The sequence below is a fragment of the Crotalus tigris genome, unplaced genomic scaffold (assembly GCF_016545835.1).
Source record: "Crotalus tigris isolate CLP2741 ecotype Arizona unplaced genomic scaffold, ASM1654583v1 scf7180000017636.274692, whole genome shotgun sequence".
NCBI lineage: Eukaryota > Metazoa > Chordata > Lepidosauria > Squamata > Viperidae > Crotalus > Crotalus tigris.
This window is the reverse complement of record NW_024096529.1, coordinates 150,938-223,026: the sequence shown is the minus strand read 5'-3', so window position 1 is coordinate 223,026 and position 72,089 is coordinate 150,938. Positions and strand designations below refer to the sequence as shown.

The 72,089-nt window shown below is 37.9% G+C and overlaps 1 non-coding gene across 1 annotated transcript; it reads left to right on the top strand.

Moving 5' to 3' along the window:
* Positions 1-50,408: 50,408 nt before the first annotated feature.
* LOC120304359 lies at positions 50,409-50,523 on the top strand. The gene has a single exon (XR_005555711.1). It is a non-coding gene; the product is annotated as a U4 spliceosomal RNA (small nuclear RNA).
* Positions 50,524-72,089: the final 21,566 nt, after the last annotated feature.

Here is a 72,089-nt window from a genome sequence, read left to right as displayed (position 1 = left end):
CTGAAAAATAAAATGAATTATTTGGCTATATTTTATATTTTCTTCTGAAGTTGCAGAGTTGTGGCTTCATGACACTACTTCTGCCATCAAGTTTGAGATGGCTTAATGAATTTTCCTCCCTTAATGAATGGATGAGTGGATTCAAGAATGCCATTTCCTGACCTTCCTGACTATCTCTGGGTTTCCCCCCCTCTTCATCATGGTTGACTGCTTTTTAACCAAGTTATAGGTGACGACTGCATATCTATTCTAGCAAGTGGTTGGTCAATTCTGGAAACAGGTTTTTGTCTGATCTGATGAGACATCTTTTTGTCTTTAATTTTAGGGATGAGCAGTTACTTAGTTCATTCTTTGATACAGATCGTCCAAATTACAATATTCTTTTTAAAACAGATTAAAGAAAATTATATATATATATATATATATATATATATATATATATATATATATATATATATATTAAAGGCAAATGGCACAGCGATTCAGCCATCTATATGAAGGGACTTTGAGAACTTGGGGCTTCGAAATCTGCATTTGAATGTTTGAGTATTCCAGTCAAGAACTGGGACTTTATTGTTGCTAGGTGGATCTCATCTCAGACAGCTGAAGAGACAGTTTGGGCTGCTCCACCTTGGAAGAGGTACATACCTTTGAAAAGGGCTCATTAGGATGCACTTCATTCCATTCATTGCTTGAATAAAACAGAAAAGGGAAAAGACTTGGTGATTATTCCATTTTTTAAAAAAATGTGCAAAAAATTAAAACTAAGAGAACTAAAAATGAAGATAGATCTAGCTGCTATACATCATTAGCAAACTTATCTAATCAATTTTCTTAAAAAATAAAAGACCTAAGCAGTATGTTGCTCTTAATTGCAACATGGTTGATTATTCTTGTGCTATGCTACTTAAAATAGCTTTGCTGAGCAGCAGTTATGCAGAGAATTTGTTTTACATAGGCATGCAGGGACTGTCAACGCTTTACACATTATTTTGACACAATTGATCTGCCCTTAATTTCAGTTTGTTAAGGTTTTATATTAGTGAAAAAAAGGAGGTGTCAACTGTGCAAAAAAAAAAGATCTAATTTCTACGACTTCGTTTTTATTATTATCACATAACGTTCAATAATCCAGCAAGCTTTTTTTCTAAAGCTACACAGTTTTGGGGGTAGTAGTAACACTACGATTTTAAAAGAGATTAAGGTCAGCCCGTTAAAAAGAAAGATCAGAGAAAAAAAGCCATAAGTCAATATTATTTCAACAGCATTTAACCTTTTTCAATTTTGTTCTGATGTGCCATTGTTCCTGTATTAAAAGTGTGATAGTATTACAATTCTATCTATTTTCTATCACAAAGACCGGAGCTACCATAGTGTTAATGTTAAGTGATTCCTAAAGCTAGTGAGATCTCCTTGCACAGAGCAGGAAACTGCTAGTATTTGACATTTAAAATGACCTTAAACATAACTCAAATATGTGCTGACAATCCAAACACAACTGAGTCACCCCCCCTTCTCTCTCTGCCCTGACCAAATCTTTCATTAAGAACATTGTCAGGTTAAGAAAACAAGAAGGTGAGACTCTAAACAGGCTAAAGCAAAACCGCTTGAGTTTATAAGGAACATGCCAACTTGTTGCATTGCCTGGTACAGAAGTGTTTTTTTTGTCAGTCAGCTAAACAATAACACAAGAAGTGCAGTTTTAAACAGCATGTGTGTTTGGATTCGTAGGGGGAAGGGGCTCTTTCCCAGAGAATCTGTGAGTTCTAGTCCCACTTTAGGCATAAAAAAATGGCTAAGTGCCTTTGGGCCAGTCTCTCCCTCTCAGCCCAATCCACTTCCCAGAGTTGTTGTGGGGAAAATAGGGGGAAGAAGTAGTAATATATTTGCTGCCATGACTTACTTATAAAGAAATAATGATGAGATTATAAAGTGCACATTAGGCACATGCTGAGATTTTATCATGATAAAATCAAAGATGTTGATGGGACTTGGAAAAAATACCACCTTTTTAAAAATCATCTTACTTTAAAAATTTCATCATCTCACATTTCTATGGGTTTGGTTATTTAGAATCACAGAACATCTTTAACAATAAATCTCAGTATTCCCTTATAAACATATTCATTATCCATTGCATCTTAAAATGACACATAAATTTAGGTGCTTCTTTCAAAAGCTGCACACAGGAATTCTAAAGATAAGCTTCTAGCAGAAAGCATTTCACCATTTTCCAAATATACAGTGAAACAAGAAACATTAAATTATCATTATAGTGAGTTGCCAGGAAATGTAGGGTAAATTATACAGCTTGATAATTATAAATATTATGAGAATTGAAGGCTTGACAATATTGCAATTCATCACTGTAAACATTCACCTTAAGAACAGGTTTGAAATTATTTTATCCCCTTTAGATATTTCCACTGCTGGCTAAATTCCAAATAGCAAATGATTCCCATTGCTGGTGTGTAGAGTAGAGAAAATTCCACACAATGTTGTGTGCAAAACTTTTGTAAGCAAAAGTTTGCATATTTTCTATGAAGGTTATAACTATTTTGTAACTCATTGGCAATTAGGAAATGTTTACAAAGTAGCCATAGAAAAGCAGAGAAACAAATTTCTGGGCAGCTGGTCACATTTAATGAAAGGCAAAAAACTCCATGTGGATAGAATATTTGTAGCTCAGGGTTGCACTGTGGAGTCCTTGGTGCTCTCTGAGCTTGGTTTTCTTCAAATTATTTCATTACCCAACTAGGTAATGTCTTTAGTGCCAGCAATCTCACTAAGATTGTAGGATTACTACAAAACCAACAATCAAGCAATAAAAAATATCCCAATCAAGGAACTACCAGTTCACACAATCAAGCCAGTAAATGACAGCCTAATCAAGTACTGTAATCACCAAAATACTGCCACTAATATTGACATGGCAAGCCACTGGTGTATAAACTGAAAGCAAATATCACTCCCTTCTAGCACTGATGAGCAATAAAACATCTGCAAGAAAATAATCAAGCTCAGAGAGCACCAAGGACTATATAGAAGCCCATGTTTCCCTATGTAATATTTTATCTTTTGGAAGATATTAGGGGTGTTTTTCCAGCAGGATGGCTGTAGAGTCCAATGGTCGGGTTCTATGACAGCCTTCCTGCCCGGCAGACTGGGTAAAAACTTTGGCCATACCCTTCCCTTGGGCATGACCCCAGTTTTGACTCAGTCTTGAAGCCTGTAGCAGTCAAAAAAATTAGCTCCTGAGAAATTCATCCTGAAAGAGAAAAATTCTTCCCTTTTCTGCCATCTCTCTCTCACCTAGCCAGTTCTGGCAGAAAGCCATCTACTCTGCTGGCTCGGAGCTCTGAGCCGTTGCCAGATCTCTGTTTGCAGAGGAGATCGCCGTTCAACGGAGTGGTGAGAGTATCCCCAGGGGCTAGAGTTTCGGTCCAGGGGAATTGGCTGGTTGTTACCTAGGAGTGCTCTCCGCTTTCTGGTACACTGAGCAGCTGCAAAGCGCGAGGAATTTCACAGCCGTTCAGCCAACAGAGCCGCTGCGCCGCTCGTCCCAATCAGCTGGAAGGCGCAGACCTCGAGGCCGAAAAGGCCGCGCAGCCGCCTTCCGCCATCGGCGCTTAGGGGAGGCAGATCAATAGGCACAGACTTCTCCCTTCTCGCCCCAGAAACCTCTCAGCCACCCGCGGATAGCCGCGGGTCTGGGGGGGGGTGCCATCGCAGGCTCACGCTTCTCTGGGCCTCCAGGCTGATTGCCTCAACATCAAAAATTCGCCATTTTGAGCCTCATGGCTCCTTCTTCAGTTAACCGTTGGAAGGCGTGGCCTCCTCTCAGGCGCCATTTTGACTGGTACAGTTCACTCCGCCATTTTAGGTGGATCTATCATCTGGAGTCCCTTTCTTGGATTACAAATTTGATAACTATCCAATAATACAATAGTATAGTAATAAGAAGGAGAAGGGAAGAAAGAGCGAATTACCTCCTCACAACTCGTGGTCTGTTTTTACAGCCACAGATTGGGGAAAATAGTTATTAATTTTACAAGGGAAGTCTTCTTAGGTCTGGACATCCCTGTCCACTGACCTTGGTGAAGGAAGTGAGGAGAATTTGAATTCTATCTAACTGTTTCCCTTTTGTGACCTTTAGTCACTGCCCTACAGGGTCCTGCCTTTCAGGGAACCTGTCTATCCGGCCATTGTTTCTGTGCAGAAGAGGGCTCTTAGTCCCCAATTATCTGCAACTGATCTGCGTACCTTGATTCCCCACTCCAGGTATTGCCTACTTGGGGTACCTGGCACAATGGCAGACAATGTCTCGTATTCAGCTATGCAGGTCCCCCAATTGTCCCCCCCACAACAACAGCAAAAACGCAGATCCTCTGAATCTGAGGTGGGGGGGAAAGAAGAAAGCGAAGACAAAACACCTTACCCAAAGGAGACCATCCAAAACAGCAGAGCGAGAGGCCTCGAGGAGACATTTGGCTCTAGAAAGACAATTTGCCAGGGCCCAGAAGACTAACTCCAATGGGACAAACATGGTTTCCCCTGCCCCATTGGCGGCCCCCTCGGCAGAACCTACTTCCCAGGAAGTTCTCAGAACTTGGTCTCCTCTGGGGGAAACCGAACAGTTAGACTCCTCTCATTCCTCTTCACCAGCATCTACACCAGACCATACTCCCACTGTAGCTAGGTCCAAGGACAGAGCTCAGGAGGACATATGGTCGGCCCAATTTCAGGCATTCATGCAGGATGCCTTTTCTCAATTTATGGCCTCTAAGGGCCAATTAGCCTTTCAACCATCCCATAAGGGATGAAACAAGGCTCCGCCTACTAACATTTCTGAGACTTCCTCTCAGATAGGGGAGGGAGACTCATTAGATCTAGACATGACAGATATGCTTCTTTCGGAGGATGAGGGGAGTGCACCTGAGCAGGCGACGAGCTCTGGCCTCTTTGATCCAGTGCTTCTCAAATCACTTCTGATAAAGGCAGTCTCTACGGTCAACTTGACCTCAGTCCAGGAGGAGACTCCTTCCACAAGCAAGGAAGCAAACCCTCTCTTTGCCAAAAAAGTCCCACAGGACAAATACATTTCCTGTCCGGAGGTCTTCCGCACCACAGTAGAGGAGCAATGGGTTTCCCTCACAAGTCCGCCTACACCAATAGCGTGGAAAGGAAGCTTTTCAATGTGTCCTCTTCCTTTTCGGGCATGCTAGATGTCCCTGCAGTAGATAGTCCCCTGATCTCATTATTTTCTACCTCTGCGATTCCAGGAGACATGGCGGAGGCCTTGAAACCAGAGGAAAAGAAATTTGAACATTCTCTCCGTCGTTCCCAGATGGCTGCAGCTTGGGCGGCCAAGGTAGCAACATCATCATCCTTCTTCGCAAGGGCCTGCATCATGTGGCTGCGGGAGTTGTAATCCACTGTACCTCCAGATCAGGTCAGAGCGCACCAAACTTTGGCCAAGATACTGGCCGCCTCACAATTTATGGCTGACGCTTCACTGCACGCAACCAAGTATGTGGCAAGATCTATTGCGTCCACAGTGGCCTCTCGTAGACTACTGTGGCTCAAAAATTGGAAGACAGATCTGAAGGCCAAGTGGCGTCTTTCGACGTCCAAGTACAGTGGGTCAGCATTATTTGGATCCATCCTGGATCCACATGTAAGCGAGAGCAGGGATAAGAGAAAAATTCTAGTCCATCCATCAAAGAAATTAGACAGAAGAAGCAGTCAGGAGTTCCGGAGGCAAAGTTTCCGCCCAAGCAACTCCTGGGACTGGAGACAGCCCTTTAGATCAGGGCAATCCTGGGACTGGCCTAGAGGCTCACGATCCTTCTACTCGAGGCAGGATCATCCCCAGGATCGCCAAAACATGGGAGCCAGAGGCCAGTTCCAGTCCAGACGTTCCTTTAGAGGATCGGGAGGCCGATCCTTTAAACGCGCCAAGTGACGCCAGACAGGACACTCCCATAGGGGGTCGGTTAGGCAATTTCATCAAAGTCTGGGAGCAGACCACTACCGATGCCTGGGTCTTGGAGACGATCAGGCATGGCCTGACCTTAGGCTTTTGTTCTCCCCCACCAAACCGATTCATCAGATGTCCCATCTCCAGAAAAGCACACAAGGCAAGGCTGATAACCTTGGCTATAGCACACCTCTTGTCAATTCAGGCCATAGAAAGGGTACCAAAGGAAGAGGAAGGAAGAGGATTTTATTCCATCCTCTTTGTGATACCAAAGCCATCAGGAGGGTGGAGAGCAATATTGGACCTAAAGGGCCTGAATTATTACGTAAATTACAGGAGGTTCAAAATGCAGTCCCTGAAATCCATCCTAACCAGTGTCAGGAAGGGCGACCTCCTGTCCTCAATAGATCTCACGGAGGCGTACCTGCATATTCCCATCCACACCAAATACCGAAAATTCCTCAGATTTACCTATGCACACCGGCATTACCAATACAGGGCACTACCCTTCGGTCTATCCTCAGCCCCAAGGGTATTTACCAAAATTCTAGCAGTAATAGCGGCCCACCTCAGGCTGATGCCGGTGCGTGTACAGTTTTATCTGGACGACATATTGATTCAATCCAGCTCACAGGAGCAAGCAAAATTAGACCTCCAGACCACAATCCGTGTTCTACAAGAACATGGATTCTCAGTCAATGTACAAAAGAGCCATCTCACTCCCTCAAGGAAGCTGCAGCATCTGGGAGCGGTGATAGACTCGTCCCAGTGCAGGGTATATCTTTCCCAGGAGTGTCGAAGCAGCATCTCCAAGCTGGCTCATCAAATTCAGAAAGACAAGAGAGTACCTTTGATACAACTCTCGAAGCTCCTGGGAAAGATGATATCTTGCATGGGCATTGTCCCATGGGCAAGACTCCACTCAAGGGAGTTGCAGTGGTTCCTCCTCCCATATCAGAGGAGGGGCCTCAGTACCTCCAGCAGGAGGGTCTTGGTACCAAAAAATGTACTGAAATCATTGAATTGGTGGATATCCCCCATGATGCTCAAGGGGAGTATATTCAGGGAGCCGAACCGGATCACGCTCATGACAGACGCGAGCCTATTCGGATGGGGAGCACATCTGGGAACTCAGATAGCGCAGGGCCAGTGGGATCAGAAGGACCTCTCTCACAACATCAATTGGCTGGAGCTTCGGGCCATTCACCTGGCCCTACGTCAATTCTCCCACTTAGTAACGAGAAGACACGTTCTCGTTCTAACAGACAACGTAGCAGCCAAGGCCCATATCAACAAAGAGGGAGGAACACGATCCTCGGAACTAATGCAGGAGGCATCAGCTCTGGCTTGGTGGGCAGAAGCAAATGTGAGTTCCATCAGAGCGGAACACATCTCAGGGGAGACAAATACCCAGGCAGAGCCTGAGCAGAGCCAAGGTGGATCAGTCAGAATGGCGTCTGGATCCGGCTCTGTTCGAGGAAATCTCCTGGAGGTTCGGACAATCGCATCTGGACCTATTTGCCACTCCCAGGAACACTCAACTCCCCAGGTTCTTCTCCAGATTCCCGACTCCGGGATCGGAGGGAACGGATGCTCTCAGGTGTCGGTGGCCGGCGCAACTCCTGTACGCCTTTCCACCGCTGCCATTGATACCGGCAACCATACGCAAGTTGATCCTGGAAGGTGCAGAAGTAATCTTGATGGCTCCACATTGGCCACGGCGCTCGTGGATCTTTCAATATCACCCCCATGGAGGATCCCCCCGGACCGAGTAATACTCAGTCAGGGCAAACTTTTACATCCAGATCCTCAGTGGCTACAACTAGCCGCTTGGCATTTGAGCGGCAAAGTTTAGCCAAACAATCATATTCCTCAGGGGTGATATCGATCATACAAGCATCAAGACAACCTTCGACAAACAGGATCTACGATGCTACATGGAAAGGTTTTTGCAGGTGGTGCATTCCACTTCACCTGGATCCAACCTCAGTATCTATTCCCAATATTCTAGATTACCTATTGGAAGGACTTAATAAGGGCCTATCAGTCAACACTATTCGTAGACAGGTATTGGCCCTCTCAACTGTACTTTCCTGTGACAACTTAACATCTCTGGCACAACATCCAGCGATCAGCGCCTTTTTGAAGGGTGCGACCAATACTAAACCTCCTGTTATACACAGGTACCCATCATGGAACTTGCCCAAAGTTCTTCAAGCTTTGACATTAGCACCCTTTGAGCCTCTTGACTCATGTTCTCTGTATCACCTATCGTTAAAGGTAGCCTTTCTAGTGGCTATTACTTCAGCGAGAAGAATCTCGGAACTAGCCGCACTGTCAGTGAGAAAGGATCTCTGCACCTTCTTCAAGTACAAGGTCATTCTTAGACCAGACCCTGCATTCATTCCAAAGGTAAACAGCATCTTCCACAGATCTCAGGAACTGATTCTTCCTGATTTCTGCCTAAAACCCAGACATAGACTAGAACAGAGATGGCACAAGCTGGATGTACGTAGAGCATTGTGCTTCTACGTAAAGCGCACTTCGTCCTTCCGTAAGATGGAAGCATTATTTGTTTCCTTCCAACCATCAACTATGGGAAAGAAGGTGTCATCTTCTACCATAGGTAGGTGGATCAGAGCCTGTATAGCCCAAGCCTACGTCTCGCAGGCACTACCTGTGCCCCCGCACGTGACTGCCCATTCCACACGCAGCGCAGCCACATTGGCTGCATGGTCCACACAAGCATCGGTGGAAGAAATTTGCAAGGCCGCGACTTGGTCTTCTCCCTCCGTATTCATTAGGCATTACCGTTTAGACTCCTTTGCCGCAGCGGATGCTGCCTTTGGTAGAAGAGTGCTACAGCAAGTTGTACCTGCTCAGGATTCAGGGGCCTAGACTCTCCCTCCCAGGGGGACATGAGGGCTTTGGTATGTCCCAACCATTGGACTCTACAGACATCCTGCTGGAGAAGGGGCGTTGTCTTACCTGAACGCCTTTTCTCAGCAGGATGATGTAGAGTCCAAGCCCCCCCAGGTATTAGGTCTAGGCAGGTATTGAACAAGGAGCTACCGTATCGAATCCAACAAACAGTTCTCGCCTAAGTCAAAACTGGGGTCACGCCCAAGGGAAGGGTGTGGCCAAAGTTTTTACCCAGTCTGCCGGGCAGGAAGGCTGTCATAGAACCCGACCATTGGACTCTACATCATCCTGCTGAGAAAAGGCGTTCAGGTAAGACAACGCTCCATTTTACAATTGTTGTCTGTGCATGTGGCTTAGATTTCAGCTTTTTTTCTAGCTTCCTAGAAATGAAATATCAGAAATAAATGCATACTAAGGACACAAGCTATATATGCTCACTGCTTGCTTCCTACCTATTCTAGGCAATGCTGCCACACATAATATATGTGTGGCCAAATATATTTGGGTGGTACCAGCAATGGTGCTGAAAAATTTGTGAACTCTTTTCAATTTTCAGTACAAAATTTTCTTGACAGTGGACAGTGGGATTCAAACTCTTTGGAAATATTTTTGTAAGCTTTTCCAGCCTGGTAAGCATATGCAACTGTTTTTTGAAGGTCCTACGAAGTCTCCTTTGTTTCAGCCATATACTGGGCAGCGATTTGATACTGAATACACCAGAATTCTGTTCTTTAATTAAGGCATGCTTATATCTGACTATTATCCTATTGATTGAAACATCTGCCTGTAATTTTCCATTCAAATAAGGTAATAATCCTAGAGGTTCACATACTTTTTGCCACAAAATAGTTTTGGATAGTTTTCCTCAGTGAATAAATGAACAAGCATAGCTTTTTTAAGTGATTTGTTTAATTGGGTTCTTTATATCTAGTTTTAGGAGTTGTGTGGAGAACACATCACATTTAGGTCATATTTATGGGGGCTAAATTGTATGATGAACATTTGAGGGAACTAGGTGTGTTTAACCTAATGAAGAGAAGGTTTGGGGGTGACACTATAGCCATCTTCCAATGCTTGAAAGACTCTCACAGGGAAGAGGAGGCCAATTTATTCTCTGTAGCACCTGAGTGTAGGACAAGAGGGAATGGGTGGAAGCTCACCAGAGGGAACTAAGGAGGAATTTCCTGACAGAATGATTAACCTATGGAACAGCTTGTGTCCCAGAGTTGTGGGTGCTTCAAGAAGAGATTGGACAATGATTTGTTCAGGAAGACTCCTGCCTTGGGCAGGGGGCTGGAGTAGAAGACCTCCAAGGTCCCTTCCAGTCCTATGTTTATATATATGCAGAAATACTTTGCAAAAGATTTCACCAAATTTTAGTCCAACCGGATCTATAATCGTCTTACATTAGTGGTTCTGTCAAGTTTTATTGGCTTCTGGGCAAGTTGCCAGCTGCTTCACCATGACTGCCTTCCTTTCCCCATGCCTTTTTTGTTTTCTTCATCACCAGCTATCCATTCCCATAACCCCAGTATCCTGGTTGCTCCATTGTTCTCTCTCTTCCATCTTATCATGCATTAGGAAACAGGACCATTTATAGTATTTAGTAAGCTAAGCACACTTGTTGCCAAATTTCAGCCACATCCACCATCTTTATTTCCCCAGTGGGGCATTTTAGACAAATCAAGATGAAGGGCACACCTTGAGTTTGCTGCATTGACTACTTATCCAACTAGATATTGGAAATGCTTAAGAGGAAGGTGCCAGGCATCCTCTTTATTAAGTAATGGTCTGTCTTAGCTGCTAACAGCATCAGCACCAGCCACTATTTCTTCAAATGGGATGTTTTGGACTTTAGTCCAGCCAAGTGGAACCAGTGCTTTGTGGAAAACACATCCATCACTGGGCATACCCATCTGGCAAAAGGATAAACATAATATCAATAAATAACTGTGTAGTGCTGAATTGCATGTCTTAGAAAAGGGATAAATAATCTACAGGTTGGTGTAGTTCTCCAATTATTTTATTTGTATCTGGTGAAATAGCTTATTTATTTATCTATCGTATTTAAGAACCACCCATCTCCCTTGCAGATGGACTGTAGGTTGTGTACAATAAAATATCAAAAGCATGAATCAGTATACAAAATTTTAAAGTCAAAGAATTTTAAAATTAAAAGGCAGGATGAAGGGATCAGGCATCAAACAGTTCCACAGCTGTATGCTCCTCTGTGTGCCCTAAGCAAGGCTGCAGAGCCATGTTTTTACACTTTTTCTGAAGACCAGGAGAGCGTTCCACATGGCAGAGGTGATGAGGCCGATGTAATGGAATGAAGACAGTAGCATTGGTAGCCTGGGTGCATGATATGTAGGCTTTAAATGTCAGAACCATCACTTTGAGTTGGACCCAGAAGCAGACCAATAACCAAGGCAGCTTATGCCGCAGAGGTATTACATGCATTCAGATGCTCAAGAAACATGTGTACGTGCATAAGGTCTGACATCTGGAATGCTTTAGAAATGAAATCACCCAAATTACAGTTATCCATATGCCAGGATGTCAGGACATTGTACATGTTTTATCATTACTGTGCTTCTTTTTTGTTTAATTTTTCTATGTGTTTAATAAGAATGGCTAAATGGATATGCAATTTTCATTTGAAGTCTATGATTTAGATCCTTGGAATCTTTAACATAAGTTAATTGTCAAGCCCCCAAGGGCTTGACATACACATGGGGACGAGGGGACACGATTGATACACCCCCATACCCCGTGGATGCCGAGATACCAGCAGCCACAGCCAAGAACTACACCAGGCAGAGATCCGGAGCTGCGCGCCTTCCCGACCCGCTACCCGGTACGGCCATGCTGGCTTGGACGGCTGCAAACTCACTTCTGGATTCCACCCTCCCCGATCACAGGCTGCTGCCGGAGTGCGCATACCAGCTGCTGCCGGGGCGCGCCGACATCCAGTGCACTGAACTCCAGCTGACGCCGGCATACTGGGGAAATGCCGGCGCACGAACACGAGAGCCGAGCGGGACAGCGCGTGATGGAGGAGAACACAGCAGACATGATTGGAGGACATTTCAACCGTGCTCAGGGTGGACTAGGGGTGGGGAAGACTCACCAGTCGGGCGGCATAACAGCTGGGGACAGATGGGGGGTGGAGACAATGCACAGGAACTGGGTGACTGGGTGGAGGATTGCGGAGACGGGATAGCGTCGGTGAAAGGGAGAACACAGGGAGAGGGTGGGGCATTTATCCAAATTAGGCGGATGTCGGTTTGGGGCTGAGGGCGGGGTAACAGGGTGTGGCACACAGTTATAGAGCACCGGAGAACTACCATTCCCAGTGCTGACTTCATTTCATCCTCGGAATAAAGTTGTTGATGAGTTCGTTGTATACCGGCGTTCCAGTGCATTCTTTCTTCTTGCGGACGACGGTGGATACTCCTGACATTAATAAGCTGTCCTTCCTGTCTTGGAAATAACCTTTCTGAAAGAGGGAGAAAGGAAGGAAGGAAGGAAGGAAGGAAGGAAGGAAGGAAGGAAGGAAGGAAGGAAGGAAGGAAGGAATCAAAATTAGACAAGGACATCTTCTGCATGGAAAGTTTTGAGTGGGGGTAGGAGTGACAATATCTCATTCCATAGTTCTCAAATCCAGATTCCTAATGGCAGTACAAAATAGAGAAAATTACTGTAGGGATCAAACATAAATTGGAGCTGAATCTATGTATAGAGGGCAAATTCATTGAAATATAGCATTTAATAATAATAATAATAATAATAATAATAATAAAGTTGGAAGGGACCTTGGAGGTCATCTAGTCCAACCCCCTGCTCAGGCAATCAATTTTCAACATATGTAGATGAACCCATATCCAGTTACATGCCAAACACCCACTTCTTGCAGTTTTTGGTTATCACTCACACTTTATGACAGGAGTATCAAACTCACAATGTCATGTGACGTGTCACGACATATCGTGACTTTTTTTCCATTACCGCCAATGGGGTGGGCATGGTTTTGGCATGACGCATCTGGCCTGAGGGCCGGCAGTTTGACACCAATGCTTTATGAAAACAGGATTTTGATTACTAGTGAGGAGATCGAGATAGTAATTAAAGATTTAAAATTAGGTAAGGCACCGGGTACGGACGGTTTGACATCTATTTATTACAAAACATTGGTACAAGAGATGATTCAACCTTTAAGTGAACTTTTTAATAACATATTACAGGGTTCAGAGATTCCCCCGTCATGGGGTAGAGCTTTTATATCTTTGATTTCAAAAGAAGATCAAGGTCTCACTTTACCAAAGAATTATAGACCTATATCTCTCTTAAATGTAGACTACAAGATTTTTTCAAAAATTTTAGCTAACAGGCTTATGAGGGTTTTGCATCATGTAATACATATGGACCAAACGGGTTTTATAACTGGAAGGTACATGAAGAATAATGTCAGACAGATTATTAACTTATTAGAATATTTAGATAAAAACAATCAAGTTTCTGCAGGATTGATATTTTTAGATGCTGAAAAAGCTTTTGACCAGCTGAATTGGCAATTCATGTTAAGATTAATTGAGAAAATGAATTTTGGAGAAAAAATTTTACAAGCTTTTGGAGCTATCTATCAAAAGCAAACGGCACAACTTATAGTTAATGGGGGTTTGTCAGAGGTGTTCGCAATAGAGAAGGAGACTAGACAGGGTTGTCCATTGTCACCATTGCTGTTTGTTTTAACTTTGGAAATATTGTTGATCAAAATTCGAGAATCGCAGCAAATAAAAGGAATAGAAGTTAATAAAAAAGAATATAAATTAAGGGCTTTTGCAGATGATTTGGTGGTTACCTTATCTCAACCTACTCATTCTGTAATAAAGTTATTACAATTGATACATCAGTATGGACAGGTTTTGGGTTTTAAAATTAATAACAATAAGACTAAAATATTGCCTAAAAATATGACTAATCTGGACAAGAAGATTTTGGTTAAGTTGACAGATTTTGAGGTTGTCAATAAGGTAAAATATTTGGGGGTTATTTTATCTGTTTCTAATGCAAAATTGTACAAAAACAATTATGAAAGGCTGTGGGTCAATATATGAAGAGACTTGGAAAATTGGGAGAAGTTGCAATTATCTCTTTTGGGAAGAATTGCGGCGATCAAAATGAATGTTTTGCCAAAGTTTCTTTTTTTATTTCAAATGATACCTATTTTAAAGAATGAGGCTAACTTAAATGAATGGCAGAAAGATATTAACAAATTTATCTGGGCAGGGAAAAAACCAAGAGTAAAACTTAAAATTATACAGGATATTCGTGAGAGAGGTGGACTCAAGGTACCGAATTTGAAATTGTATTATGATGCTGTGGTTTTAACATTAATAAGTGATTGGGTTAATTTAACAAATGCAGAAATACTCCTCTTGGATGGTTGGGATTTACTTTTTGGATGGCATGCCTATTTAATTTTTAATAAAAAGGTTGATAGGGTTTTCAAATCTCATATTATAAGGATTTCTTTACTTCGGGTTTGGAGGAAATATTATAGAAGTGATTTTAAAATTCCACTATGGGCTATACCGGGGCATGCGATAGAAGGGATAAGGAGAGGAGTTAAGATGGATAGTGTTTCTTATGCACAACTACTTAGATGGGATGGAAACTGGCAATTAAAATTCTTGGAAGATTTAACACAATAAAATATTATTTATTCATGGTTTCAGTATAGACAAATACTGGAGAGGTGGAAGATAGATCGTAATGTGGGTTTACTTAGAGAAGATGAGAATTTATTAAAACAAATAAAAGATCAAAGATGAACTCATATTAAGAGAATTTATGGGGTGTTAGTAGAATTGGATTCAGAAGCAGAATTAGTTAAAGAATGTATGGTTAAATGGGCACAAAATTTTGAAGAACCGGTTCTATTAGATACCTGGGAAATCATTTGGGTGAGGAATGTTAAATTTACTCAAGCCCAAAATTTAAGGGAAAATTTTTACAAAATGTTTTATAGATGGCACCTTGATCCACAAAAAATGTCTCGTATGTATCCTGACTTACAGCCTAAATGTTGGAGATGTGGATGTTTGGATGCTACTTATTATCATATTTGGTGGTCATGTGAAAATATAAAAGCTTTTTGGATTAAGATATGGTGGAATATCCAAAGAATTTTTAGAAGAAGGGTAAAATTTACCCCACAATTGTTTTTGTTAGGTATTGTTTCTGATTGTGATACTAAAAAGACTATATTGATGTTAAATTTAATTACAGCGGCAAGGTTGTTAGTAGGGCAATGTTGGAAGAAGGAATCTTTGCCTACCTTGCAAGAGTGGTTTTTAAAAGTTTCTTATTTGGCAGAAATGGCAAAGATTTCGGCTTTCTTGAAAGACCAATCGCAAGAGAAGTATTTTTTGGTATGGAAAAAATGGATAGACTTTATACAATATAACTTGGATATAAAAAAATATTATTTAGCTTTTCAATAACTTATATCTAAAACTTAAGATATTTTATAGACTTTATAGACTTTTTTTTCTTTTTATTTCCTTTCTTTTTCTTTCTTCCTATTTTCTTGTATTTCCTTGTATTTTTGTCTTTTTATACATATATTATTGTTAACTATTTTACAACTTGTTTAATTAATGTATTTAGACTTGTTTATGGTTTATATCTGTTTTAAGACTTTTTGAAAAATTTTAATTAAGCCTGTATTCAGCTTTGGGAAGGTCGGGGGAGGGTAGGGGAGGCTTGGGGGGGGTTCGGGGAAGGGAATTTTATTGTTTTGTAAAATCTAAAAATTTTCAATAAAAAGTTGATGTAAAAAAAAAAAAAGAAAACAGGATTTTAATGCATCCTAAAAGTAATAGAATCTTAGTTGTCACTAGGCAAGCTGGTATACCTCCACATGATATACTATTTTTGTGGTAGAACTACCCTGCTCAAAAATTAGTGCTTTCATGAAGGAAGGAAGCATCTTCATATTGTCTCATTTTACACAGTAAAAGATCTCTGCAACTAGGAAGCGAAGTTTCCTTGATAAAGTTACTATTTCTCAGCAAGGCTTCCTTTGGGGAACATTTGCCTTGATGATTTGCAATAACTAGCTACATCATGGTCAATATTATACATGTGGAGATAGATTGTGAGATGACAATTGGACTTCACATAGAAATAAATATAGATGTAGATATGGAGGGCTGTGAATGCTTCAGAAATGATTACCAATGATGTATTTGTTGCTGCAAATGCTTATACATAGTGCTAATGATATTTAAATTGCAGAATATATTTAAAGAAAATTTTCCTTCTGAGATGTTTGAATGCAAAATTAATTCTTTGGCTCAAATTCTAAATAAAATTTGTGATTTTTCCTCCCTTCAGGATCCATCATTTGGAATGTAAAATGTCTTACATCTTTTATTAATAATATTTGTTAATAAGGTGAATGTACTCAGAGGCTTTACATGCAGCTGCTTTTCTTTCCTGAGGCTCTATGCCTATAACTTGCCTTCAGCAGTTTGTTCAAGTTTGTTGAACAACACTTGAAATGCTTCTGTGTTATAGTGTCATCAATATTGCTCAAGAGAAATTTATTAAAATGAAAACTGTCATGACAAGGCTTGATAAAATTACATTTAAAAAGAAAAAGGCCATATCTGAGTTGCTCGCAAAGAGCCTTTGAAGTGTTTTTAATCTAAATAAAGTCACAAGTTTTAGAATCAACTTATTACCAGCAACTGTTGAATGCAGATTAGAACATCAAGAAACAGCTTGCAGTCCCCATTGATTAATAGACTGTTTTATTTCAGGCCCTTATCTGCTTTTCCCACCCCTAAACAATGAGTTCACTGGCACAAGGATACTTTGTAGAAAACTAGAGGGAGGGAGGGAGAGAGAGAGAGAGAGAGAGAGAGAGAGAGAGAGAGAAAGAGAGAGAGAGAGAGTTACAACTACCCAATTACAAAATGCATCTAAATCGTATCATCCTGAATGGTGGATAGATGTATGTGTATATTTTATACACCATATAAAACATAAATAACATAAATTTCACTCTGTAAAACATACAGTATACTGTACCTACTTACCATTGTCACAGTGTGTCTAAGATAGGCACAATTTTCCAGCTGCAAAAGCATCCCCTGTGGGGAAAAAAAGTTCCAGGCCGCAATATATTCCCCTAGACTACATTCATTTTTTCACCTCCACGGTTGCTTCTGGGTCTACTTATTGAATCACATTTTCTTAATTGAGAATTTACCTTCTTCCTGTTGCTGGAAGCAAGATCTGCTTCAGGCCAATTAAGGACAAAAACAACCTTATAATAGTAAATGAGCATGCTTAGTCAATTGCTCCACTATCTGCAAGATAGAATTTCCTAGTGGTGTTCACCTAGTAAAAGCTAATGCTAAGAAGTGGGGAGCAGAAGTCAAGTTGAAAGAATTTTGTCTTTTTTTCAGAAACTGCTGGAAAAGTTGCAAATGCAGTGCTAATTCTGTTGGTGAAGTTGGATTTGGAAAATGCACTTCACTGAACTCACCTGAACTCACATATGAATTACATGTGCAAAATCACATTTAGTAAATGGCAGTTTACCCAGGCATTAAAAAGAATAGGAAAAAAAATGTGCTTCTGCAGATGATTTTGTATTGACCAGAAAAACAGTGGTAGTGGTGGTGGTGGACAGTCTGTTCTTGTGATATATTGTAAATCTGTGTTAAGGAAAGTGCAATCTTATATTTGTTTATTTGGGATTAAGCCTCCTCATTGAGACTCACACCTACTATTCCTATATTAAAGCTCTCAAAAGGTAGAAGCAAGGAATAGAACAGAACAGAATAGAATAGAACAGAACAGAACCTTGGAGGTCTTCTAGTCCAGCCCCCTGCTCAAGACAAGTCTGTCCAGTTTCTTCTTGTTTCTTGTCCTCCACTCTGGTGCTTTGGAGAATAGTTTGATCCCCTCTTCTTTGTGGCAGCCCCTCAAATACTAGAATATTGCTATCATGTCATCCCTATTCCTTCTTTTCTTTAGACTAGCCAAACCCAAGTCCTGCAGCCATTTTTCATATGTTTTGGTCTCTAGGCCTTTGACCATTTTAGTTGCTCTTCTCTGAACTTTTTCCAAGGTCTCAACATCTTTTTTGTAGTATGGTGACCAAAATTGGTTGCAGTATTCCAGGTGTGGTCTTACTAGGGTTTTATAAAGCGGTACTAATACTACATGTGATCTTGATTCTATGCCTCTGTTTATGCAATCCAAGATTGTATTAACTTTTTTGGCTGCTGCTGCACACTGCTGTTTCATGGTTAAGTGATCGTCCACTAGGATTCCAAAGTCCCTCTCACAGTTGCTGTTTTTGAGCCAGGTCTTGCATAATCTGTACTTGAACCTTTGTTTTTTTCTGCCTAAATGTAAAATTTTGCTTTTCTCCACATTGAAACTTATTTTGTTGGGTAGGGCCCATTGTTCAAGTTTGTCAAGATCTTTTTGGATCCTGAGCTTGTCTTCTGGTGTCTTGGCTATTCCTGCCAGTTTGGTGTCAAATTTGATGAGTTCCCCTTCTATTTCCTCATTTAAGTCATTAATAAAAATATTGAAGAGTACTGGGCCTAAGACGGATACCCCACTGCTTACTTCTCTCCATGTGGATGTAGTGCCATTGAGGACTACTCATTGAGTACAGTTTGTCAGCCAGCTACAGATGCATCCGATAGTGTTGTTGTCTATCTCGCTTTTTGCTAGCTTACTAAGCAGCAGGCTGTGGTCTACTTTGGCAGTATAATGGACTACAAATCCTTCACCATGGCTTTCATCTTGCCAGAATTACCTCCCCAGATGGCCTCCAATATTCCCTGATTACATTAAGAACTGAATTGAACTTATCACTATCTCAAAAGCTTCCTTTTCTCTTCTAAATCTTGAAAGACAGAGTGGATCTGGATGGGTAGGAATGGGAGAAACCATTGATTGACAATGTGCCATCAAGGTGTCTTGAACTATGGAGCAGAAGAAAATACTCATTCTACTATGTGGGGTACATTGAAGTAATACTCTCCAATTCATCCTGAGGGATAATACTATTTATTTAGACACACTCTATCAATTCTCAATAGTAATAGAAAGGACAGTGTTTTGTACTCTATCTGTGCAAGTCCAAACTACTAAGAGTTGTTTCTGAACTAGTTTGAGAAGCAAGGAATATTATTAAGGGAGTAAGGCTCTTGACAGACGTATTATCAAAGAGATGAAACTAATAGTGTCAGCTTATTTGCCTTTTTCAGTGAACTTGAATACATCTGGTGTAAATTTAATTATAACTTCCTTTCAGTAAAGGGACTTGAACCAATTGCTTAGTACCTATAATAGCCAAATTCTTCAACTGGTCATTTGTGGCACCTTCAAGGACAAATTCAACACTCTTACCCATTTTTCTAACACACAATCTGTGGAGGGCGTCTCTTTGAAAGCTTCAGCATTTCCCATTTTTTAAAAAAGGCAATTTGGTTCATGAATTGCTCTGTAGCGGTCAATGACTGCTTCTTGGCAGTTTCAGAAGATATGTCAAATTTCTCTTAGAAAATATTTCTGGTTGGATGAAGCCAAACTTCCAGTTCATTTTCTGCCTAGGTTGCTCTTTGTATTCCAAGTCATTAAAAGTGGGTAAAGTAGAAAGTTCAGTATTTGGAGAAATGGCATTGGTTTACCTGTATAATCTCAACCAGTCCAGTTCCTAGGAGTAAAGCAAGCCAAAATAAGAAGATGGAAGATGGATGAGTCTTCTATCCACCTGCTTGTGTTGGCTTCTTCAGCTCATTTTGTCAAAAAAGAGTGAAGGATAATGGGCTATGAAACCATAATGGACCTCAGTTGTATCAAGAACACTTTTGCTGTAAAGCTTCAATTGGATGGCAAAGGCAGCAAAAAAAAAAAAAAATAGAGTGGGGCTAACTATGGAAGTTCTAGCCATCTCCTAGATTGATTCCTATTCTGAATGGACTTCTTTCTTTCCAACTCAACAGAAGGTTGGAAATAACTTACAAAAAGGGCCTTGCAATTCTAGTTGCATAATTGTTGATGAGCAGGATTACTCACAGGAAGCTGTGTTCAACAGGACAGAATGTGATGTGACAGTAGAGGGAGGCAAAAGAAAGATTAAGCTCAAAAAGTTAAGTTCTACAAAACCCTGCCCCTTCATCCTGGTTCATGTGATGCAAAGTGGAGTTTCTGTTAAGGATTGGAAGCAATTCCGGAAGCCATGCTCTGCATAATTTCCCTACGTGGTTTAAGGATGCAACAATATACAGAATGCAAATGGCTCCAGTCCACAGTTCAAGCTATCTATTTTCATTTTGATTTTCCTTTCAGAGAGCCAGTTTGGTTAAGATGCTGATCTAGAATCAAGGAGATTGTGAATTCTAGTCCCACCTTAGGCAGAAAAGCTGGCTGGGTAACTTTGGGCCAATTACTTTCTCTCAGTTCAACCCATCTCACAGGGTTGTTGTTGTGGGAAAAATAGGAGGAGGAAGAAGTATTGTGTGTGTTTGTTGCTTGAGTTATTTATAAAATAAATAATTATAAATAAAATTTACAGTGCACTTCTCTTTTGTGTCTGTCATAGGAAGAATTTTAATTACTATTCTGTATCAAGGCGTAGGGCAGTGATGGCGAACCTTTTAGAGACCAAGTGCCCAAAAACTGGCCCTGCCCCCACTCCACCCTCCTATCTTCAAAACTGTAGGCTAATCTTCAATCTTCAATTCCTATTATAGCATTTATCAGATGATTTGCTGCCCTTGTGAATATGTTTCCTTCAGAAATCAAAGAAATATACATTTCCAGTATCAGGTAGCTTTGTCTTTAGCATACATACTTACTTATTGAAAAAGAACACGTGAAGCAAAGATTTGAACTCTATGAATATTCATCCCCAACTCCAGTTACAACTAATCTGACAATTCTTTGGATTGGACCCTGCAAAGAAATTGAAGACATTCTACTGTCATTTATAATCAAATTTGGTAATAAAGACTTAGCAGTTAGTTAAAAGCCATTAGAAATAATAAAATAAACAATTGCCTAGTATTAGGATTTATGGTCACAATTTGGGGTTGAATTTCTCTGGGTTATTGTACAATATTCCTAGACATGGATAAAATCATCTTGATAAATACAATACTGACCCTGTTATAAAGCTTTCAGTATCCTGCTATAATTTCTTCTCTGCAGCTTGAGCACGTGGTATTTCTCTGCTAATAGCTGACAAGTCTTGAAAAGTTCAAAAGCATGACAACTGGAGCTTGTTCTGAGTTTAATATGACTTTGCTTGCATTGCACGCAGTAAGCGGTATCTCTTTTTCATGTTCATTGAAAACATGACATACAAGATACAGAGGCAAGAAAGAGGAGAACTAAATTATTGAGAGAGGGGAGGTATGTGCACGTTCTCTGTGTGAGTCTGCATTTCTCTCTCCAAACTCTTCCATGAATAATTTAATTCATGGCTGAAGATGATATAATGCTTGCATGTTTGAAGAAGAGAAGGGTTCTTGGGCAGTTTTTCAGTTTTGTTAATGGGCATGAAAAGGATTACTGTGATCCTGGGAAAGAGGGCTTAATTGGTCTTAACAAGGGGTGCTGTTCAACAGCAGGAGAATAAACTTCAGATGGAGGGTGATCATAAAATATGGATCACAACTTCATTACACAAACTACATCATCTATATACTTGCCTCCAGTGTCAAAATACAAATATAGAAGACTAGGATTGAATTTGACATTACAACAACTGTGTAGTCATTTTTTGTGTCATTGTGATTTGTATCTGTGAGGAAGGGCTTGGTTTTAATGTTCAAGTCATAAATCATGATTAATGATATTATGAATACTGTAATTGATATAGCTAATTCAATGTTATAACTGTATTTATTTGAAAATAAAACTAAGCTTCAATCATGGCCATTTTCAACTTCCTACAAAACCCAGTGCTCAACTTTGCTCTACTCATGGTTTCTTATGCCCAAGTCATCTCCTGAGTGGACTACTGTAACACACTCTACATGGAGCTTCCTAGAAGTATCCAGAAGCTTCGGCTGGTGCATAATGAACCAGCCAAATGACTAGAATTGCTCAAGAATGGCTAGAGTTGCTCGAGAGTGAGATGGGAGATGTATAAATTTAATAAATAATAAATACCCTACTCCTCTGCTCTGTGAACTACTACACTGGTTGCTAGTTCAATTCTGGGTCTAATTCAAGGTGCTGATTTTGACTTTTAAAGTCCTTCATGGCAGGGGGTTGGATTATTTGAGGGACCACCTCTTCCCAATTATATCTGCCAGTCCCTTCAGATCCAGCAGAATTACAAATAATAAACCAAGAGAGTGACCTGGATAATTATTTTATACTGAGTTTACAAAAGAGGTTTGATCAAGCTTTGATAAATCTTGTGAGGAGGGCAAAAAAAGAAATAAAGAGAAATCAAATCAACTATGTAACATTACAACGTAATGTAATTAACATTAACTCGAATGGATGAACAATTAAGATGCTTAGATATAAAAGGAAGGAATATAAAGCTGGTTTATTTGTACAAGATTAAAATAGCTATATTATTAATTCTGGCAACCTTTAATGACTTTTGGTAACAACAGAACTGAAATGATGATACTTTATAGATTTGTTTATAGATAAGAGATGAGACACAAATGGGATGAAGATATCATTGGTTAAAAAATTAAGAGGAAATGAAAAGCTACCAAAATGGTTTATATTTGTAGTGATGAATGTTGGAAGTCACTTTAATATGTTCTTATTTTTCTTTCTTTCTTTTTTTCTATTTTTAATTTTGTATTAGATATGGTTTTATCTCTCAATATCATCCCCTGAATATTTTAGCTTTTGTAGCTATTTATATAGTCTACCATTTTCTCCCAAAACTTACTAAGTGTAGGAATTTTAAAAACATATATTTTAAGGAAGTATTGTCCTTATTACGTCTCCAACAAACTGCTATGCTAGACCATCCTTTTTTATACAAACATAATAGAATTCAGTAAATTCTAAATATTATTTTTGTTGTATAAATTGTACCCCATCACCGCTCATCATCTGCATATCAAATTGATTTATGGCTATATTTAAATGAAGTAATCGTAATAGTAACACTAATAATTATGTGTTTATTATTATTAATTCATAATTATGTGCCTAACAATAACTAATAATAAAGTTTTTAGTATTAAAAATTTAACTAGTTCTAGTATTAGGATTCTAGTTATTCAAGTATCTTATTCTAGTATCTTTAATTATCACTCTCAGAGGCTGAAAATATTGCTGGTCCAAACAATGTTGTTAATAAAAGTTGTAGATGTAAATATTGCCAGTGAGTTACCTCTCATAGATAATATTTGTCTCTTAGAATAGCATATGTTAAAAACTCATTCTCATCTTCTATCAATTGACCCAAAAATCAATATTCTGCTTTCATCCAGGGTTTCCATATCACCATGCTATTTTACTAAAGACATCAATCATTTGCATTAACACTGGAATAGAAGTATGAGGTTTAAAAATAAACAGAGTAATATCATCTGCAAATAAAATCAATTTATTTTTAACTAAATTATTCACTGATCCATAAATCTCCCCATGTTGTCTAATAGTCAAGGGTTCCACACAAATACCAAAAAGCAAGGGTGAAAGTGAATATTCTTGTCTGATTCTAATGAGAAAGTAGCAGAAAATATGCCATTAACCTTTACTTTAGATATGGGTGACTCATAATATCTTGATCCATTTTATGAATTTCAATCTGAACCTTTTTTAAATACAGCAAATGAATACTGCCTATATATTTTGTCAAATGCTTTTTCAGCATCTAATTATAAGAATACAAATTGGTTTACATTTTTTCTTAAGTCTATTAAATCAACAACTAACTTAATATTGTCTACTGCTTATCTAGTTTTTGTAAAAACTATTTGATCATTCTTAATAACAAACATTAACACTTAGTGTTGATAGCACTACAGTTATGATCGCTTATCAATGTTATTTAGTGAGATTTGACAATAATTAGCACATTGAATATAATCATTACCTAATTTTGGTAGAACTGTAATGTAAGTCTGATTAAATACCTCTGATAATATTCCTTTATCAAGTATCTCATCATACAATTGACAAAGTATTGACACCAAAAGATCTACCAATCTGTAGAGAATCCATCCAATCCTGGTGTTTTCCCACTTGCCATTTTAAAAAATATTTATTTAATCTGTACTTCAGGCAACTGAAAGTTGTTGTGTGTCATCTAAATGTTTATATTTATAATATAAAATTTATATTATTTTGAATGATCATTTCTGGCCTTTCTGTGATACTAGAAATAGTATGTCACTCTACAAGAGGAGTGGAACTTCCTGTTTTTTTTTTCTAATTTAAACATGTGATACGCAGGCATCAAAGTTCAATAAGCCATGAAACCTAGTTCTGCAATAACACTTACTGTCCAGAAGATGACTTCTGAATAGTTCTCTTTGAATGAATGAATGTATGAATGAATGAACAAATGAATGAGTCCATATTTATTTCTCTTTGACCACAAATGAAACCTGCAGATGTCAGTGCAAAGCATTTGAAAGGGGCACTTTGCAAAGTGTGTTCTCAAAACATTAAAGAAGCTGCATCTTCTAGAACAGGGGTCCCCAACTCTCAGTCTGTGGACCAGTACCGGGCCACGGCATGCCAGCAACGGTCCGCACAAACAAGCAAAGCCCCATCTGTGGGATGCAGGCAGCACATAAAACCATGCCCCCTCTGGTCACAGAAAAACAACTCTCCATGTAACCGGTCCCTGATGCCCAAATGTTTGGGGACCTCTGTTCTAGAAGGGACGTATGGCTGCTTTAAAAGTTTTTTGTGATAAACATGCATGTATACACAGCCTCTTGTCTAGCTCTCTCTGCAGGAGTGTTTTCTATGCATTCATGTATTCGTGGAAACAATAAAGAAAACTATTTGAAGGTTGCCAACACTTTCATAAATGTTGCACTTTTCCACATGCAGTTTCAAAATTCACACAATGCTTTGGATATAAACTGTTCCCTATTGTGGTTTCCAGTATTTCAAAGAAGTAGCCATTTTAAACTATGTTATTGTAATTAAGCATTTTTTTTAACAAAACCCACTTCTTATAAAAATTATTCTTTATTTTTCAATGCTGTTTTAATGTTACATTTATAGGCTACAGCCTTTTGAGATAACTGAGAATATACGTATATATTTCAATATGTGTAAGATCAATCCAGAAAAAAGCTATCCTTACACAATCATAGAAGCATTTAATTCTGCATGTAAATTTTGCACTTTAGCTTCTTGTTTTGAATGAAAGCTACTTTCAGCAAGGACATCTGGTGTTCTTATTATGCATTAGTTCTGCCAACATGTGCTTTGTTCTCACCTCTATTTGTAAAATAATCCTTCATCCTGGCAACCTTATATTGACATCTGGTTATCTATGCAGAAATAGCATGTTCTATAAGTTTTCAGTATAAGTGTGTTGAGTGCATCTGCCAAAATGTATAATGCACAAGTATTGTTAGTCCTGTCTTAATGTTAGAATATGTTCTCCTATTGAATGAACAAGCTGCAAAGATGTGGATTGCATTGTTCTACCTTGTCATTGATTAATATGGCATTGAATTTCTTCAACTGTTCCAATAACTGGATATTGTTACCTTCATTGAAGTAACTGTACAGAGATGTAGAATAATTTTGTAATATTATATATAACCAAACACAGACTTGTTCCCACACCTGGGAGGAAGAGTCAAAATTCATAAAGAAGGTTGTTAAGCATAACTTTTTGATCTAAATGGGATCAATATACAGGTAGTCCTCAACGTACAAACATTTGTTTAGTGAACATTCAAAGTTACAACAGCACTGAAAAAAGTGACTTATGTCTGTTTTCGCACTTATGACTATTGCAGCATCCCATGGTCACATGATCAGAATTTGGAAGCTTGGCAACTGCTTCATATTTATGACGGTTGCAGTGTCCTAAGGTGACCTTTTGCAACCTTCTGAAAGCAAAGTCAATGGGGAAGCCAGAGTCACTTTACAACACTGTTACTAATTTAACAATTGCTGTGATTCACTTAACAACTGTGGCAAAAAAGATTATAAAATGGGGCAAAACTCACTTAACCAGTGTCTCATTTAGCAACAGAAACGTTGAGCTAAATTATGCTTGTAAGTTGAGGACCACCTGTATTGTGAATAAAAGATAGTACAGGTTTCTGGAGTGATGTGGGACAAGCTCCCATCCCTGCATATTTAAAGGATAATACCACTTTTGCTTGAACATCAAGAAAATAGGAAACTGTTTTATAGTGTCATGACAGTCTCTGCCTCAGGATTTCATACCAAATTTCCTGTTCTATTTGCTGGTTCAAGGATTTAAAGATGAACCTTTTTATATGTAGTATCTATAGTACTGAGCAGAAACTGATAACCACATGAGAGGAACCGTGGTTGATCAAGCCAATGTCCCATCTCCTCTGGATTCCCACAGGAGCCAGCCATTTGCATTCGGAAAATACATGAATAAGGGCCATTGTGTTATATTGTTTTTTCACTGTCATTCCTTACCAAGGTTTGCTCTTTCCTTATAATTTACCCAAAGGGTGAGTGCATCAATCTTAAGGTCACACTAATCAATCTTGATGAAGTGCAGAGGAGGTGTGACTTTTAGCTACATTGTTACAAGAAGCCCACCTTCCAAAGTTTCATTGCATTGTTTTGATTGTTCATTTGTGTTTGTTTTGATGTTTGGATTTTTAAGGAAGATGCGTACATTCAGATAACACTAACAAAAGAGGTGTGATGGCAGAAAGTCTAGGAACTGACTCTGTGGGAACTGTATTTCACCTCTGAAGATAAAATCACTTCTGATTGCACAAACCTAGTTTGAATCCCATTTATTATGCCAGAGAAATGAAGAGACAGAGAGATAGACAGACGGAGAGATGATAGATAATACTGACTGAGCTAAGCACAAAGAAAAGTTCTGTTTTGACGCTCTTGACATATGTAGAACTAAACTAGGAGAAAGATGTAATTGCACAGGCCAAGCCTGCTTCCTGTCTTCCCCGAGGCAATGCATTCCCAGATGTCTGAAACTCACAGAGATCTAAAAATCACTTTAAGTATGTTTAGCTGAGAAAAGAGAATTGTAAAGTGCAGAGAGCTTTTTAAGGATGCTTCCAGTCACTGTTTTAAAACAGTGCAAACCTCTAAAACAGTGTTCCTTACAAGATGAGTTTAGGTCTCATCCTACTGTTTTTTGGGGAAGTCATGAAAAACCTGGGAGTAGAAATGTGACGAGAGGGTCCTCCTAGTATGGAATTGGAAGCTGTGAATTGTTGTTTAGGTTGCCATTGTTTTGCCTTGACTTTGTTTTTACTGTTATTCAATTTTAATGTTCATATTATTTTATAAGCTGTTTGGAGTCTTGTTTAGATTAAAGCAGCATGTAAATAAAAGCAGTACAAATGTTGGCAGTTTATTTATTTTTTATTTTTTTCTCTTTCTGGAAAGTAAGAAAGAAAGGAAATAGAAGGAAGAAAAAAAAATTATTAGCCCCAAATGTGAGATACGAGACTTAGAAATTGGGATCATTTAAAACCTGGTAATGATAAAGATTAAACGTTAAACTTAAATATCAATGGGAAATTAAAGTTAAGAAAAACTTACTAGGTTATTGTCTAAAAGGTTATTGTCTAATTAAGATATGTATAGACTGAAGATCATTGATGAATATTAGAAAGGTACTTTTTGTTTGATTGATAGAATAAGAACTGTATTGATTCGAACATGACAGTAGATATTATGTGGGAAAGAGAGGGAATTAGTTGTTGGAATACTTTGAGATTTGTACTGATGATATTCAAATGTAATGGAATTACTGTGCTCAGCCGCCACGCTACTTTTCAAATATGTAAATGTAATATTGTAAAATTAATAAAAAACTTGGGGGAAAAAAGCAGTGCCTGTGTTGCATTGAAGCAACTTGAGTCTGTGTTGTTACCAAACATTTAGCTGAAGCATGGGTCTACTTTTCCCCTTAATTGTTTCAGATATTCATAGAATATATTACTTGCATTATGATCAGAAATGTAGGTTAGACATTTTTCTTCTCTGGGATTGTTTTGGTTTAGCAGGATGAGTCAGACTTTTAGAAGAGTGTGGCTTAATTTATCTTATCTTGAATAGGCTACAAAAAGGTGCAGTTAAACACAGTAATTAACAATGATAAGTAGAAGACTACATAGAATCAAATGGATTTACAGGGATGTTTACAATAAATTATGAATATCCTGCTTTACTTGTAGCAGTAAGATGAGTTGCAGCATATTCCAACAATGTTAGTTGTACAGCAGTCATCCATGTTTTATGGTGGAGTTGGAGGGACTGAGTAAAGAACATGGGTAACTTCTGCAATTTTTCTGCTTAACAGTTTCTTTGACAATCAGTGCTTTTAAAAATGGTTTAACAATGACCGGAGAAAAGGAAAACAGTAGGTAAATAAATCAGAATATGCTTTAACCATGTTTGAATCTGAAGTTTTTCTTCAAGCCATGGGACAGATAGTTAGCGAAGAAGGATATGTATTTATTTATTTCCTATTTCTCCCTTTCTATCTGTAGCTTGCATGCTATTTAGAGAATCCTCCAGTCTCCATAAGCAGTTTTCAGGTAGCAGAGGTGAAGGATATATTGCCTGAGTTTGCACAATAAAGCCAATGTAGCATCCACTATGTGTAAAAGCAAGGCTGGGCCCACAGAGTGAAAGGCTGGAGATTTCAAACTTTTCCCAGAAGCTTTTGAGTTTAGATACTCTGGTCATACTTGGACATCCCAGACCTTTTAGGATAACAGAAGTGGTTGGAGAGATGGTACAACCCACTTGTTTTCCCATCCTGGACCAGTAGTTTTTGGCTGTTTTTTGTATCTACAAGGGAAGAACTAAGGAAATCTCAATATATGTTAAAGCCTATGCCACCACCCCCCCACACACACACTCATAAAAACACACAAAGATATATATTCAAACTGGGACGGTACCTGGTTTATAGACCAGCAAAGAGACCATAGTATTCACAAAACCTTGCATTACCCAATTAATCTAGTTACCCAAGTTCACACAAATGCTAAACCTTACATTCCTAACTAAAGCCAACCCAGACATTTTTAGAAACTATGAATCACTTCTTCCCTCTCTAGTGTTTCCCACATGTTAGTTTAAAAGATCCCTTTCAATAACCTGCTCCTTGTTAATAAATCTGTAGCACAATTTATTTTCATTCATAGCAGGATGTACCCTGATAATTCTTTTCCCCCCTCTTTAAAATTGTTGGGTTTAAATATTTAAGTTCTTAATTTCCACAAGAATGTTTCCTGTCCTTGTATTGCCTTGATTGCAGATATTTGGAATTGCTTTCCACAGAAGTTGTCTTCATTCACTGGAGTCTGCAGGGAATTGATGGAGATACAATATAGCTCTCTTCTCTAATGTTTGATGCTGACTTTCTCATATTTCACTACAATGCACAGAAACAAACACCTTCAAGAAAGAATCACAGGGTTACAGAAATGCTCCTGTAGATTAAAAGCACACGAAGTTGCCTTGCAAAGGACAAAGAAAAGTGTTTTTAATCTAAAATTAAATGAATCTCTAAAAGGAATGTCAGCTGTGTGTATGTAAATCTTAAAATCATATATTTTTTTTATAACCCAGGTAGTTAACCTCAGAGAAATTAAAACACCTTAGTTTTATTGACAAAACAAAAATGAAATTGGTGCACTTCTAAAATGTTTGTATTCAAACAGGAACTAATTGTTCCTAAAAGATGTTTTATTTTGAGATAAGTGTCTATTTTACTTCCTCATTTTGGGTGTTGAGACAGGTATAAAATTCTTGTTCTTGCTCTTCTGCCAGCTTCAACCATTGTTATCTGATAGCAATAGCAGTAGCACTTAGACTTATACACTATTCAATAGTGCTTTACAGCATTCACTGGGAAGTTTACAGAGTCTGCATATTGCCCCCAACAATCTGGGTCCTCATTTTACTGATCTTGGAAGGATAAAAGGCTGAGTCAACCTTGAGCCAGTCAGGACTGAACTCCTGGCAGTGGGCAGAGTTAGCCTGCAATACTGTATTCTAACCACTGTGCCAGCAAGATTGTTGTAATCACTAAAGGTTTGTTCAAAATATCATGAGGTTATCAATTTTGCTTTGCACTGTTATTGCCCTGCTCAGCCATACCATTCCAAATATACTGCATATATGCATAAATATATACATTTGACAAAGCAGTAACTGACATGGATCTTTAAAATACTTACAGATTTTCAGCTAAAAGTCTGGATAAAAAAAAGTATAATTGACTCTTCTTAAAATACTTGCTTGGTGCTACTGAGTTATCAATAAATTTGACAGGCATGTAAATAAATATATAGTCTTATCATTTCAAAAAAAAGTTCATATATTGAGTTAAGCTCTACAATGCCAAAATAGGCCAACTACATACTTAAGAAAGAGTTAAATGATATTTACTCCCAAGTAAATACATGGGTATCTTTGAGTCAGGCTAGATTTCCAGAGATATCATCCCTCCTATTTTCTAGGCAATATTGTGAAAGTGGTTTGACATTGTTTTACTAATTTACTAATTGTTTTACTGCCTCTTACCTTGGAATTCCTTGGTAATCCTGGCAGGAGTTTAGCTGACCCTTCAGCAAAAACCTGTCTCCTGGTGACTACAAGGACAAGTCCATGCTGTCATGGACTGCAACATTTTTGGAAGTGGTTTGCCATTGGCTTGTTCCTGAGGGAGAGGGGGAGGGAGGGGGGGGAAAGAGAGAGAGAGAGAGAGACAGAGACAGAGACTGGCCCAAAGTCACCCAGCTGACTTCATAGCAAAAGTAGGACTAGAATGTAAATTTCCCTGGTCCTTTTCTAGTATCTTAACCATTTTACCAAACAAATTCTCATTTGAAATCTCAACAGGGATCTAAGTAATACCCAGAACACAGGCAAGCAAATTTCAGTTGAATATTTAAGAAAGGGGGGGGGGAATGTTTAAGAACAGTCTGATAATGGAATTAAGACCATCAATTTTCAGATTTAAAAATAAATGCAATTGTTTAATTACATTTATATTTTACAATATAGGGTTATCCATCTAGAGTTAACATTTTAAATTACATTTAAAATAAAATGTTACCTAGTGTGATGGGATATGAAATTAATATTCATTTATTAATAAACTGATCTCTGTAATAAAGTGTATTAATGAAATAACTGTAAATATTGACAAGAACCCTAGCTAACTGACTGATATTAAAATGCAGAATAGTGTCAGTGTCTGGTAAATATTTTGTCTGTGCATGTGCCTTCAAGTCCTGGCAACTGATTGGACAGGTCCCTGCAGTTTCTGAGCAGGATTTCAAAAGTAGTTTGATCTCGCCTCCTTCCAAGGGCTGAAGAGAAACACCACTCCAAGGTTAACCAGTTGGTGGGACTAGCACTCCCAGTCACCTAGTTTCTGGCACAGTGCCTTAACCATTACCTTAAACTGCCTCTGTTTACTTTTAATACAGTGTTAAGATGCATGTTCCCATATCTGTCCTTAATCTTCAGTTTCTTTGGATCATGCTAACTTCCTCTTTTATGGGATGGGAAGGAAAAAACATTGCTCATTCTTATATGTATGTAAGCATGTGATATGTAAGTAGTTATCTATGAAAGCATATAGTATGTAAATATAAATTAAAGCATGTAGTATAGCACAAATGGAGCTGCACTTGTGAACGTGTGATCACCTGCTACTCACAGGGAACTATTGACTCTCCCTCCCCACTGGGCTGCCGAACCAGAAAGATTGGGGACTGCTGCGCTAGATGCTTCCACATTCCTGGCAACTGCAGCAGCCTGCTCTATTGACGGCCCTAAATCTATTGGGATGAACTCAGAGCAATTATGCACTTAGATCTGTATGATTCTTCAGCTATGGGTGTCCATCTGATGTAGTTTATACTATAGGAAGAGAAGTAGAAATGAAATAGAAACATTATAAATCTGGGTTATAATCCAGAAAATGATGTAGAGTATAGCAATGGGAAATGGTTATGATTTTTTTAGAATTTTGATTTGGGGTCTACCTGAGCGGAATCCTCTGCATGCAATTTATATTTTCTTTGGAATAAAGCTGCCAGAAATGACCATTTTAACCTTTTTTACAAACTGTATACTAATGTATATAATTTATATAATATAATATATATGTTTGTGTGTGTTTTCGTAGATTTTCACAGGTACAGGTATGCAGGTCTTGGTGTATTTGGGTCTTTTCCCGTGTAAGATTGAGAGTATCTTGGTGACGTTTCGACGAAGTCCCACTTGTCATCTTTAGGCTGGTGTCTTCACACAAACTAGACATTTGTCTATTTCAGTTTATATATGGGAACATTGGGAAAAAAAACACCTATTTTATAAAAAAAATAATAAAAATATAATCTCAAATTAGGTGTCTGGACAATATGAATCATATTTTCATATTGCTAAATAATACGTGTTATGATATTCAGATCCAAATGGTTGTTATTTTGAGAAACCTATTTTTTTTTTCTGAAGTGATTTATGTATATATATGTTAGCTCCACTCTTCTATCAGTACTGTACTTCTTTCAGCTGCATTGCCCTGTCACTTCATTTTGCAAATGTCTTATTGCTGGTTGGGATACATTAAATGATGAGCTTGATTGCTAATTCAGTGCTTTGCAATGCTTTATCCAGAAATAGATGGCTTTTTTCCTCCTTCCCTTCTTCAGAAGTATAAATTCTCTTTTTTTTCTAAGTCCCTCCCTCGCTATGTCAGGATGGGTGATATTTATCTACTATCAACTGTTTTCCTACTCTTATCACGTGTCCTTACAAATACTGTCCCCTAGGTAATAAGCACTGTTACATGGAATAAGAAGCCAAGCTACTTATGCCTACTTGGGTTTTATTTTTTATCCTTTTTTTAATGATCTGTATTGAAAGTTTTAAACAAGAAGATAAAAACTAATGTAAAGTAATGTAAAGAGGGAAAAAAAGAATGAAAGAAAAAGCAAAAAGTGCAAAAAATGAACAAAAATAGAAAAGAAAAAAGATATAAAGAGGCTTCAATATTCTTCAGAGCAGTTATAAGTACAAATCTATTTTGACTACAATGTTATATTGTACTACTCTTCCTTATATAGTCTGCCCTGTATAATCATCAAAACCATAAGTCACAATTTCAGTATTTTTATTTGTATGCAAGAAGTCCACAAGAGGCTTCCTGTCAACAATAAATGAAGGTAATGTCTTTTCTTTCATCGAAGAAGTTAATGTATCCATTTCATCTTTACCAACCCTTCCTCCATTGTGGGTAGTGTCGAATCTTTTCCATTTCTGCCTATAGTAATACCACTACAGTAATCACATACTGAAATAATGTAAGCGATGACCAGGCTGAGCCCGAGGGAGGGGATTAAATGCATCAGTCTTGAGTCCCTTTGCACCCATAAGAGATCTCAATCCAGCCCATCTTGAATTCCATTGACTCTTATTTACCGCCAATTTGCTTTGACCATTACTAGTTCAGATTCTTGTAGAGAGCATTATCATACAATAAACCTATATTCTTTTGTACTGCCTGGTCTCCTGATACCCTGCCCTTGACAAATAATTTTCTATGGCTTTTAAAAAAAAAAAAATACTCATTAATCCTAAAAGGAAAACTTCTAATTTTAGTTGCTCTCAGGAGGAGACTTCCTAATCCTCTTTGTCCGATTAAACTCTCTAAACTTTGCTGCCTCTTTGCCCTCTGGAATGCAGCCCTCCCTTTTGGGAATCCAGACTCATTATTATCCACCACATCTCATTATTATCTGAGCTCAAGGCAGACATGGAATTTAATTTCTCCACAACTGAGTAGTATCCAGGAGATACTGAACTACTTAAAGCATAGTTATTCATGTGCAGAACCAGTAATAAATATAATCATGGTTCTTTTTATAAAACTGATAAACAGTATATAGTTTTGCTAGTGCATTTGTATCTACTCGTTTACTCTTCTTATACAGAAAAAAAATCCATATATGTAGCGTCTTGGGCCACTGATATTTGTGACACATTTACCTGTCATTGTCAAAGATAAGAAACATTTTATTTAAAAAAGTGTATAGCAGAACTTCCAGCAATCTTATCATTATTTCAGTTCTGTATCTCTTCTCAGATTTTTTTTTATTATAAGACTACCTGTTTGATAGCCTCAAAATCCCCTCAAGCTGTATAATTGTTGTCAAAGTTACATCAAAATGAAAGAGGTAAAAATAATGAACACATTGGCAGTATAGGAATCCAAGGCCTCACATTTTTTTCTTGACAGGCTGTCACTGTGCCCTTGTGGTAAAAAATAAATTAGCCATTAGCATTAGCAGAATGGCTCACTCATAAAGTTTGCTGTGTTCCCGAACCATTTAAAATAGCCATTCAAGACCAGCCCTTCACCTTTATTATCCAGGAATAACCTCAGTATAATTCTACAACATTATTGTTTCTCTGAATTGCCCTGCAAAGGAAATGGCAAAACAGTTCAGGAGAAAGTGAGTTAAAAGATAAAAATGAAGAAAATTAATGAAAACAATAGTCAGAATTTCAGAGAACGGTGGGGTCATTCTCACATCCTTCAAAATGTAGCACATGGATGTCCTTGCAAATGGTTTTTAAATGTTATGACCTTATGATATCTTCCTTTCACCCCCTTCCTATAGCAGAGGCAGTTTTAGCTGCTTTAGTTTCAATATATAGTATTTTTCATCTCCTGAGTGTTGCCATGGACATGGACTGATATGGTTGATGACATACTCAAGGTTCAGGATTTGTCAAGCTCCAAAATCTGCTTAAGGCTACTGTGAATACATCCACACCTTTTGTTTTATGGGCACTATTTTCCTCAGCAATTTTGCTGGCAAATGCTGGGCTTGCATCTGATTTGCGGAGTAGTAATCAACCACATGCCTCCTCAGCAGCTGTCATCTAGTTTTAAATGTGCCTCTAGTGTATTTGGAGAAAAGTCCTACACATGTATTTAAAAATAGCTTGAAAAACAGTTGTGGAGGTGGGAATAGTTGAAGTGGGAAAAAGATCTGCAACCGCAGCAAGAAACTGTCCCATGTCAATTGTCAACCAGATGGTTTTCAACACAGGTTCAGCCATCTTTCTGAAATGATATCAAATTTGTATGAAATAATAGCCAAAACACCCATTTTCACTTTCATTTCACTGTTGTGGTTGCTCTTTCAGAAAAAGGCTAAAGCTACGTTAACTGAAGAAGTAGTGAGAGGCGCAAGGAGGGCCACATGTGAACTGTGATCTCTCAATTCTTTACTAGTAGTGGATACTATAGCCTGGCAATTGTTTCTCAGGATGGCTGGCTAAGTGCTGGAAGGTCGAGTCCTCACTGTACATGGATCTTGGGCAGGAAGGAAAATCTTGCTTTTCCACTGTGGAAGACATACAGTAAACATGTTATTTGCCACTTGACAGGCTTTATTTAGAAACTGACCTATGTACAGTACTCAAATATTTAGACACATAGTAATACCTTGTCTACAGAATGGGACAATGGCCAAGTCACCACGGGACAACTCACTGTGGGAAAATTCAACAATTCAATTTAATTACTTGAAATAATTTAAAAAATATTTTAATTTTTGTCACTCATATTTCATTTTGTCCTTCCTTTGGCTTCCTTTCTTTAATGATTCTATTCCACTATTTCTTCGATATTAGTGAAACTCTTGTCCCATGGTGAGTTGTTCTATGGCAAGTTGTCCATGGCGAGTTCTCATAGACCTCCCTGTATATTCACTATATAGGTAGTCCTTGACTTATGGCCACAGTTGGAACTGGAATTTCAGTCGCTAAGTGATGTGGCCATTAAACAAGTCATTGTATGACTAGACCTTATGTTCTAACCATATCTACCATGGTCATTAAGTAAATCATGTGATCATTAGGCAAATCACATGGTTGCTAAATGAATCTGGATTCCCCAATTGATATTGGTGTTGGAAATTGCCCAGAAAGGTTGTATATTACAATCATGTGGCCATAGGACTATTAGGCCCTAGCCCCGTGGGGGCAAACCTATGGCACAGGTGCCACAGGTGGCACGCAGAGCCCTATCTGTGGACACCTGCACCATCGCCCCAGTCCTAGGCCTTCAGCTGAGTTTTATAAAACCTTTTCACTATAGGCCTCCGCCGCCGTGTGCAAAAAAAAAAGGTTCAATCAAGCAAGCAATTTTCTCGTGGGAAAAAAAAATCTCACAAAGTTGGAACTGATTGATTGAACTTTTTAATCCCACTCAGTCTGCCATTACCACTGCAGCCATGCCTACCCAATGGGCCACACCCACCCAATGGGCCACACCCAGCCGGCATCCAACGATGCATAAGTGGGTTTTGGGTTATAGTTTGGGCACTCAGTCTCTAAAAGGTTCGCCATCACTGCCCTAACCCAAAGACAATAGTGAGTTCCAATTGAGTTCAATACTTTATTTGGATAGACTAAATCTTGCCAGAGTATACTTATAACCTTGTGGCTACAAACATGTTACTAATTTAACAACTGTGGTGATTCACTTAACAACTGTGGCAAGAAAGGCCATAAAATGGGCTAAAACTCACTTAACAATGTCTCACTAATGAACAGAAATTTTGGGCTAAATTATGGCTATAGATTGAGGACTACCTTCATTCATATATTTCCCATTTGCTTCAGAGAAATGTTTATACATCACACACACACACACACAAACACAATTATAGACTCTACACACAATGATGCTCCCTCTTCACTGCATTTGCAGATAGCAAAGTTGGGGAGAGTAAAATATTTGCTCAGGTTTGGGGATCAGGAAAGTGTGGAAAATTTCAGACAGCCCTTATCAATATCCTGAACAGAAGCTGTTGCCTATTCATCATTTAGAAGGAAAACACTGATGCTTCCCTCAACCCCAAGAACCCATATAACACACACATGCATGCAAGCACACACACAGAACACCCACTTCTTCATCTTATAAGGAAAGAAAGACACTGACAATTCTAAAATAATAATTTTAAAAAATAGGAGAATATTGTTTCCTGGCTCTTAAAAATTATCCCAGCTTTCACCCTATTCCATTTTGAGCTGAGACTTAGCTCACCCCAAATGTTCATAATTATGCTTGCAGCATATTGGAAGTGAAGTTTCATTTTCATATATTCTGATCCAATTACTGAGTAACTTCAGAAAGGACACTTTAGCTAATCAGATGCATTTGGGTTTTGTGTCTAGTTGCACCATGTATTACCCATTCTTTCAAAAGCCATTTACAATTTAGCATTGGCTCTCTTTTTAAGGCAATAGGAAGTCTTATACTCACAAAATTTACTTAAATAGGGTCTGGAGGGGCAAGGGAATTCAAAATTATTGCAAATTTTCCCTTATATCTATTTATCATACTGCTATAAAAATTCTTCTCTCTTCCATAATACAAATGGCCTTCATTAAATTCCATTTCGTAGCTGGATCCAGGACAAACTTTTTCAAATCTGCTGTTATGCTTGTGGCACCTGCATATCATTCTCTCCTCTCTTCTAGCCTTTTTCAGACTTCTAGAAAATATATTACTATGTCAAATGTTCCCCTTGCTGATCCAAAATTATTCCTTGCATCTAGTATGTTCCTTTCCTTTTAGGATGTTGATTCAGATTTTTAGTTTCCAGTTCCAGTGAATCAATCACCTACTGTTTTTATTTACTATTCATTTACTTTCAAAGCACAAATACTGTTTTTCATTTTTTAAAAAATCAGTTCATATGAAAAATAATTAGAAGATAACTTGATTCAGCACTGTGAACTAATTTTTACATTTGTTTTGTATCTGAATCCTACCATTGTTTTTTTTAAAAAAAGATAATTCAAAACATTTTTTTACAGAAACAATTCTTGTAATTTATTCCAAAATCTTATTTCAAATTAATTTGGCCTCTTAGTTCATGTGTAATTTTCTAAAATCAAGGTTCTAATCACCCCTTTTGCTAGTCCTTAAACTTGTACTTAAAACTTCTTTTGGTAAGGATTGAACAAAACCCACCTGGTGTTTTAAGATTCTTCAATCCAAAGGCTCCTCATAGGTGAAAAGCAATTAAGCCATTTCTAAAAATGATTAGAAAAGGAAGTATGCAAACCCTATGTCTTTCAAAGTGTTGATTATTATTTGAGCAACATAGATATCCCATCACACACACACACACACACACACACACACACACACACACACACATGCCCCTCCGGTTGCTCTAAATCTCTCAAAGACTGCTGTCATGAAGATTCCTTGAAAGGACCAACTACACAAGATGCTTGTGGATGATCTCCGGGTCCTCTAGTTGTCTGGAGAGGAACTGCGAAGAGCTAATCTACTCACCAGCTTTTCATTTCGCCTTGGTTGCCTGCTCTGCTTTTAGCAGAGACATCTTCAGTTGGCTATTTCTTCCTCACGAGTTGAAATTGCATGCTACTCAAATTCTAATTCATTTTTATTGTTTTCCATAAAAGCATCATATTCCTTCAGAATAGTTAGTTAATGATAATTGACTGGACATATGTTTCAATGCATTATTCTACTGAGTTGGTTACTACCTCAATGAGATGCAGTACATATGATAATCTTAGACCCTTTTTTTTAAACTCACATTGGTAGCAGATAATGGAAGGGCAACTATTTCTTCAGTAGTGGGAATGATAAGAAATTCTGCTTTCATCTCTTCCGACTTGGCTAGAGAAATGCATTCTGTTTTGAATAAACATAACTAAACCTTCTGAAAGGTTATTCCGCAAATGCCTCTGTTACAAATCATATCACATCCCTATTTCCGCTTATTTTCTTAAGGAAGAAAAAAAGGGGAACCATCTCCATTGACTTATCTAGCTCTACTTCAGCGGTTAATTAGTAATAAGATTTTGAGTGTTGCATGGAAGACGAACTGTAGTTCTGCTTGTCATCTAAATAACTTGTGTAAATTGCAACTATCTATTGATTTTTAGATGATAAGATGTACTTCTATACTTTAAGCTTTGGATTCAATCAGCATCTCATGTATTTTAGATTAATCCATAAAAATGTGAGTGGGTTGCAAATTATATTCAATTTTATTATTTCTTTTTGCCATGAGTTGCTTTGGATGAAAGCCAATCATATGTTTGTGCAGCAACCAGTTTAAAGCACTATTCAGTTTCTTCTACACAGGAATGGCATTGTGAAGTGAATTACCAATTCATTTTCACTCATGGTGAGCTTTTGCCAATAAAATATAAAGACCAGAGAACTGGCAAGAAACCAGGAGTTACATAGTTCTCCAGGATTTTCCTTGACTGTGTTTGTGTCATCATATTTTAGTAAGCAACCTTCTATGCCATATTAATCAAACCCTGTCCTAGTCTACCATGAAACACAGCAAAATGGACATCAAACCTGTCTTCATTTATCTTAATTCTCAGTTCATCTTACATGATGGGAGAGAAAAGCTACAAGAGATTCAGGTTAAGTAGAGGAATCTTTCATTATTGCAAGGCAATGTTTAGCTCATCCATCATTTTCTGCCCTAGCTTGACCTAAGACGGTAACATGAGTAAATAACCTGCCATAGGTAGAGATACAAGAAAAGACATATTGTAGCATAAAGAAACCAACCCACTTGTTCTCCAAATATCTTACCTAGCTAGTAAGAAAAATGAAAATTAAATGGCAGAAAACTCAGGTTGCTCATCGTGTTTAAAAGATTATGATTTTCATAAGGACTTGTCCCCGGTTTGAAGACTGAGGAATTAGGGAGAGACATTTGAAATGGGGCATGGACTGACCAATATGTAGAGAGGAGACCATGAAAATGACAAAGCTGGCCCTTTCCAAGGATCAACATTTATTTATTTATTTATTTATTTATTTATTTATTTATTTATTTATTTATTTATTTATTTATTTATCTTATGTAGCCTTCCATCTCATGCTTGTGAGACCTGTGGAGTAGAGAAAACAATTGGGTAGATCCTCCAATCTCTTTCAATAGTGTTGCCATTTTTGAGAGAACCTATAAAATCTTCCAACTGTCAAACATGGAAGCAGCCATTATATATATAGTAAACATATTGTATTTGAGTAATCCACTTCAATATTACAATATTTTTTCCAGTTACACATTCTGTATTTGCAGCTTTACCATTTTTCAGCATTCCGATAAAATAGTTGGCAAGTGGTTGTAACTAATCTTCCATCACTTTTTTCCCCTTAGGCACTAACATGCATAGCATTTGTTTTCTATTCTATTTTGTAACACACTGTATTGCTACTATTCCAATACCTTTATTTTTCATTCCATTGACTGTTGGGAGTTTCTTGTTAGTCTTTCTAATTCGTGTGTGTATATATATATATATATATATATATATATATATATATATATATATATATACATACATACATACATACATACATACACACACACACACACACACACACACACGAATTTCTTGATTGATAGGATCTACAGCATGCCCCTTCTGTTGGCATGAGTGAGATGGTTCTTTAGATAACCTGGACCATGCCAAAAAGGACTTTAAAGGTAAAAAATAATATTGCAAGAAGTAACCCATAATGCTGTCATTCTTAATTTTAAGAGAAATTATAGCTGAGAGTAGCTAAGAATAGTAGATATTAGTAAATTCAGAGCAAGAATAAGTTGAATTTCATAGCAGTAGATGCTAAATATAAATGGGGCTGAAGGTGAGTTGGCATTCCTCACAAAGAATGTACATAAACACAACTGCAGAAAGATTTCACAAGTTTTAAAAATGGAGAGCAGCAAAAAAAAGCCCAATGAGGTTATACTAAAAACTTAGTCAAAAAGCAAAGGTAACAGAAAGAGTATAAATCAAAGTTTCTATAAGTACATTCAAAATAGCAGGAAGAGAAAGTGAAGATGGAAAAATCCTAACAGGCAATAAAGCAAAGATCAATCTATTCAACTATTTATTTTGGTTCAGTTTTCATCAGCAAGAAAATACAACTCATGCGTGTAACTTTCTTAACAGAATAACAGATTTGGAAAGGAGCTTGGGGGTTTTTCTAGTCCAGCCCCCTGTTCAGCAGGAAACTCTATACCATTTCAGACAAATGCTTGTCCAATCTCTTCTTTAAAACCTCCAGTGTTGGATCATTCACAACTTCGGGAGGCAAGTCGTTCCACTGGTTAATTGTTCTAACTATCAGGAAATTTCTTCTTAGTTCTAGGTTGCTTCTCTCCTTGATTAGTTTCCATCCATTGCTTCTTCTCCTGCCTTCAGGTGCTTTGGAGACTACCTTGACTCCCTCTTCTTTGTGGCAACTCCTGAAATATTGGAACACTGCTATCATGTCACCCCTCGTCCTTCTCTTCATTAAACTAGACATACCCAATTCCTGCAATTGTTCTTCATTTGTTTTAGACTTCAGTCCCCTAATCATCGTTGTTGCAGTTGTCTTTGTTGAAACAACAGCATGGAGGTCATTTGGCAATTCTTTCTTTGTAAATTATGTTGGAAAATAATTCAGACAGGAACAGATGGATCCAGGTGCTTCAGAAAAAAGTGGTATATGTCAAAATAGTTTCAATTTTAGAGTATTGCCTGAAATCTGATCATAGAAGATCAACTCAATCAACAGTCATTGTCCATAATTCAGATCCCAACAGGTGAGTTCATTGTGGAGTTGGAAATATTTACCAAAATAATATAACAACAAGAAACAAACATTAGAAGGTTGCATAAATATATCTTCAGATTAAAATTACTTGTGCTAATGTGACATATATCAAACAAATATAAAACATAATGAGATTATAACATTGTTATTATTATCCACCTGTGATCTCATCAGAAATGTATTAAGTGAAGAAAATACTTTTCTAGATCAAGAATAAGCTGTTGTGTTACTGATAATGATTTTTGAATTCTGTTGGGAAGGGTTTGGATCACAGAGAACAGACAATAGTAACAGATTTTTCATATAGAAAATACAAAGGGAGTCAGTCAGTGATATATAGAAGTAATTATTATAATGAAATTTTGGAACAAATATCAATATGTAGAAACACTGAAAGTTGAACCAGTTACAGCAGCTCATATATTTTTGTCAAGCCTATCTTTAGGGCTATTCCTCATGCCATGGAACTCTAAATAAGAATACAGTACAACAGGGTCTATGCATTATTTCTGAAAATAAATAACATAGAGTGCCTGCTTTGCTGGGCTTTTCACTGTACCTTTTAAAAAAAAGATTATAATTTTCTGTTCCTGTATGGACATGGCGCTTTCACTAACAAAAATCTAATGCAGAAAATAAAGTAACAAAAAGCTTCTAGGAACCAATTTCATAAGAACTTGAGAATTTGCAATTCAGAATTTATCTGGCAAATGCCTTTAAATATTGTTTCATGGAATAAGACGTATTTAAACATGCAAAACAGTCCTGTAACTCACTATTTATCACTATCCTGTGTCTCGCTGGTAACTGTAAATGACATTTTAGTGGATAGCATATTGTCAACACATTGCAAAGGGACAAGATAAGGGATGCAAAGACTACATAGTTATCAGTTAAGTATTCTTAATATTAAAAGATAAGGAAAGGTTTTCCTTTCCAGCCATGTCCGACTCTAGGGCATGGTGCTCATCTCCATTTCTTGGCTGAGGAAGCCAGCATTGTCCAAAGACAATTTCTGTGGTCATGTGACCAGCATTGCTATACGCCAAAAAAAACCACACAGAGAATGCTGTTACCTTCCCACCAAAGTTATTAATCTAATTGCATTTGCGTGCTTTTGAACTGCTGGGCGGGCAGGAGCTGGGGTAAGAATGGGAGCTCAACCTGTTGCACAGTGCTCGGGTCTCAAACCTGGTCTGTCAGCTTTCCAGCTGACAAGTTCAGCATCTTTAGCCACTGAGCCATTGTGCCCCCTATTCTTAATATTAATCTGGAATAATTGCAGAATCTTGGGAACTGAAATTGGAATTTCCAACTCTCATTTATAGTGAATTGATCAAGCATCTCTTTGAATGGTTTGAAATGCTTTTTCCCAGGTACAGTATTTGGCTACCTGGGCTAAGTTGCATTCCTTACCCCCTGCTATGGCTTGAATGTTGAAACCTGTTATTTCTTCCTTTCATTTTCCCCAACCTGTCACATAAATATTATTTGATGGTACAGGAATTGCTACTTGTACTGTACAAATGCTGGTCTCATTTCACTTTTGTTTTATTTTGGGAGGAAAAGCTGAGCTGTTTTTGTAATGATTTCTGAGTTATTTTTTCAGACAAGGTTCAAATTTATTTTTGAAGGTGTGTTGGTAGTGATGCTTAGAACAATTGGTCTTCAACCTTCAGAAAAGTGCAAGCATCCCATTCACTTACTGTATATATTTGTGGATAAATCAAGAATCTTAGGTCTGAAAATACTCTCCATAAATTAGGCTTGGCTTATCTGTGGACCAGAGCTCAGATTTTCTAAAGCCTGTCATGACCTTAAAATTGCACAATTTTATAAATGATGATGTAACACTTTTCAGTTTTTCCTCTATTGCTGTGGATGAGCTTATCTGCAGGTGACACATTTTTTCATGGTTGAAATTTTGAGGGTCGGCTTATCCATGGATGGGCTAATCCACAATTATATAGTATATGGTCTATCACTACAGCTAATGCTACTCTCGATGCCTGCACCCTGTGTACCTTTATTTATTTTCTTCTTTGTTTTGTACCTTGCCTTTATTTACAGAACTTAAGATGGTGTGCATGTGGTGCTCCTGCATCATATTTAGCTTACAGCAGTCCTCTGAAGTAGTTTAATATGCACACTCACACATATTTCTACTCATACATTTACAAAACTATTTCCTCTTCAGTTTCTGTTGCTCAAAGATAGTTCTTGTTCTGGAATCATTTTTGCACTATATCATTGGAGGGAAACTATGATGTTTGGTTCCTCTGTTGTCAATGTAATTGGCTCCCATAACTAAATTTCAGTGCTGCAGTAAATTCTATCAGATTCAAGTGTACCTAAAAAGCAACTGTATGTAGGATTCTATCCCCAGACATTTTTCTTCATTATTTTTTTAAATCCTCCTTTTTATAAAGAACAAAAGGCATTCTATAAAGCAGGGTATAGATCCAAGGAAAGCAAGCATTTTGACTAAAGTAGATACCAATGGACAGTTCTGTGGATAAGTAGACACTAGTTTTAGCTAGATTTCCTTGCTTTCTTTACCTTTTTCCATAACTCTTTTTTGTAGATCAGGCTCTTTTGTGCAATTTGCATTGTGTTGTTTGTTCCAAGACTGAAGGAGCCGATGGTGTCTACATATCTATGCATGCATGGACGGTTCTGTATTATGGTTCAGAGAATTTTTTAAAACTGAACTGTGCCGAACCACTGGTATTTCTTTCTTCTGACAGAATTTCACTTTGTCCTATTAGTTATGCTAGGTAGCTAATAGTTTGGGTGTTTTTTTTGATCTTGGTATACACTTCCTATATACTGTACTGTTATACAGTGCTATTTAGCTCAGTAAATGCCAGCAAGGGGACCAGTACCCTTGACACATATTGATTGCTGCAGCATTAAGAAAAGCATAGAAGCCTGAAAATAATGAGAATACAGGATACACATACTACTGCCAAAGCCAGCAGCCCAACGTAGGTGAAATGGCATTCTGAGTTGTGATAACTCAGCTGTCTATTAGCAACCACCAAGCAGAGGTGTCTGGGGAAGGAGTGGCTGTATCAATTGAACAAACAAGCAAATAAATAAATGGTTTACTATTGGTGGGAAGGGAGGGGGAGGCAGCCATCTCCAGCAGCAAATATTATTGTCAAAAGAGGGAATTGAACATAACAAAACTTTATTATTTTTTAATATATGCCTATTATACCTTGAGGGGTCCTTGGTGCTCTCTGAGCTTGGCTGTTTTCTTGCAGATGTTTCATTACCCAAACTAGTTAATATCATCAATGCTTGTCTGATGATGTTTCCTGGTTTGGGTAATGAAACGTCTGCAAGAAAACAAGCTCAGCGAGCACCAAGGATTCCTCATTTCAAGCCTGAGCTACAAATATTCTCATTTATTGCTATACCTTTATGGGCAGGAGGGAAAAGGAAAAGGTACTTGGTTTTGAGCCATAGCAGAAGGTGCCCTCTGGATTTTCCCAAAAATGCTTTTTCAAGAGGCAACTGGACTTTCTTATCCAGTTTTGCTTCTCATCCAAGAAGCTTCTTCAGCTCTGAGGTCAGAGAAGTGAAATGTCTTCAAAGAAAAACAAGAAAGTCCAGTTGCCTCTTGAAAAAGCACCTTTTGGACAACCATGATCTGGATGACTGAGAATCTCCATAGACGATTCTGGATTATATAAAGAACTTGTGGATTACATACAGAGAGACAGAAAATCCATGACATCTTACACAATTCCAAAGGTGGTTGAAACTTCCAAAGGGACAGGTTTCCCTTCTCCTTTGGGAGAACTAACACAGAGCATGTGCTCAAATTCCCCAGAGTTCCTTCACTTATGGGATTTTGTCTCTCAGAATTGCAGATTTGATGCAGCCTTGGACTGAGAGAGAAAGAGGATAGCACAAAGAACACAGCTTGGAGTGCAACACTTCTAGTGTTGTTTTTAATAGGCTGCTCTGTTTTGGTCTAGCTTCAAGGAGACAGGGAAAAAAGTGGCTGCAGCCAGGAACCTCAGTTGAAAAACGGCTCTTAGTGAGCTGCTTTGAAAGCTCACTGAGCTTTAAAAGCAATATAGGAATAAGCACAAATACCACATGCCTTTTCATGCATGTAGCATGAAAAGCAACAATTTTCAGCAACAATTCACTCTGGTTTTATCCATTTATAATTGTGCTGAAATAGGAGAACTAATTTTTCAAAATCCTTTGTCAAAATATAAAGCATTCTCCATTTTTTGTTTCCAAAAACTTACAGGGGAGTTTTTTTTTTTTTTTCTGCAAAGAGAGAGAAAACATCTTCAGTTGTCAGTTGTCACTTGATGTCACTCATCAGATGATAGCATTCAGAAGCTGTTATCTTCTATGAAGTGGGACTTTCATGGGTCTTTGGGAACATCAACATATTGCCAATCCTGAAATGGCAACTTTGAGTTTACCCATCATTTTAAAGTTCTAAACAGAATGCAAATTGACTTTTCTTTCCAAAAGTGAACTTCACATGTATCATTATTTTTTTCAAGCTTCAGTTTATTTATTTTTTCTTACCAAAGAAAACATTTTAGATAGCCGACTAGTTCAGTGGATTATTGAATTTCATTCTTAAAAGAAATTTAAAAAAATATGGTCACATTCTCCTCTGCTTTCCCCCCAAAAATCTCTTTCATTTGTCTATCTTGCAGGCTTTCTGGATTTCAGCTGCCTTCATCTCTTGTGAGCACAGGGTCTATTCTGACACTTTGTTTTACGACCGATTTTGCCGTGAGTGCCCAAGGATTCAAGGCTATCTATGAAGGTAAGATGCTATATTTTAATATGCAAACAGACCTACAGTTTGAATGGCATGGGTGCTTTCCTTCTGGACAGATTTGAATTCCTAAGAGAACTTGCAGGATTGTTGTGAGAATATTGAATATCTTGTTAAAATTATATTGATAATGATTGGATTGTTAGTTTTTGAAGGGTTTTGGATTTGTTTAAAAAACAGAACTTTCCTTAGAATTTAGTTGTGCAAAATACTGGCTTTGTTTTGTGGTTTTTTTCAGTTTCCAAATATCTGAAAACTTGAGTTGCAAAAATATAGTTCTGCTGTTATTTCTACATTCTTGTCAGAGGCAGTCTATATTTTCTTATGGTACAACCCTATATCTGTGCATCGGTGTGGGGATGTGTGTGTGTGAGAAAGAGTATGAATAAATTGGTAAATCATTAAGTAGTAACACTTTTTTGCCATTTATTCTTATATGTGTGTGTCTGTATGTTTATGACAAAAAGATACTTGTAAGCATTTTGATATTTTATTTATTTTACTTGCAACTTCTGCAAACTGTTCCCACAAAAAAGATATGGGTAAATCTAGTATAAATAGTACTTAGTCAACATTAAATCAGATGACTTTTCTATCATGTCATCCTGTGAGTCCAAAGTTTATAATCAACCAACATGAAATGGTTTTAAGGGCCTTTAAAGACCTGACATAATTCTGGAGGCACCATATTCCCCACTGAAATTAATGCTGTTCAAGGCATCCACATGGACATATCCATTTAGATGCTTGTCAAAATATGGAGATACTTACTCAGCATTGCATTACAACATCCATTCAGATGGTTATCCAAATGTGGAAACAGTAGCTCTGTATTGCATTGCTTTTCAGTGGGATGTATATTTGTGTGTATGTTAGTACTCAGATTGCTTTGACTGTCTCTGAAAAACTCAAAATTTAAGAAATGGTAAGAAGCATCTGTTAGGGAAGTAGCTCACCAATGTATTCAATTCATAAATAAAAATGGAAACGCAAAAAGAGAAAATAAGGCTGTACTGCAAGGGTGCAATGTTATATTTATTTATCTGAAAACATTAAGCTCATTTGCGTTAACACACATTTGGGTTGATCTCAGTGGAGTTGATTTTACATGCATAGGTTTGCTTTGTTATAATGAGATTTCATGCATGCTTTCTCAAAAGTATTTTTTATTAAATGAACACATTTATAAATAAGAATGCTAATAAATTCTCAGGAGGTTTTGAAAGATCAGAGAGATTCTCTCAATATATAACCCAATATTCTCAATCTATACTTTCTTGCAACTAGCATTCCAAAGAAATGTCTAATTCAGAGCTTTTGAGAAAGTTTTGTTGTATAGAGATATTTTTTTTTGTAAGGGTAGTTTACAGACTGATGAAATGAATCAAATTGCATAATATGGTAAATAATACAATAATTTTTGAGAATCCAGAAAATGAATATTTGAAGCATATTTAATCTGATAGAATTCCTTTCTCGTGGCCACAGAATCAGTTTGGCTGTTAACTAAAGCAGAGTAAAAATTCTGAACTACTTTTCCATTTTGTGCTTGTCTTTATATATTAGCATATGTTGAACTTTAGCGATTAGTTGAATCTTGTAAAGTTCCATTCCAGAGGCAAAACTGTAGACCATGAAATTAATAAACTGTAAAATGAATGAAAGTCAAATGGCTTTTTCTTCTAAGAGCTTGATTTTACTCATAGTTTGCAATACCAGAAGTCCCAAGCTCTTTGGAAGCCTTGAGCTAGCCTACCAAACAAAGTGACAGAACTATTTGAACTTTGGAAAGAAACCGCTGTGTATCTCTCACTAATTTTTCTTCCTGAATTTAGAATTGCCTTTTACTATTAATGTTATAATATCACAGTGATTATAACACTTGCCTTCCAAACAGGAAACTGCTGGTTCACCATGTATCAGGACTGTCTTAATAACTATTTTTCTTATATTAATCTTCCTATTTTTCCATTTTTTTAAAAATGACCATAGTTCTCTACTTTTTTTTCCATCACTGAACGTAGAAGGATTTCACGCTTAGTTCTCAAATAACTAAACAAACAAACAAAAAACAACAACAACAGAAAAGCAGAGTAAACACAGAAAATAAAAATAGTTGTTGTTAGTTGAGAAGTTGTGTCCGACCCATCGTGACCCCATGGACAATGTTCCTCCAGGCCTTCCTATCCTCCACCATCTCCTGGAGTCCATCCAAGCCCATGCCTACTGCTTCAGTGACTCCATCCAGGCACCTCATTCTCTGTTGTCCCCTTCTTCTATTGCCCTCAATCTTTCCCAGCATTAGGCTCTTCTCCATGAGTCCTTCCTTCTCATTAGGTGGCCAAAGTACTTGAGTTTCAATTTCAGGATCTAAAGAGCAGTCGGGGTTGATCATCTCTAGGACTGACTGGTTTGATCGTAATTCTTTAAAAAATGCTGGATCTTGAACCCGAGCAGGGGGTTGGACTAGATGACCTCCAAGGTCCCTTCCAACTTTACTACTATTACTATTACTATTACTATCAATCTGATGTTTATAACACAAAACACTGCAACCATTGAATTATTATAGGCTTCATCAGTGGTGAGATTCAAATATGTGAACAACTGGTTCTCTGTGTGGATGCCACTTCTGGAAGTCCCTTCTGGGCCCAGCCCCCCCCCAAAAAATAGCTACCAGTTCTACTGAACTGGTGCAAACTGGCTGAATCCCACTACTGGGCTTCGTAGTAAATGCAGCTCTAGGAGGTACGAGAGAGCATGGGAAGCATTGACTGAATTAAAAGGTTTTTCCTGCCTATGTGAAAATACCAAACAATTGCTGAGTTCATCCCATGCACTCTCCAAAATGACCTACCATGAAAAGTGTACTTTGGAAGTGAAGCAGAAAAAGAGGTTCCTGAAGTATACCAGACAGGAACTACTCTCTTGGCATGCTCAATATTTTAGTGGGATGAACTTCAGGTCCAATTTGATCCCTATGCATTCCCTTTACCCAAGCAAAGAGGTAAATGCAGCTGGTGGGAAGAAGAAGGAAGGGGCACACCCACAACAGGTACAGTATGATCAAGCCTTATGGCACTCTATGCTTATATTTACTGAATAACACATTAAACGTTTCAGAGAAAGTGAGAGGACAAAGGGTAAACATTCAAGCAGTGTAATTTCCATTCTTTCTTCTATTGTCTCTGGTACAAATCTTGTACCTGTTTGCTGGTCTACTGGCCTACAGTATCTATCTATTTAAGCTTTTTTGTCATATGTTTATCATTTTGTTTTTTGTCAGATATGCAATCCCCTAGAATGCCTTTGTCCGGATCATCTTTAGCAATCATCTTAGAATTTTACTATTCTTCTACATATAAATATGGAGCCATTACTATGGTGTTACATGTGATCTGGGTGTCTACCCACAGTTTGGATTTTTTGTTAAAACAGTAGGCAAAAACATTAGGAGGGCTCCAGTTTAATAAAGAATGTCTTAATAAAGTTGCACAGGTTTACTTTCAGCCCTCCAAATGCAGTTGAAAGATATGTTAATATATTTTTTATTTCTCTTTCCTTACTGGTCCCTCTATCTTATTGATACATTTCTCTATTAAATGATTTAAATGATTTTAATATTATTAAGTATTCAGATGTTGCTGAGAAGTTGTTTATCATGTGAATTATGGACAGCATTCAATATAATAGAGTTGCCCTCTGAGGGAGATGGGTGGTTCCTATATGATAAACAAACACGCACACACACATTTAAAAGGCCACATAATACATTTTCCTATATATAATGGCAGTATCGTAGCCAATGAGGTTTATCCGAGGCGTGATTATTGCTAATTGAAAACTTTTCCCAATGCCAAGACACTTCCAATTTGACGCAGGAGAAAACCTGAATAACCAAAGACCTACATACAAACACCTGCGAAAACCTCAGAAAACACATACACACATACACACACACACATATATATATGTAGGTCTTTGGTTATTCGGGTTTTCTCCCGCGTCAAATTGGAAGTGTCTTGGCGACATCTCGATGAAGTCCCATTCGTCATCTTCAGGCTGGTGTTTTCAGCTTCGTGCTCCTCGAAGCACGAAGAAAAGTGCAAAATTGGAGAAAAGTGCAAAATTGGAGTGCAAAAAAGAGAGGGCGGGACGACTAAGGCAATTACAGGCAATCAGGAAGAATGGCCCTATTACACGGGCAATGAGGACCAGCGAAAGCTAAGTTGTTTTTTAACTTTGTATATAACTGTTTTTATTGTTTTAAGTATTGTTTTAACAATAAACAACTAGTTTACACTTTCCCCGGAGATCGAGGAATGCATTATTGAACAAATATGCCTGGGATTCGCATTTTTGCAACCATTAAGGACATATATATATATATACACATACACACACACACATACACACACACACACACACACACATGAGTACATGTGTGTGTATGTGTGTGTAAATTTAGATTTTTTTTGCTGATGAAGAGTTAAAGGGAGACTAGTATAGCTATTTCAAGCTATTTAGCTCTCATCAGCTAGCCATACCCTTCTAAGATTCGAACCGGGGCAGCTTGCATGTTAAGCAACTGTATTAATCTCTAGGCCACAGGTTCTCCTTACTTCTGTCAGCTGAACCAGGGAGGATACATAGTAAGTGTTTTCTGGTGAAACCAGTCTAATAGAACATCTGGTCTACTGCTATGATTATATATATATTATGTTGGGGAACAGCTAAAAGGCTCAGGACTAGGGTCCACGAACATGAACTGGCAATCAAAAGGCAGGAGCAGCGCTCGCAAGTATGGGCTCACATGGCCAATTTGAATCATACACTCGATCTGGAAAATGCACAGACCATATCTCATGAGACCACTGCCTTCTCAAAGAAGCCTGGCTTTCGGATGAAAATTCCATCAACTGGCACATAGACCTCCTACCAGCATACCAGACTCTCAGATGATGGGAGAAACAACGTGATAATCCACGGAGTAGATGGCCATCCCATACGGTGCAAAAGCAAGACCATGGCTCTACAAATGGGGAAGCTGCGATCCCTAGGGAGGACAGTGAACTAGCAAAAGAGGAGGGGGGCCGGGTGACACCACAACGAGATAGCAACTGGCAGGATTGGAGTGACAGGGCTGCAGGTGAAGCGGCAAGAGCTGCTATGGGAGGAGATGACAAATGGCTTGGAAGGAGCAACAAAAAAGGAGGAAAGAGTATGAAGCAGGAACATCTGAATAGTTGTTCTTTGCAGGATCAGGGAGAGGGAGCTACAATCATAAGATCCACCAACAGGCTGCCGGATGAGAATCAATTTAACACATTGCAGAGTAACATAGCTAATGGGCCAATGACGCACTCGAGGAGCTGGGTGCAGAGAAAGGCAGCTGTATATAGGCAAGCTCCCTAATCACCTAGCATTCTAACTCTGATGATGTCAGTAGTTTGGCTGATGAAAGCTCAGTAAATAACTTTTTACTCACAGGCTTGTTTATATTAAACAGTCCTGTTTATTTTTAGCCTGGTGTTCGTTATATTTTTATTGATATGCCCAGGATTCGCATTTTTAATGATATTAAGGATATATATATATATATATATATATATATATATATATATATATATATATATATGAAAACATTGCTTCGAGGAGCAATGTGTGATCGTAGCTGTTTCTTCCTTTTAACTGCTAGTGGGGGTATGAACTGATTGGTTAGAGGCTTGGCTGTGCTCCGACTGGATGGGGGGTTGGCTGTGCTCTGATTGGATGGGGGAGTGTTCTTTTGGGTGGGGGTTTTGTTGTGCTTGGATTAGTCTGAGTTGCAGGGGAAAACAAAAAAAGTTCAGTTGCCTTTTGAAAAACCACTCTTGGGTCTCCCAAACTATAGAAAAGAGAAGTGATATTTGAATGATTCTCTCTGAGCATTCCAATGTCTTCTCATATTTACATATAAAATTCCAATTTATAAATCTGTGGAATAGCCCCCCCACTTTACAAGGTCCTACTAACTGGATCAGTGCTCTAGAAAATACTTCTTAGCACAATGAACTTTTTGGATGTTCAGCAAAACCATGATGCTATTTGCCAGTTTTCAACTGTTGATCTGCTCAATGGGCTCCATTTCTGAGTTTTGTCTTGGCAGGTTCATCCTGTGGCACGGTATGGATTCACTTAACTGTGCAATAGGAGCACACTCAATGTCTGTAAGAATTGGCTTGTAGCTTTAGGATTTGTATTTTGAAAGGATGCTAGAAGAAATTATTGTCCTTGAGCTCAGTTTCTTCCTCAGTGTCCAACCTGGTTTGTGTTTTCCACTATAATGATCAACTAATCTGAACTTGAATTAAGTTTTTCAAAGTGAAGCACACACTGGGCTGAAAATGTGTCATGCTCTGTTAAAAAAAAAAGACATTTTGAGAAAGAAAGGCAAACCTACCAGCTCTTTTCAGTCTTCTTTAATTCTTTCCATTAGCAGCTTTAGTCCTTTTGTTATCTTGATTGCTACTGGGGATTTTAAAGCAACTGGTCTTTCTAAACACCTTCAGGAATTATTTATTGGAATCAAACAAAAAAACTCAAAGAAAAAGAACTTTTCTCAAGTTATATTTTTTCCCATTACATAGGATCATTATTTCCTATATTTATTTCAGAATTGCTGCAAAGTTGGCTGATATGCCATCAAGTCAGTGTTGATTCTTAGCAACCCCATCTTCTCCATGATAACCTAACCCCAGTCTGCATCCATCCCTATTTTAGTTGATTTCTTGTTAGTCATCCTCTTCTTCTCTATCCTTTTATCTTTCCAACTTTTAAGGACTTCTGAAGAGAGCTGTTTTCTTCATAATGCGTAAAAATATTCATTTTCCAGAACATATTAAAACATAATATCACTCACAAGCTCTGAAATGGATATGAACAAACTTCCTTCAACATATTGAGGATTCATTCTCCTGTTTTCAGATTGTGGTTTTATCTATGTACTACCAAAACTCTCGTTGTATTTTATCTATTTGCTAATCCTCAAGTTAACTCAAATGGTACATCAAACCACAATGAGTTTTGAATCAAGGTACCTAAAATCCATTAACTTAACAAATGCATAAAAAATCTGAGGCTCATTACTCCCATGGAATTGAAATTTGCATAATGTTCAGACCAGTTTTATTCACAAATTTATGGCTATTATAGGATCCTTGTGGATCCATGATAGTGATTTATGCTGTCTCCTGCCAGCTTCCCATGAGCAATGCCATTGGGGAAGCTGGCAAGGGATTAGAAGTTGTTCCCACTCCCATTGCTTTTGCCCACCTGTGGTCATTTTGTTTATCTGTTTAGGTAAATAAATCTTGACATATTATTGAAGTTTCTTTATCATTGCTATTATATTTTTATTTATGATAACACCCTTTTTAGATAATCACAGGACCACTCAGCATTGGGGTAAAAAGAAATATGGTCAGCCTAAAATTTAATGTTCTTTTGAGTCACATCACTCTGCACTATCTTCCTTTCAAAGGATGACCCAATGGGTCAGAGGGCTGTCTAGAATCTAATAATTATGAGGTCAGAAACAGTAATGGGCAACTTCCCTATAGCTCTGTTTAGAAATTGGCCATATATTTCTTCTGCATGAATAGAACTCCTTGTTTTTACCTTGGACCTAATGAAGAATCAATATCTCTCCAAATGTTGCTGAAGTATCGCTCCTAACTTCAATGTTATGGCCTGTCATGAACAATATTGGGAGTTGTATTTCAGAAATATTTGAATAGCCAAAGCTCAAGCCCTATTTTAGAGGGTTATATATAATTATACTAAAAATGTGAATCCCCGGGTATATTCATGTTGAGAAAAGTAATCAAACACGGGATAAATATAAAAACAACTGTTTAATAAACTAACAACTGTTTGATAAACTTAGTTTTTGTCGGCTAACTGCCAACATCGTCAGAGTGGAATGCCGGATGTTTGAAAGCCTGCTCATAAGACTGGCAGTTTGTGCATTCTATGAGCACAGCGCACCAACTGCCAGTCTTATGAGCAGGCTTTCAAACCTCTCGAATTCCACTCTGACGACGTTGGCAGTTAGCCGACGAAAGCTAAGTTTATCAAACAGTTGTTAGTTTATTAAACAGTTGTTTTTATTTTTATTCGAGTGTTCGACTACTTCTCTTTCTCTCTCTCTCTCTCTCTCTCTCTCTCTCTCTCTCTCTCTCTCTCTCTATCTATCTATCTATATATATATATACACGATTAAAAAGGTTAAAAATATGAACCCTGGGAATATTCATAGTGAAAATATGAAATGAACACCAGGGTAATAAAAACTGTAAAAGTTTTTAATAAATTAAAACTATAAAAGTTTTAAAAAGCGCCAAGCTTTCGCCGTCACCTGCCGGAATCCTCAGGGCTGGCGCGCCAGAGAATGAGAAGGTCTTTTTATAGGCGTGTCGAGATCTGCGCCCGGCTCCTCGATCTTGTCATCGGGCCTAATTGGTTCAGCTGTGTGCAATTAACCTGTACTTCTTTTCTCTTTTTGGTTGCATTTTTATCTTCATCCGTCTCCAATTCTCCCAACTCCGAATTAGCTAGATGGCAATTCCAGTTATTTCGGTTGCCTTTATATTCTAACCTCCCCTCAGGCTCAGGTGGTAGTGCACATTCTACATTCCTTTCTCCACCATATCTTGTCCGGTTGTTACTTTTAGGATCGCGTTCATTTCCGGTCTCAATACTTTCGTTTTTAATGTGTCCGTCATCCTGATGATCTCGTAAGTTGCTACGGGTCCGGTGCAGCGTGGGGGGGTGTTCCGCAAGGTGGAGGGATCGTCTCTTGTCCGTTATCATGCCCAGCTGTCTTGCGCGTGTCCTACTCCGAGTACTCGGTCCAGGGGGTGTGTGCGCAGCGGTCAAGCCGCGTCCCTCCTGGTTGCAGCGCTCTTCCTCAGTTCTCCCCTTTTTTACGTTATTAAAAGCATTCGCGTGTATTCTATGGGAGTCCTCAGGATCGTCAGGTAGGGGGTGTAACGGCTCGATCTTCTGCACCTTGCCGCTCTCCGATCTTCCCTCCTCCTCTATAGCGGTGTGCGAGAGTTCTTCGTCAACCACCTCCCGTGGTTTGTCTTCATTAGAGCTGATCGTTCCGGCTGCATGGAGGGTTCTTCTCCTCCTTTCCGGACCAGCCATGATGTTTCTTTTGATGTATGGGCAGGCCGTTGCGTTTAGCGATTCACCCGCACTTCCACCTGTCGTACCTTCCCTCGTCTCCTCTTTACTATCAGTTATTATATATATATAATAACAGTTATTATATATATATAATAACTATTTTGAGCATGTATGTGTGTGTATACACATATACCCCACATATATACTGTGTGTATTCTACACATATAATAAACATAAAAAGCACAGTACATGCATTTATACAGAAACATAAACCTACAAATACAAAACTAAACAGCTACCTTAAAAATATATATATAATCCATTTCTACCCTTCATTTTCCTCATGGATCCATTAACCATTTCTTATTCTTTTATACCATTAGAGTTACACTTTAAATTTCCATTGTCTCCCTTATTTAATTTATAAAACCCTTTACCATCAAACTACTTTTCTTTATTTTTGTACTATAATATATAAATGGACTCCACTCTTTAATAAAAGCCTTTATAGATTTCTTTCTCACTGAATGTGCCATTTTTGCTATCTCCTCCAAGTCGATAGTTAAAGAAAATATCGCTATAGAAGAGCATTACAGGCACATGCTGAACTCTGAACCTTGAAATTACAAAGCTGATAACATTATGAATGAGCAAACTAGACTGGCTAAAGCTCTAGATTTTATGGTATCCAAAATGTTATGGTATCCCACAAATTAACCATGGCCAAACACTCTGTGTACTGTGCTTTCCCATGGATCTAACCATGTTTCAGTTTCCATAGCACAAAGAGCAAAAAGGGGTTTCCTAGGCAAGTTAATCCAACTAGGCTGAAAATGGTTGAGGTAGGGCAGAGGGAAGCAAGGAAACAATCTGTTCTTAATGCCATCTGAAGGTATTCAGCTCCAGCAAACTGAATTTGTAACTGGGGAATAAATAACTGAAGAATTTAGTGGCATGGGGCATGCTGTTACCTCGTCCCCTGCTGAGTTCTCTTACAATTGGCCCTATGTAACAGATGACCTTTCCGCCACACATTTTTCTTGTTGAAAATATGTTTTATTTTGAAGTACATCTGCTGTGTGTAGGATGTTAGACTCCTGTTTGATGTTGGTATGCCAGCAACGCTGTAGGAGTACAGCAAATGGAGCCACTGTAGAAGCAGAGTATAGCTTCAGCTCTAGACGGAAGATCAGGTGTTATGCTGCCAATTAAAGAAATTCTCCCATGGCTATAGGACTTCTTTACTAAAGTCCCCCTGAAGTACCAAGACTACCCACATAACTGACAGACTTAGCAAACACAGCTGGACATTAGAAGGAGACTTCCTCATTTTTCAGCAAAAGTACTGATGTCATCACTTCAGGCAGACTTTAGCTTAGGTAACATGACTGCTGCGTCAATGCGAATTGAGCTATTATATATTCTTTGTTTGTTTATTTGTTTATTTATAAAATTTATTGGTTGCCCATCTTACCACAAGGTAACTGTAGGTGGCTTACAGTCATAAAAATGTATTTATATAGTACATTAAAAGATGAATAAATTAAAACCAGCCTTTCAAATCTAATGATACATGGGGAGGCTGGGGACGGAGTGGAGGGAGGTGGGATCTGTCGTTATTCAATCAACCACTTCCACTGCTCTGTTCCCTGTTGAGGCCCCAAGTCAATTAGCAGAGCCAGGTCATGAGGCCCTTATGAAAGGAAAGGAGGGTTGGGGCCAGCCTCACATTGGAGGACAAGATTTTTCTGAAGACAGGAGCAACAGCAGAGAAGGCCCTCCTCCTGGACTCCACCAGCAGGAATATTGGGGCTAATGGGACCTGCAACATGTCTCCTCTACTGGCATGAGTGGAATGGGCCAATCCCAGTGGGGGTGAGAAGGTCCCTTCAGTTGCTTGGACCCATGCCATCTCACTTGGGACATATTGCAATTATTTTGAACTCGTGAGCAATCTTAACTTTCAGACATTTATACAATGCCGCTTAAAGCTTCTGAACTCCAATTTATTTATTACGGATCGAAAGACTCCTACTGAAAAATACGATGTTAATAATTCAGTGATTGTCATGGCCTTTGCATTTTTATCCAAAGTGTGTTGGCACAGATTTCAATGAAGTTATTTTCCCAAATAACCATATTTCATATATCAACAATAAGAACATTGGTAGACTTCACAATTCATGAATCCTGCATTGCCTGGAGGCAGTAGAAGGATACAAATGGGCACATCAATTATACACTGTAAAAAAACAATTGAAAATACTTTATGCATTATACAATACAAAATGGTAATATACTATGAAGGTTCAGTGAACAGGCTTTGTCTCATACTTTACTTATTAATATCATATTGGCTTGCCAATGTCCATAGCCTTGGATCATTGGGCCAAGCCAAAATCCTACATATTAAATTTTGCAGTGTCAGATTTACTTTTTATTTGCAATTATTTGAAGTGGTAAGAGAAATACATATACAGTCTTCAATTTATGACCACAATTGAGCCCAACATTTGTGTTGCTAAGCAAGACATTTGTTAAATGAATTTTGCCCCATTTTATGACCTTTCTTGTCACAGTTGTTAAGTGAATCTGGCTTTCTCATTGACTTTGCTTGTTAGAAGATCACATGACCCTGGAACACTGCAACCATCATAAATATTAGCCAGTTGCCAAGTATCTGAAATTTGATCATGTGATCGTGAGGGTGCTGCAAAGGTCGTAAGTGTGAAAAACAGTCATAAGTCACTTTTTTCAGTGCAATTGTAACTTTGAATGATCTCTAAAATGAACTGTTATAAAACTGAGGACTACCTTAACGAAGATTCAAAAGTGAACACATGCACTCTTATGCTCTTCCCTTAATTTTTTTTGACAATTTTAAGTATAATAATAGAGATAAAATGAATGAGAATGAATTACAAGAGATAATTTTCAAAAATGTGCATTAAACTGTGTGAATGTGTTTATGTATGTGTTCACAAATCAGATTTAATATACCCTTAATTCATATGCTTCATGAAAAACTGGAAGTATCAGACTATAAAGAGATGCATATTCAGGCATTGTAAGTGCATATAGACTCTACATGTGAGAATGGCATGTATGAACTACATATTTCTTACTTTCAAACTAGAGAAGATGGTTCTATACATCAAAGTCCTTTTCTTCCAATAACAGATAGCATATAGATGGATTCTATCATGATTTAGACTAATCAATTTTATATTGCATGACAAGCTTTCCAGAGACTGCTGTAATATGGTTGGGCAGAAATCTGGAATGAAGGTCCAAATATGATTTGGATTGCACATTCTGTGTATAAAACTTCTGGTAGGAACTCCATAAATGTACATTTTGCCTGGTTCATATATAGCTGTGGATCTATCATAGGAGTCACAATAAGAAACAATTACTTCAATGTTTATCCAACTGGTGCTAGTGAGACTCACTAGCCCTGCCTTGTTCTTGCTTGGCGCAGTGCCTTGTTTCTGTGCCCTGCGGTATGGTGGCATCTGTTTTTGTGCCTTGCAGTGAGGCGACAGTCCGTTTTTGTGCCCTGTGGTGCAGGAGTGCCCTGTTTCAGTGCCCTGTGGCACAGCTGCCTGTTTTTGCACCCTGTAGTGTGGCGGCCCATTTTCGCGCCCTGCAACCATGGCACAAGCGCAAATGAGGGGGTCTGCATGCACACACGCGCACACTGGCTAGCCTGTCCCACGGCCTGGTGGCCAGTAGTCGATGGGACACTACCAGGCTGCAGCCCATAGGTTGGGGACCCCTCTTTTATAACACTGAATATGCCTACCCTTTTACGGGGTAAGCCAGATCAATCTAAAATTCCTTTATAACTATTAAGTGATTACTAAAACCAAATCCCCAAGTTGCACACAAAGTTGCAACTCTACCAATGTCTAATATGTACATTCTGTGTGGAAAATAACCCTCTTTGATGATCAAGAAGTCAAAGAGTCAAATTGCATGTGACTTAAGAAAAGAATTACACAGGGACAGATTATCTATGGAACTGTCCTTGTCCGATGGCCATTGCCACCATCTCAGGTGGGAAAGATATGTCGCAGATCCCCATTCGCTGAAGAACTCCGACTGATGGGGTCAGGAAGACAGCCTTCTTTGCCAGTGCCCCCCCTGTGGAATATTCTCCCCCCAGAGGAAAAGTGGGACCACCACTTTCCTGGCCTTCTGGAAAAGGTGTGAAAACATGGCTCTGTGGCCTTGCGTGGAGAGCCCAGGGGAACACGTGTCCATGGGACTGGTTAGTGCTCTGAGAGCCCTCCCTTTGCCTTTTAATTAATTTTTAACAGCATTTAATCACCCTTGCTTTTTTTAATTTAACTTAATTTTATATGCTATTTTAACATTTTATTGTACACTTTCCAGAGTCCCTCTTTAAGAAAGATAGGCAGTTAAAAAAAATGTGAAAAACAAACAAACAAACAAAATGTGACATCTCCCACCCCCTCCTTTTTCTCTCAGGGATCTAGTCTATCTACTGTAGTCTAGTGAAGATAAAGCACAAATTCTTTTCTCCTGCTTAGACTCAGTCTGTGTTTCCCCTTCCTATCTCAAATGTGCCTTTTTAAGAGAGAGTCAAATAAAAGCAAAGGGAGATAGGAATGCTTTGAACTACTAGCCTATTAAATCCCCTGATTCAATATCATAGATTTGGTCTTCTTTGGAATTGCTTGCTCATGCTTCCTTTTCAGCTGCTAGGTATATCTTTACATTAACATTCAGTTTCTGCTAACGTTGTCCTCAGTTCTGATTTATCTCAGTGATGCCCCAAACTATCAATGGATTACTACTGATGAATAAATATTTAACTCCCTTGTTATCGTTGCTAAGATTTAGCAGTCACTTTAAATATGCCAGAAATGTTACATTTTAATGCACATCCTATTGCTCTGAATACTTTAGCTATATGTTTTGAAATGAGTAAGGAAAGTGATGATAGCTAGAATTAGGTATTCTTGTTATCTCCCACTTTAGGACAGGAACCTTCCACTTTAAATTTATACCTCATTAACATGTAATTTACAGATCATCTGAAAAAAAAATGTTGCATATATTGTGTCCACTTGGAATTGCATGCCTATCTTTAAATTGTTGTTTTCTTTAGCAAAAATTAACAGAAATAGGAGTAATTTGCAGGATGGCAGGTCAGAGTGGAGGATATGTGAGAATCCAAAATCTAAAATGGGACACCGTTATTGAATTCAAGTATGTGATATATCATAATTAATAGGACTCTTCCTGGGAACAAGGCAATGATCAGGATAGTAATTTTAATACACCTAATAACTGTTTTCCTATAGAATTTCTGCACCAGCTTTAGAGCAGCTGTCGACTTCTAAGTATTTGTTAGAATTTTTATTATATATATATATATATATATATATATATATATATATATATATATATACATACTTTGCTATGTTAGAGACTACAAAAGACGACAAAGAAAATATCCGCAGTGTCATAAAGCAATGATTTATGAGGTGTCAATGTAGATTTGCTCAGAACAGATTACGGACAACTGTTTCGGCAATGATTTGCAATTGCACTGTGTCCCCATATAAATGAGAAACTTAAGAAGTAAAATTTTTGACAAAAAGATTACAAATCAAGGGCACGTCAACATGAATGTGATTTATTATTTTTTTTCCTAAAGAGAGAAATGTTCATTGTATCCAAAATAAAACTTTTTGCAAAATATATAAAGCTCAATCTTCGTTTTATCAGTAATTCACGAAGCCTATTCTAAAGCTGTTTAGAACATCTCTCGCCAAAGCATTGGGGAGGGGGAGGGAATGGCTGTGCTTAATCCAGTCCATGTTATTAAATCATGTATTGTCAGACACAAGAAACCAGGAGTGAGGATAGAGTTCAAAAGCACTATGAATTTATTCCATGCAACCTATACACAAGAATCTGGTCTACTAACAGTCAAGGCAAATTTGCTGACCTTTGCTCACCTGAAGTCAACAGACTTCAAGGGGGCTTGATGTAGGTCTCTTTCGGGGGCGTAGGAACTCCAGACTGATGATGTGTTTTTATTCAGCCTGGTTATCTCTTACCTGTATCAGGTGATCTTAACAGACTTTATTGTTTGCAAATAGCAGTATAATGTACTGTGTGTTTATTTATTTCTATCCTGCCTTATTATTTTTACAAATAATTCAAGGCAGTGAACAGTAAATATGAATCTTAAAAAATGATGACCGCAGACATTTTACCTAGGGGGAGCATAATGAAAGTAGGTTTGTGGGGAAAAAAGCAGTGAAGGAGAAAATAGAAAATGGAGGATTTAAAAATATAGATTACATTTATTTATGTATTTAATTAAGCTTATAAGCCACCAGATTCAACCAATTGGCTATAGAGATTTACAGCAAAAATATAAAACATCCACACAGAAAGGAACGCTAAAACCCCCATGATAACAGGATTCAAACAAATCCTGCATTAAAGCTTGAATGGTGGATTGAAAAATAAAATATTTAAAATATTTAAGACAAGAAACATTTTTTAAAAAAACACAAAGCTATCCTTACACTCAGAAAAGCCTTACAAAAGAGTAGATCAAATGTCTTTGGTTGTTTCCTGAAACTTTTTGGGGGCAGATGAGGGGGAGAGATCACTGGGGAAGATTATTCCAGGGGGTTCAGCACTGCAACTGGAAAGCAGCACTTCCTAGAAACAGCCCTGATGAAACATCTTGGAAAGTGGAGTATCAGCAACAGTTTCTTTTAAGATGATCTGGTTAGTTGGGGCAATTCTGGCTAAGAATGGCTGATATTTAGATGCTAACTCATGATGTTGATTAGGACCAGCACTTTACATGGTATCTGGGGATCATCTGGAAGCCAATGTAAGGTCAGGAGGGCAGGTGTGATGTTTTGCTGACTGCAAATGCCAGCCAACCTGACCCATCACAAGATCCTGACCTGATAGGACACTCACCTGATGAGACCTAAACATTACAAGACCTACTGACCACATGAAGCCTTTATAAACAGAAGAACACTGACATCTTCTAAACTCCACTGAAGATGTTACCTAGTCTGGTAACAAAACGTTTGGAAACCAACCTACAAGCTCGGGAGCATGAACCTTCAATCTCATCCTACACCTGAGCTAGTTATTCACCATTTTAGTAGGTTTATTTAGTAATAGTAATGTGGTATTAGAATCAAATATTTCCATACACCAACAAAGGGATGAAATGCCAATCCAGTCTCCTGTAGCCATGCCCTCAAAGTCCAAATAATAAATAAAAGTATTATTTCCCGCCTCCTTAAAAATTTGCTTCCCCTACTCTATTGCTGCTTTATCTCCTATGGTGCACTCAAGATATATTTCAGGATTTTTTTTAAAAAACTCAGCATTTATCACTCTGTTATAGATAAACAAGCCCATGTTTGTGTTCTCTTTCTTTGTCTAACTCTCACTCTCACATGCCTAAACAGAAAGCATGTTGACAGAGTTAATCAGGGACTCATTGTTATCCGATAGTCACTCTCTCAAGCATGTGTTATTATGAGATGAGAAATGCTCAACACAGATTTCAGTACTCATAAACTATGGATCAACAAGCTCAGCACTCCCAGTCAGTCCTGGGAAAAATCAGGTTGGTGGCAGATTTGGGAAGTGCTATATCTATTATACCCATATAAGCTTCCAGGATGTTACTGCTTTGGGGTTCTTGGTGCTCTCTGAGTTTGGTTGTTTTCTTGCAGACCTTTCATGAACAAACTAGATAATATAATGAGTGTGCAGAGCACCAAGGGCCCCACAGTTGAATCCTGAGCTATAAATATTATCTGGTGCCTTACTGCTTCCAGATTAAACAAAAACAACAGTAAAATAGATAGCAAGCACAGATCTACTGGTATGTATTTTTGCTGGATAAAAGGAGCTAGAAAATTGTCTTAATAACAACTTTCCTTTAGCATACAAGTTTAAGAAATCCCTCACTGGCAATTGTAATGAAATCTTGGCACTTTACCTTTTTTTTCTACATTGACCTTTATGGCTTCCTGAATTTTGGCTGCTGCATCTTGGAAATGAACAGTGGTTTTGCTTTAGATCTTTCTGCTGTCAGTTCATTTCAATTGACACTTGTACAGGTATTATGTGTTTCATTCTGGGCATTTGCATTTTGTAATGCTTTAAGACAGAGAAATTATCTCTGGAATGTTGCTGTTATACTTAAAACCAAAACTGTCTCTCTGATCACAAAATCTCAGTGTCTCCATTTAGACATTCAAAATTGTCATACACTTTAAGCAATCTGTAGTCTTTATAAAATGTAAATTATTCCAAAGTGTAACTACATGGTGCTCAAAAGCAATGTGAACTTTTCCTATTATGATTTGCATTTTTCTTCTGTCATAGAAATCAAGGAATACTTTAAAAAAATAGAATGCTTAATACTATTCTCTCTCTCTCTCTCACACACACACACACACACACTCCCTCTCACCCTCAAACACAGACACACAAATATGCATATATTTATCAAAGCAAGACTTTAAATATTACTTGTTAGATTTCTTATAACTAAGGAATTAAGTCAGAATACTGTTTAGTTTCTACTTAATTCTTGCTCATGCCTAGACAGGGCAGTTTTAAAATAGTCTGATAGATTTCTGTTGAAAGAAAAATCTTCAGCACGCTCCAGTCCAAGCCTGGAATAAACAAAATGGAGACTGCTTTAGAAAGAAGGTTGTAGTTTATTGAAGAGCAGAGCCAAACAGAAAGATGGCTCTGGGAAAGCTGAACATATGTAACTGGGAGTGGTAGGTTTTTATACCTTCTTGGGCTTTTGTGTTTGGAGTTGTTCCTCTTTGAGGCTTTGTATTTCCTGTGTCATGTACTTTGACCTGAGTCTGAGTGTGCCCTTCTGGTATTCTGATGGTGGTGGGTTAATCCTATTATGTCCTAAAGGTCATATCCTGCTTCTCTGGGACTGTGGCTGATGGCTTACTTCCTGTGTTGGATTTCCTTGGGTGAGAGATTGTTGATTCTATGGATCTTTGTCTTTCTAATCCCATCAGCTCTAAGCTTCCTGGTTCCAGTCTTTCTGAAAGTATTATCACATCTGCATTTCTACAGACCTGGTTTCTGCTTGGGGCAGAGAGATTTGAGTGGGGGCTGGTTTCTACCTTTTAAGATCTTCTCCATTATTCCTTTGGGAAAATATAATATTCTGCTTTTTAATATTCCCCCAAATATTTCTTTCTGGGAGGGGGGATGCTGTCCTCCCAAATTCAATTCTGCATTATCAGGTCTGTCTTTTAGAATTACAAAAACTTCAGAACAGAGCAAACAAAATAAGAAAAAGTTAGAACAGCAAATCTGTGAGCTAAGACTATTCTCTTTTAGGTTTCTTCAGTTAGAAATAAATGGAATTGAGGGACATAGTTAGCAAGATATAATCAGACATCTTTTAGAAAATATACGTAAAATGTTTTGTTCCCTTTTGCGCTCTTTTACTTATTGTATCAGCAATCACTTGCAAAAATGTAACTCCAGATTGTATACAGCGATAAAAATAAAAACAGAATTACACTATCCTTTGCAGCATTTGCAGTACATATAGTGCTTATTTATTGATTGCCTTATTTAGCAACCATTTACAATTATGATGGTGATGAAAAAGTAACTTATGACCAATCCTCACATTTATTATCTTCCCAGATCTAGAAAGCAAAGGAAAGCTGAAGTAAGATCAGAAGTGATTTCACTTAGTGACATCTTCACTTGATGACCAGGTTACCAGTCTCAATTTTGGTCACTAAATGACTACTACATGTATATATAAATGCAGTGTGGTCTGTCTGGATGTACCACACATGGGCTTTTTTCTAGTCTTTTAAAGGATAAACCTTTAAAATTGCTTTGGAGTCAGACAGTCTCCCAAAGGCTCACAATATTGTTCCCTGAAGAATCAAGGCATTCTATGGTTATAATCTCACTGCAAGATAATTTATTATATGTGAGAAGTTTCCTGTGGGGCCTCATGAGGAATAGAAACCAGGAGACATTGAGTTCTAGTCCTACCTTAGGTGTGAAAGCCAGTTGGGTGACTTTGGGCTAGTCACTCTCTCAGCCCAATCTACCTCATGGGGTTGTTGTTGTGAGGGAAATAGAAAGAGGGAGGATGAGGTATGTTTGTCAGATTGAGTTACCTATAAAGCATGGGTGTCAAACTTGCAACGCCATGTGATGTGTCACGACATATCATGACTTTTTTTTCATTGCTGGCAATGGAATGGGTGCAGTTTTGATATGATGCATTCGGCCTGTGGGCCTTCAGTTTCACACCCTTGCTACAAAGTAATAAGTGTAGGATAAAAATCTAATATGCATAAAGAACGTTCAGAAAAGAAAAAGATAGCTTGAAAGAAAAAGATAGCTTTTCCTTATTCAGAAAGAATTTAACACAAAGGATGAAAAACACGCCTCAAAACTGAGCTTCTGGGTTGTTCTTTTAGTGTGCATCCCAACTAGAAAGACTGATGAATTGTCTTTTTTAAAAAAAAATATGTACCCTGGTAAGGTCATTCATGGTTCTTAATCATATAGAATGTCATAGTTTCTCTCAGATATAGCTTTCAAATTACTACAGCTCATGTGGATGGTGGCATTAAAAACACCTGTTTTAAATTCTCTCCCTAGATAACCTTGTGTGAATGGATAATGAATCTACAACTATTCACTTTATTTTTACTGTAAGACAAATGTGGGAAATGATTGATAATGATTGGGGAAAAAGCAACTAATTTTGACCAGAAAAACTTGGTATCCTGTCAAGAAGAGATATGTATCTCAGGTTCCCTTGCCTATTATCACTACTTAGGGTTAGTATATGGATTTTTCCCTTCTATTTCATCCTTAGAATTAAATATAGTAAGACAATATTGTATGATAAAATCAACCACACACCCTGCTTAAGCAGCCTGCCCCCAAATATCCTTATTTAGCCTTAAAAAAACAGCTGTAGTTCAAAGATTTAGCCATTACATGGCTGAATTATTTTGGCAGAATTATAGCAGCAGCATAAACAAGCCAGTTTTAAGAACACATTGCTTATACATGACAACATAATTACTAGGTTCCATATTTCTACAATTAGTGGTGAAATATATGTTTATATATTGTTGATGTTTTAATTAAAGAGGATAAACAAAAACATTTACATCTATACGACAAATAGAAGCCGAGTCCATTCCTGTTTCTGAAATGTTACAACCACATTTTCTGCAGTTAAAATGTTCTTCTAATAACCATTTTTAATCAACATTTTACAATGAGGAAAAAAACCCCAAACTTTTAAGTCTATTGAAAGGTGATTGTAACCAAACATACAATATAGGTATATTTATAGAGTCTTAAAGAGATAGGTATAGATATATAAAGATACTGAAGTCTACTGATTCCTTTTGCCTTTTTAAATTAGGAAAATGTGACAACAAGATATATGTTCATGCAGAGAAAACTATTCAGAATGTCATTCTTTCTTGGCATACACTTGACAAGAGTTGAGCAGAGAAGCTACTCAATGGTCATTTTTTTAAAAAAAAAAAGGAAAAAAAATAATGTTGGTACAAAAAGCAAAAGGATGCTCGTCTGCTTCAGATTCTAGGCAGAAATTTGCCTTGAAGAAAATTGCTCCTTTCTAATGTCTGTTAGGGGGTCATAGCCTCTAGAGCTAAAACAATTTCATGTCTGAAAAGATTCAGAAAGGGAAAAAAGAAAAAAAAGAATTTTCTAAAATAGTTGTTCAAAAAGAAGAAAGGATTTCTGCTTTTTTCCATGACTCATCTTGTCCCTTCACAAGAGGCAGAGCAGGGGAAAGGCTACTACAAGCTATTTATTTAGATTATCGGAAAAAATAATCCAGCAATTTGTAACATACAGTACAATATTTGGATCACTATCCTACTTAGATTTGCTATGCAATGATACCAGGTAAAGCTACTTGCACTATTAAGGCTAAGCTTCACTCAAAAGGTTTGAATCTGATCCTGATATCACCCTTGATCCCAGACCATGCAACAAGGAGAGGAAAGGAAGACTCAATTCAATATTTAGAATGGTACTAAGAATAGAAAAGATGGCTGTATAGTAGTAGAAGGCATTCTTTGTTTTGATCCTTCAATTTGTCACTGGTAAGATTGTAGGCATTAAAAAAGGATTATCTCCCATCTTCTGTCTTACAGAAAATCTAAATGGCCAAAATGAAAGATCCTCTGAGTTTCAACAAAAGATAAATGTATCTTTTTCATTTTTTTTTAATGCACGCACTGTTAGCTTGATATATTTAGTATAGATATATTTGAAAAGGACTGCTTTGGCTCTGTTACTGATCAAAACAGCTACACCTTTTTCCCAGGCTCAAGACTGACTGCTTGAATTGAAAAGATGCCCTGCTCATTTGACACCTGAAGCATTTTTCCAAATCTTTTCTGCATGTGCACAGGTCCAATATCTAGTGCTAAATATAGATACTTTGACAAAAGAGGTGCCACTGGAGAAGCATGGCAGTTACACAAAAGTCACCTACTAAAAAGAACTTGTTTTAATTGCTCCTTCTCTTCTAGATATCCATGATTTTTTCTAGCAATCTAAGATCTCTTTCTCGTTCTCACCTAGGAACTGACTTCCAAAAGATTCACTACAGCTCAGCATTCATTTTGTTTTCAAAAAATATTATTGGGGACTAAATGTTCCTCAGGTCATTCCTGTAAATAAATGTGATGCTAGAGGCTGTCATTTTATTGTAGGAGTTGTGTGGGCTGAGTTTATTTTATTAAGCTTTATTATGCTATTTTTTGTGCGTGTGTGTGGGTTGATTCTACTGAGATTTGTTCATCCATTGTTATCAGTTTTCTATGCCATGGTACATCTCACAAACACAAAATGGTTGTTGTGATTCTTCCAAGTAACAGGATATAGTTTAATCTTCTTTTATTGTTAATTTTGGACAAGTCTCGCTTAGTGAAACATGGTCTAATCTTTTCCAGATGGCCAGAGCACTTTTCAAGCTTTAAGATGCTTTACAACAGCAGACAGAAGAAAGTAAAAAGATACAGTTGCTGGCTATAGTTGCTGGGCAGAAAAAGCTGTATTTTTTTCCCTCCAAAACCATATAGCTAAAAAGTGTTCCACCTGTTTTATGCTGCAACTTTTTCCTAGCTTCCTCCATCAGAATTTATTTTCTGATCCTGCCCAATTGGCTGTTAACAGGTGAAAGTCAATACTGATGAGGATTTAATTTAATTCAAATTTATCAGATTTGTTACAACTGCCCACTTCATTAGAATCTGGGTGGCTCACAAAAACCCAGAAAACAATAAAAACAAACAGACATAAACAGGCAGCTCTGACTAAAACAACCAGGACAATAAACCATATAAATACAATGCCTCCTCCTCCTCCCCCCACCCTAATACATCAACAAACACATTAACCCCAGACCTGGAAATTGAGCCATAATTTTGTATAATTCCTGGAGAATAGGTACAAGTCTGTAAGTCTGGGGGAAGCTGTTCCAGAAGGCAGGGGTAGTGACAGAGGGGGTCCACTTCCTTGATCCCACAAGATGGCAGTGTTTAATAGCAGGGACCAGAATTGGGAATAAATTAGATTTGATTGGTTAAGCAGAATAGAAACTTATATTCTATTCCTTATACTAAATCAGACTTTACAACAACAATCAGTCTTTCAATCAATTCTTTTAAGGAGGGACACACCATATTTATAGGTTGTAGGCCTGGGGAATACAGTAAAACATATGAAGAACAGTTGCTAGTCTAGAGAGAATAAGGACCAGGGGTGACCTGATAACAGTATTCCAGTGTTTAAGGGGCTGCCACAAAGAAAAGGGGGTCAACATATTTTCCAAAGCACCAGAAGGCAAGACAAGAAACAATGGATGAAAGCTAATAAAGGAGAGAAGCAACTTGGAATGAAGAAGAAACTTTCTAATAGTGAGAACAATTAACCTGTGGAACAGCTTGCCTTCAGAAGTTTGGGTGCTTCATCACTGGAAATCTTTAAGAAAAGACTGGACAGCCACTTGTCAGAAATGATATAAGGTCTCCTGCTTGAGCATGGGGTTGGACTAGAAGACCATCGAGGTCTTTTCCAGCTCTATTTTGATTGATTGAATGAATGAATGAATGAATGAATGAATGAATGAAACAGGCAACTAGGCATTCCTGGGGAAAAGATAAAGCTTCTCAGTTGCAGACAGATGCTACATTTATTCTCTTGTCAAATCCAAAGTGCTGCCCAGCTCTAACATCTGCCACACTTGTTGCTCCTGTTTTTATCTTTGAACAGCTCTAAGGCCAAGTCTCAGCTAATAGCAGGAATATAGGACCACTTCACTTATATTGTGCCATTTTCGTGTATCTTTGGAAGGTGAGTGATTAACTACTGGATCAATTCCTGATCCAAACCAATTGCTGAGAAGTCAGCTTTGAAGGGTCCCTCTGAAGGTGCAGAGCAGTGGGTTTCCCTTCTGTATTGACTCACCTGCAGGCCCTTTGAATTCTCATCTTTCCCTCTGAAGTCCTGGCACTGTATCAGCTCACCTTACAATAGCCTTTTACCCAGTGCTGGAGGAAGAATTACCAGAAAAAGAGAAAGAGAGAAAACAACATGTCCAGTAACCAGAGTCTAACCTCAAGAAGGAGCAGAAGAGAGGAAAAAAAAAAAAAAACACCAAACATTAATGCTGCAGTCAAAAGTAAGGCTTGTAGAGACAGATGGAGAAATAGCTGAAGCTTATGAGTCATTCAAGATAAAGCTACCTCAAAAAACGAACAATAACAACAAAACCAGTGCTACTCTCATCATTATATCTGAGCAAGGCATATTACTACAGTAAAGCAAGCGGGATGAGATCAATAGCCCTGGTTTAAAACACACACACACACACACACACACACACACACACACAAATCTTGAGTATTTATTCTCACAATAAAGTTTATTTACAAAAACTGTCTGCAGAAGTGGTTCCAAAAGTGAAGCAATTATTCCAGTTATTTAAAAGGTATCATCACTGTAAGTTTGCTTTTCATTTTCTACGTCTATTTTTAAAAAAATATCTCTACATTAACTAGCAGACTTTTGAACCTTTGTATCATTTTCAGGTTCTTTTGAATCACGGGGAATTTTTTTCCACTTAGTTCAAATAGCTCTGCAATTTATTTATTTATTTATTTATTTATTTATTTATTTATTTATTTATGAGACTTATATACCGCTTTAAGTGCAAGCACTCTCTAAGCGGTGTACACCAGTAAGCAATGTATATATATATATATATATATATTTACATTGCCCCCAACAATCTGGGTCCTCGTTTTACCTACCCCAGAAGGATGGAAGGCTGAGTCAACCTTGAGCCGGTGAGATTTGAACCGTTGACCTGCTGAACACAATCAGCTAAAGTGGCCTGCAGTACTGCACTCTAACTGCTGCGCCACCTCGGCTCTTAGTAGGGAAGGGAAAAATGTATATTGGAATTATTTATAACGTCCTTAGGGAGAAGCCAGATTCACTTAACAACCCATGTTACTCACTTAACAACTGCAGTGATTCACTTAACAAGTGTGGCAAGAAAGCTGGTGAAATGAGGCAAAAAATCCCTTAACAAATATCTCAGCAACAGAAATTTTGGGCTCAATTGTGATTGTAAATCGAGGACTACCTGTAAACTGTCCTATGTCAAACATATTTCAAAATATGCCCAAAATTAACAACAGTTTGATACTTTTCCTGTTTCCTCTTTTATCCAAAGGAGGAAATTATGAGCAGCTTTTAAACAATCTATTAGGTATGCAAGACCACCGCAGTTATTATAGTAGCAAATTCAATCTGTTTTATTCCAAAGAATGGCTTGTTTCCAAGCACACCCGCCATCTAATTATGCTGCTCAGAGGCTCCACCGCAAACACTAGGTGAGAGACCAACTTTTATTTCAGTATCAAATGACTACTGTAACAGAGTGTGATAAGATACCAAGGGTAACAATGTTCCTCTCTCCCCTAGCCTCCTTTTTTCCTGTGGGCTGGATGCATTGCAGAGGTATAAGAAGGTGCAATATTATGTCACTGTGGCTATTGGGGTGGCAAATTAATTGAGTAATATAGAGGGATTGTTTCATGTGATTTACATCCTTCTATTTTTAATGTCTGCATTTCTTAGTTGTATATTAGAATTGTGCCGATTTTATCACCGTGTTT